Consider the following 68,958-nt stretch of genomic DNA (forward strand, 5'->3'; position numbering starts at 1 on the left):
TTCCTCGGTTCTAGGACACTTGCCTGCTCCTGCCATCAACGAGTAAAGATCTATAGAAGCCTCAGCTCCCTAACTGCCTTGCCTTCTCCTTTTGTTCTAGATCCTGATTCCAAGGGCCCGGGTGCGGCAGGAATATGCAGTGTTGGCAGGTGATTCTGGTGGAATTTCAAGACGGAGACCACTAGGCTCAGAGTCAGCGTCAATCCGGCAACTCAAGAGTGGCCGATTTTATTGGCAGCTCTGTTTTTTGACTCAGATGGAGCTGGCTGTCAGCAAAATCCCTGTTTTATTCACACATGCTTCTGCTAAGCTGACACTTCCCCACCCTGACCCTGTACAGCTGATGTCTTGGAGTCAAGCCTGGATCTCTCCATGAAACCCTTTCATCTTACCTTGTGGCTTTGGGCTGTTACTCCACCAGAGTAGGCTGTGTTTGGTCCTCATTCTCCCGAAATATTCCTATAATCATTGGCTTCCTGCTAGTCACAGAAACAAGAGGCTGTAGTTTTGCTCAGATCACAAAAAAAAAGGTGGGAGTGGACCAAATTAAGAGTAAAGACAAGCAATCAATCAATCATACTCAGGACATTTCATATGTGTGATGCACTACACCCACTCAGAGGCAGATATCAACTAACTTATTCTCCCTGTGAGTATGAAAGCTGCTTAAACAGATGTTTAAACAGAGGCAGACAAGCTAAGTGACCATGTCTAAAGAAACACATACTGAGTCAAGGGTCATGTACTGTCTGCCATCTGAAACTCTTACACCTGAGGTGACGATCTCTTGGAAACATAGATGGCAAGGCTGGCCATCTAGTTTTAGAACTAGAGGAATCGGAACATGATTAAGTTTGGTAGATCTCCAAGCTCAGTCACTTGCAAACATTAGCCACACTTGAGAGTACCACCCAGGCTTCCTGAGCATGGACCGGGTAAGTTTGATCCAAAATGGCACTTCAAAAGGAAACATAGTCAGGAGTAGTGGTCCACACCTTTGATCCCAGCGCTGGGAAGCCAGAGGTGGGTGGATCTCTGTGAGTTCAAGGCCAGCCTGGTCTACAGAGTGAGTTCCAGGATAACCGGGGTACGTTAGGGTTACACAGAGATATCCTGTCTCAAAAACAGCTGAAACAAAAGCAAATACCCGAGACTGTTCTTTTCCACTTTGAAGTTCCAGATGGTTCTCCTGAAGTCCAGAGGCTTGGGAGGGGAGGACAAGCAACATCTTACTCCTAGAATTCTAGAGAAGTTTTATTTATTCACTATGTATTTTTGAGGCAGAGTCTTATTATGTGGCCAAGGTTGCCTTCAAACTTGTGATTCCCTTGCTTCAGTCTCTTGGGTATTGGATTTACCATTAATTACTACTATGCCTGGCTACAGAGAACTCTTTTTTTTAAGACAGAGTCTCAACTCTGTAGCCTAAGCTAGCCACAAACTTGTGGCAGTCCTCTGAATTCTGAGATTATAGGCATGAGCCATAGCAGCTTCGAAAGGCGCTTGCATCTTCCTGGTTGTCTAAGAACCTTGGCACCTGTTCGATCTTGATCCTTGCCTCCACTCGCACTCCGCCTTCAGCCCTGCGTAGGCAGCTAGTGGGGTCTCAGCTGCGACACTGCTGCACACAGCAGTAGCCCTGGGCCCTCATTCTGAGGACCGGCTCACCATCTGTGGAGGCTGAGTTGAGATGCTCACGGGAGGCTGAGCTGAGATGCTCACGGGAGGCTGCCATTGGTTAATGATTTGAGCCCCAGTACTCATAACTCCCCGAGTTCAGACAGCTTGGAGACAGCAGATTTCAGGACTACAGCTTGGAGCGTCTCTAATTCAGCTTGCTCTGGGAAGGGGGTTTCAGCACCTGATTCATACAAACAGTGGTGTGTGTGTGTGTGTGTGTGTGTGTGTGAGAGAGAGAGTAAGTCAAGGAAGACACGTGGAAAGAATAGCATGTACAAAATTGTCCCTTGGTAGCTATGGGGTGTTAGCTCTTGGATCCCCTGTATGCAGCACAACTCCTTACACAAGACGGTGTAGCTTTTGTACATTGCACGTCTTTAAGCCATATCTAGATCACTGGTGCCTGATATGATGTAAATGCCACATAAATAGTTGTTGCCCTATTATTTAGAGAATATTGACAAGGAAAACATGTCTGCATAATCAGTACAGATGCCACTTTTAATCTTTTTTTTTTAATCTGTGTTTGGTTGACTCCATAGATGAAGAACCCATGGATCCAGGGGCTAACCGCATTGAGGAGGAATAAAATATTCTGGTAGAGTGGTATGTGCCTGTACTTCCAGCGCTGGAGAAACTGAGGCAGGAGGGGTGTCCTAGGTCAGGCTGTGAGCACAGGAAGTTGGGACCTATCCTTGGGAGGCAGCTGTTGAGCATAAGTTCTTTCCCCCACAGATCTCACATGTCAAATTCACATGGGCTCACAGGTGGAGTATCTATCGGTAGCCTCCTGGAGCGGTGGCTAGGCCCAACCCCTTTCCCCGGCAGGAGGGGGACATCCCTAGAAGGTGGGATTATTCCCACTTCACAGGTGAGAAAGTTGAGGTGCAGAAGAAGGTAAATATCACAAGATAAACTTTGGTAATTGGCTGGGTTCATAGAGGAGTGTTTGGAAAATGGGTTCCAGAGGGTGCACCAACTGACCCATCTCTATCTCAGGAGCAAGTCAGCCATTGGCCCACAGCACACAGTGTGTCTTCCTTTCCTGACTCCTGCTGCATCGGGCAGGACGATCATCTACTTGGCAAGTAACTCTGCACCTGGAAATATAAGTTCAGTTCAGAAGTTTACTGTTGGACTTCTCTGGTGAGCTGATTGGAAATTCAGGCACCCCATGAGTTCCGAGCGGTACTGACAAGTGAACGCCGGAAGTTGGGACCTACGACCCCGCCCCCCGCAGCCCCCTCCTCGACAGCTGTTGATATGAGCTCCTTTCCTGTCTGCAGCCCACAGCTCCTTCATGTCAAACTCAGCATCACAAATGACACAGATCTACCAGCAGCTTCCTGGAGCGGTTAATTCCCGAGTCCGCCCCTTTCCCCTGCGGGTTCGGCTTTCCAGTGCACCCAGCAGGGGGCATCCTTGTCCTTCCACTGTCCACCCTGGGGGCCAGATTGGCCTGCTGCCAGCAGTGCCTTCCAATCAGCAATGCCCAGGAGTCAGGCCAAGGCCAACTGCCCAAAAGTATTCCTGTGACTTCCTCCTGCCACAACTAGTCTACTATTATTTACATTGTTTGTCTTCCTTTGTCAACTTAAGAGTTTATAAAAAGCTTTAATGCTTCTTTTTCTTTCTTTTTTTCTTTTTTCTTTTTCTTTTTTCTGGCAGAGTCTCACTACAGTATCTAGTCTTTAGGCTGGCCTAGAACTCCAGACGGAGCTCTAGCAGTCCCCTAGCCTCAGCTTTCCAAAGAGCTGTGACTACACACATGAGCCTCCATGCCAGGGAAACCTATATGCAGTTTTAAAAGAGGAAACCCTCTGTTGGGTAAAGGTCTTTCAAATGACTCGCCATTCCTAGCGCTGGCATCAGGATTTGGTAGGAGACTACAGGGCTTCATTGAGGTTACCCTTGGGAATCCCAGGACCTGCCCAGGGAATGCCATCAATGGGTAAAGATTCTGCGGACTTGGGGCCTGAGAGTGAAGGAGCAGAGCCCAGAAATCATTGAAAGAGGAACAGAAACATCCCTCCCTTCTAGGCCTATGGCTGCAGGCAAGACAGAAAGGAGGAACTTGGATGTGGGGGGCCAGATCCCTTGCAGGTGACAGGTGTAAGGCTTTGGGAAGGGACAGGGATTTCCCTTGCAAAATTCATTCAAACAGACAGGGAACCTGACCCCAGGGAGACAGGCAGATATGCAGGGGCTCCCAGGAGGCCCCCAGGAAGGTAAAGGGAGAGGGCAAGGAGAGACATTGAGGGAGGGGTTGGAGCACCTGTTACCTGGAGGAGTTTGGACAGTTTCCTGGTGCCTCATTGAGCTTTTGTTCTAGGCTCTGCCCCTCTGCTCTTAGAATTGCTTTTCTGGGGACCACTTCTGAGCTAGCTTCCTCTGAAGTGTTCACTACCCCCCCGTTTTTTTCCTTTTTGAGACAGGCTCTCTTGTAGTCCAGGCTGGCTTGAACTCCTGATCCCCCTCCAAGTGCTGGGACAACTGGCATGTGCCACAGCCCTGGTTTTACCTTCGATTCTCACTGATACTAACTTGTCCATCTCTGCTGCCCTCCCTGTGCCCATCCCCACTCTCCCACATCTGCTCTGACCTGCAGAGGTAATTCCAGGGCAGGGGGGAGGCCTCCAAGTTGGCAGGGGTGGCACAAAGACCACTGATGAAACCTATTGCAGAGAGCCAGTGTCTCAGAGGGGAAGGAAACCATGGGTAGAGCCTCTAGCCTTCCCCAGCTGGGCTGACATTCGATAAGAGTGGGTTAGGTAAGAGGAAGTGGCTGGGGCCAAGCTGGGCTGGGACTGAACCTCTGGGGTAGATAGGGACAGTGTGAGGATCGTGACACCCTGAGCAGGGTCTAGAGCAGGCCTGCTCCTGCCTTCCGGAACCTCTGGCCCCTAGAGTCCCTGTGTGGGGGACAGAGCACTCGAGGCAGGCTGGTGGCAAAGGGCTTCTCCAGGCTGTGTAGCGCAGCGAAGGCCTTAGGCCTTCTCCGAGAAGCTCAAAGGCCCAGAGAACCGTCATGGGTGAGGGGCATATTGCTTCACCTGACCCTCATTTTCATTGGGAGGAAGCATTGAGAAAGAGGAGCTGGGTGCTCGGGTAACTTTGCTTATTCAAAACACTCGATGCCAGCTGGGCCTTGGCCCATCCCTGACTCCCACCTCCAGTGTGTTCCCACCCTGCTCTGTGGAGGACCCTTTCCCTAGAGCCCTCTCTGTGTTCCACCTCATTCCAAGGCTCTAGAATGGCATCTCCTACCGTCCAACGCCTCGCATCACTCCCTCCCAGGCGTTTTGGGTCAAATCTGAGAGACTCTCCTTGTAGCGGAGGCCCTGGCCTCAGGACTTCTAGACCGCATGACCTGCCCCTCAGTTCACAACAGCCCAGCTAAGGAAGCCCAGAACAGGAAGTGCTGAGGCAGAGGGTGGGGAGGGACTCCCAGGAGAGGAGCCCAGCCCCCGGGCAGAAGAAGCTATGGCAGACCCCTATTTCAGACAGAGGAGGAGGCTCATTTACAAGGCAGATCGACCAGATCCCTGCCTGGGGCTCTGAGTCCCGCATCCAGCCACTGCCACCCTGCAGGCTATAAGAGCATGCTGACTTCCGGACCAGTGCTGGGCGGGTGCCATGTGAGCCCAGTCTAGCTTCCCCTCCTGTTCACCCTCCTTCCTTCCCTCCTGTCTGCTGGTATTTGCCCAACCTCTCCAAAGAGGGACACTGGGCATCATGTCACTGCTCAACCCTGTCCTGTCACCCCCTACCGTGAAGGCGTATCTGAGCCAAGGGGAGCGCTTCATCAAATGGGACGATGTGAGTAGGGACGGGCCCTGGGGGTGGTGGGTGCTGGGTAGCTTGGGTGCTTTGCAGAACGGGTAGCTTGGTTTATGTCTCTCTCCCAGCATCCAGGCGCCTGTGTGGCTTGGCCAGGCAGCTGGCACAACAGCCTAGATAAACAAGTCTGGGGTGAGGGTGGTGTCCCTGACTGCTGCCGGGAAGCCTGGGTATCTGGGAATGAGGAGATGGACTGTGTGCCTGTGTGTGTGTTCATGCGTGTGCGTGCGTGTGTGTCCCGGGGGGGGGGCACAGGATCAGAAAAGGTGATCTCTTTGGACCTGATCTGCCCTTTTTCAAATCTCTGAAGGTTTGTTTCTAGTAATTTCAGTGTTGGCAGGGAAACACACACACACACACACACACACACACACACACACCGAGCCTTGCAAGGGCAAGAAAAGAGGTCAGTTGGGCCCTCTTCCCAGCCCAGACACCCCAAGTTTGCTCTGGCAGAAGGCCCATAACCAGCTCGACCATCCCAATCCACAGAATAAGATGTGTCTTGTCCCAAGGAAGCCATGTTCTTCCTCAAGCTATTACTATGGGGGGCGATCACAAAAGGGCTGTGGACCTTTTGTGGAAACTTGAGGCTAAAGGGTCTGGAGCCTGGAAAGGAAACTGACTTCTGCTTCCCCTTGGTGGCTCAACTCAGCCTTCTACTTGCTACTACCTGTAAGTTGTCTACAGGGAAGGGGAAGACAGCATTGTACCCAAGTCCACTGAGTCTGCTCCTTCCTAAATGGACTCTGGTCCTTCTGGGCCCTGAAAATGCTGCCACTAACCACAGACTCTCCTGATCTATGAATGAATGAATGAATGAATGAATGAATAAATAAATAAATAAATAAATAAATGAATGTCCTTCAGGGAGGCTAGGCCCCCTTAAGAGAGCCCTAGACTCGCCTTAGGAAGGCTTGGGGTTTCCAACAGCACGTGGCATTCAGGAGGTCACCTACAAGTATTACTTCAGCTCCCTGAATTGGCTCGTTTGGTTCCTCTGTTGCAATAAGGGGAATCTGCGTTTAGAGCCTTTGGGGCCATGCTAGGTTAAGGCATCTTGTTGCTCCAACTGTGGGGATGATGCCCTGGGATGAGATGTTTTCTGTTTCCCTAGAAGTGTTTTGGTTGGTGTGGCATGGAGCTAGCATGGTGGTGACAAGGAGGTGTCTTAGGAGCCTATGGAAGGAGAGAGGTGACTCACAGTGAAAAGTGAAGTGACTACTCTCAGTTCCTCTGGGCATTGTGTATAACCTGAGTGGCCAGTGGGTCGCTAGAGGTAGGGAATGCTGTGTGGCTCTCTCTCTCTCTCTCTCTCTCTCTCTCTCTCTCTCTCCTCTCTCTTCTCTCTCTCTCTCTCTCCTCTCTCCTCTCTTCTCTCTCTCTCTCTCTCTCTCTCTCTCTCTCTCTCTCTCTCTCTCTCTCTCTCTCTCTGTGTGTGTGTGTGTGTGCTGGTTGACCCATTCACTTCCCCAAGCCAGAGCACTGTGTGATCCCTGGATCCTGACTTGCATGAGTAGGAATGTCCCAAGCCTGGTCTCAGGACACATGACCCATGAGCCAGGTTCTGTTCTTGGGCTGCTTTGAGCCAAGTTAGGTTATGAAAGGGATATAGCCCACTAGATTGATAACTGTAGTGCAAAGGATACAACACCTGACTCTGTTTAGTCTCCCACGGCCCCTTCAAAACCGTTTTTAAAAGGAAAACCTCTCCTAGCTATGGGAAGAAACTCAGCAAGCTATCAGACATGACCTTTAGCCTTGGACAATAGTCCGATGGTCCCCACAAAACCCAGTCCTGTTCCAGAAACAAACAAGAAGTGAAACTCCAACCTTGGCTCAGCATTGTGTTCCACTCTCCTCCTTTCAGGACTAGGTAAGGACAACCGCAGGCTCCCTAGGAAGGCTGATGGTAGGGTTTCAGCTCCCTAGGAAGGCTGATGGTAGGGTTTCAGCTCCCTAGGAAGGCTGATGGTAGGGTTTCAGCTCCCTAGGAAGGCTGATGGTAGGGTTTCAGCTCCCTAGGAAGGCTGATGGTGGGGTTCTCAGCTCCCTAGGAAGGCTGATGGTAGGGTTCTCAGCTCCCTAGGAAGGCTGATGGTGGGGTTCTCAGCTCCCTAGGAAGGCTGATGGTGGGGTTCTCAGCTCCCTAGGAAGGCTGATGGTGGGGTTCTCAGCTCCCTAGGAAGGCTGATGGTGGGGTTCTCAGCTCCCTAGGAAGGCTGATGGTGGGGTTCTCAGCTCCCTAGGAAGGCTGATGGTGGGGTTCTCAGCTCCCTAGGAAGGCTGATGGTGGGGTTCCCAGCTCCCTAGGAAGGCTGATGGTGGGGTTCTCAGCTCCCTAGGAAGGACTGATGGTTGGCTTTTCAGCTCCCTAGGGGTCTGATGGTGGGGTTCTCAGCTCCCTAGGAAATCTGAAGGTGGAGTTCTTGGCTCCCTAGGAAGGCCAATGATGGGGTTCTCAGCTCCCTAGGAAGAGCTGATGGTGGGGTTCTCAGCTCCCTTTGAAGGCTGATGGTGGGGTCTCAGCTCCCTAGGAAGGCTAATGGTTGGGTTCTCAGCTCTTTCTTTTATAAGTCCTTCTAAGTGGGGCACAGGGAGATGTGGGAGTTCATTCTTAAATATACACTGTCAACGACTGGCTGGAATCTCTAAGCCTGACAGACCTTAAAACTTATTCTTCAAAAGACAAGATCTCCTGAGTAAATTGGGTGTGTGGGGACCATGGGAGAGGGTAGAAGAGGAGGGGAGAGGAGAAAAATATATAGCTCAATAAAAACAATTTAAAAAAAAGAAAAATTATGAAATGCAAAGCCCCTCCAAAAAACATCCAGAAGTTCAATCTAAAAAAACAAAACAACTATTCTTCCTCTGGTAATCTTTTTGATGATTTTTGGAGAGACGCTCCCCCCCCCTCCCCCGTCTTGGGGCTCACTTGTTTGAAATCTCACAGTGCCTCTGTTCAGGGGATCACTCACAATTACTCCTTCAGTTCCCATCACCAGTTTCTTCTCTGTGAAGCCCTGGGCCCGTCACCCATCCCTCACCCATGAGTTCACTTTGGGTCCAGCAAATACACTGCTTGCTGCCCCAGCAAGGTCTGAGGATGAAGTCTCACCCCAGAGGGCCACAGCTGGCACTCAGAGGCAGCCCACCTGGCACCTGCTGGGTTTCCCAGTCTCCTCTATTCCACACAAAAGAGTCTTCAGGTCAGAGAGTGCTGCTCACCTCCCCATGGGAAGGAAAGAACGCAGAACTCACTGTACAGCTTTTCCAAATCAGCCATTTGACAAGCTATTTCCCCCATGCGCTAATGACCTCTACTGTGGGACCCTTTCTTGTATCACTTTCTTGGCAGACCCCATATTTGGTCTGGTGCATCAGCAGCAATAATCATGGATTCTTGGAATCTTCAGCTGTAATGTTTTGTTTATGTCGGCAAAGACTATAAAATAGAAGGTGGCCTATGTACTCTGTGAGGAGAGCAGGAATTCAGAAGGCCGGCTCACTCATTCATTAGTGTACCTATTCTGCAAACTCCAAGTTCAAGGCTCACTGCTCCGGGGTCCTTGAGCTCATAGGGATTTCTCAGGTGTGTTTTTACACCTGGGAACCAGTTCCTGACCACACACTCCATATATCAACAACAACACAGTTCAGGAAAAGCCTTTTCTGAAGGAGCGAGGTGTGGGCTGGTCTTTGGAGACAGTTCAGACTTTGGGTACTTCACTCTGGAGGTGGGAAGAGACTTGGAGTCTCTCTGGGTTCTTTGGATGGGAGGGGTAGGCCGTGCTCAAGGTTGGATGGAAGGACTTCTGTATCGTACAGGGCCTATGCTGTGCAAATTGGAGTTCAAGTTCTTTCCCACTGGGCCAAGCTTTCTGGGACAGTAGCAAGGAATCTTAGGGAGAGCTTTGGTGGAATCATGACCCTTGAGAACACAGAGAGATCGAGGCATTTCTGGGGTCCAGAAAGTGTGCCACCTCTCCTCGACATATTCTATCTCCCATCCTCAAGGCCTCCCCCCTACACACCATTAGCTCAGAGAACGACGGGAAATGTCCTCAAGTTTCTAGAAAGGACACGGTCTCTGTCTGAATCCTTGGTCTGGGCCAGGGAACTTGGCCTGAGATCTCCGAGCAAAGAGCTGACCCTTTCTCTCTACAGGAAACTTCAATTGCCTCCCCAGTTATCCTCCGTGTGGATCCCAAGGGCTATTACTTATACTGGACATATCAGAGTAAGGTACGATTCTACCCAACATTGCCCTCAGCTCCAACTGAACCAATGAACTCTCCTAGACCCCTAGTGGCATGGGGGGGGGGGAGGCGTGGATGTAGGGGAGTAGAGAGTGGCTGGGGAGAGAAGCTCCTGAGCTCTCATGGGCAGGGGAGGGAAGCTGCAGCCACCTGGTTCCGGGAATGCCTGGGACCTACTCAGCTCTGAGTTAGTATACTAGCCTTGGAGAGAGTGGGGAAAGACTGGTTGCTGAGCTGAAAGACAATGACGTATGGGTGGCTCCAGGCCATATCAGAGCCCAGCACTCAGAGGACAGGCTCAGCAGCCAGACAGAACAACAGAAGAAGGCCCCGGGGGATGGAAGATGGTGCAGGTTGCAGCTCTTATTCCAGAGAAGGAACGGAGAGAAACAGAGAGCAGGAAGGGAGGGGAGGGTCCAGATAGTCTAGAGGTGCCTTGGCATACAGACAAGGCAGCAGCTAGGACCTGAAGCAGTGTGGAAGCTCTGGCCACTCTGGTCGTCATTCTCGACTTGATTTTTGTGTCCCCACCCTGCTTTGCTGGGAACTGCTGCCAGGAGATGGAGTTTTTGGATATCACGAGCATCCGAGACACTCGCTTTGGCAAGTTTGCCAAGATACCCAAGGTAAGTGGGCCCAGAAGCAGCTACCAGTTGCACAGAGCAAAGAATAAGTCTCTCCTGGGGGTGGGACGCCCATCTGTAGGACCAGGTGACTGGGTCCTGGGCTGCTGGACAGCAAGGATTCTAGCTCAGGCCAAGGAGGAACGGTGTGGTGGCTGCTGCTCAGCTCGCCTGGGGACTGAGCCTGAGAAGTGGGCACAGTGGAGATGGCAGGAATGGAGGAGGAGCCAATCCCTGTCCCTAACTATGCCAGACTGTCTGGGAAGTGTTTTTTCTACTCGCTCCGCACTGCTTGGTGACTGCTTTGCCTACATTTTCCTAAAGCTGGTAAGAAGATTGAAGCGATTAACAGTAGGAAGCAGGATTTCCTGAGTTAGGGAGCTAAGAATCTTTCCTCAAACAAAATTCCCAGAATTTCCAGGTCCCACTGTCTTAGCCAATCTCTTCCTATGGGCCTCCCCTTCCCATGGCAGTTGCTGGAGCCAGGGGCAAGGGGATACTGAGGCCTATAGTTCCCAGTTCCTAGGTTCCATGGCCATTCTGTCCCAGTGGCCTGCAGTTCAAGTGGCAGATGAGGAGATAAAGGAAAAGACCTCTTGGGCAAGACTGAGAGCTCACCTCTGACCCTTGCTGTGTCCTTGCTTTCCTCAGAGCCAGAAACTCAGGGAGGTCTTCAACATGGACTTCCCAGATAACCACTTCCTGCTGAAAGCGCTCACAGTGGTGTCGGGCCCTGACATGGTGGACCTCACCTTCCACAACTTTGTCTCTTACAAGGAGAACGTGGGCAAGGTGCACTGGCAACATATGGGTAGAGTGTTGGCACTTGGGACAGCCTGGCCCTCCTGCGAGAGTCACGGGCCTGGGTGGAGGGACTCAGGGGCACCTGTGCTCGGAAGTGTGACTTCTGGGCTCTGTGTTGTGCAGGACTGGGCTGAGGATGTACTGACTCTCACCAAACACCCGATGACAGCCAACGCTCCCCGCAGCACTTTCCTAGACAAAATGTAAGTACCTGCCTGAGCTCAAGGGGTTGGTCTGCCAGCCCCCAGCCTGACGGACTGCTGTCTCTCCCTCTAGCCTGGTGAAGCTTAAAATGCAGCTCAATCCTGAAGGAAAGATTCCTGTGAAGAAGTAAGTCTCTTGCGTTTCCCGCTGGCTGCCGCCCAGCTCCCCAGGCCTTCCCTTCCTAGGCAAGACTTCTCTGCTGCCTGGAATTTTTCTTTGCCCCTTCAGTTTTTTCCAGATGTTTCCTGCTGACCGCAAACGCGTAGAAGCTGCCCTCAGTGCTTGTCACCTTGCAAAGGGCAAGGTGAGTAGTTCTTCACCCCGAGTCAATCTCCTAATTCTCACTCCCACCAGAAAACAACAACAACAACAACAACAAAACATGGGCAGGCATAGTGATAGATAGGGAGAGCAGAAATGGCATCACTATCCTGTCAATAGCTCCCAAAGCCAATTAACCCAGAACTTCTGGTTGCTGACACTAGGCGTAAAGGTGGGAGCGGGGCAGGCGGGTGCAGTACTGGGCTCAGAGCCAGACCGGCCTCCAGGAGTGCTAGAGGCAATGCTGGGGACAACAGCAGACATGGCAAGTCTTCTAGCCTTGGAATGGGAGTCGGATGCTCTCATCTTCCCGGGAGCGGGGAGCGAGATGGGGTCAAGAGGGACAGGAGACAGACCTTGGGATCTGACAGTTCCAGGAAGGGACCAGCTCTGCAGGGTGTTGGGGGAGAGGAGCAGGGCCAAGGGAGGAAGCTGCTAGGGCACAGACTTCAGCTCAATTCAGAAACACATTTCCCACTTCTTTTTAATTAAGCAATTAATTTTTAATTACAAGTCAGAAGCAGGGTCACCCCATGAGATGTCTTATGTGATTTACCAAAAACAGAGCTCTCTGCGTAGATGCGGCTCATGGCCAAGGTTCAAACCTGGCTCTGGGAGTGGTGTTAGTCCTCAAGCCCTTGTCCACCTTGGCCAGTGCCCTTGTAATTACAACCCTCACCCTGTGAAACATTTCTCCCGGCAAGAATTTAGGGCAGTAGAAATAAGTGAAACCGAGACTCTAAGCATCTATCCTTATGAGCCACATGAGGAATACTCCCTTAGAGGCCCAGCTTCTACAGCACTGTGACCGCACACGCGGCCAGTCACACCTATAGGCCTAGCTTCTACAACACTGTGACTCCACACGCGGCCAGTCACCCTGGAGGCAAAGCTGAGGCAGAGGAGAAGGTGGGCTGGACTCCTGAGGTCGTCCTTAAGGTTTTTACCACTTGCCTGCATCTAGTAACACCCACCCACCCTCTTTCCTGAGCTCCCATCCCTAGCTGAGTCCTTATTGGTCTGCTTCCTGTGTGTCCCAATAGAGGCCCCTGACAGCTTCGGAGGCGGAGCTGGGCTGCGGGAGACCCTCACCTCCCAGGCAAGGCTGTGTTGATTTTCCAGTGTGATCCTGAAGGGCACTTAACGTTTGCTTTGTTTTCTGGAGAAACACAAAGAAAAGCACAGGGTCTGTGTGCACTATCTGCCTGCTTCCTTTCTTATTCCTGCAGATTCTCCGTCTCTGGATATTTTATGTCAAGGGACTCATACAATCTGTGGTCTTTGACTGGCCTTTATCCACTCCGCACAGTCTTTTTAAGATCTGTCGGCATGGCAGCATCGGCGCTTCTTCTTTTTAAATATGTATTACAGTATTATATTCCATACAGTATTATATTAAATATGTATTACAGTATTATATTCCATACAGTATTATATTCCATGTTGACAGAGACTTGGTTTCCCTCCACTTTGGGGCTATTACAAATAATGCCTCTCTACGCAATTTGTCATGATTTTGCTTTCAGCCTTCTTGGATACACACATTCGGGTGAAATTGTTCAGTTATAGGGTGACTCTAGTTACCATTTTAAGGAACTGAAAAACTTATCTAGAGTGGCTGCACCATTTTCCTTTCTTACCGGCACTGAATAAGGGTTTCAATCTCCCCACAGCCCACCAACGTGGCTACTGTCCGCCTTTTGTTTATACTATCCTAATGGGAAAGAAATGGTATCTCATTGTGATTTTAATTTGTATTTACTTAATAACCAGCGACGTGTGGACATCTTTTCATGTACTTTTCGATTGTTTCCACATCTCCTTTGCAGACACATCATTTTACATTTGTCATCTATCTGTAATTTAAATTTTTGTATGCAAGTGTGTTTATGGTGTATGTATGTGTGTGTGCGCGTGAGTTTGTACATGTGTGGAGGTTGAGGTCGCTGTCAGGTGTCCTCGATCACTCTCCATCTTACTTTTTAAAGTTTTATTCATTTTTCAAATTGTGTGTCTATGTCTGTGTGAGGATATGTGCCCAGGAGTGCAGTTGCCCTCAGAGGTCAGAGGCACGAGATAACCCTAGTGCTGCAATTTCAGGCAGCTGTGAGCCATCTGATGTGGGTGCCTGGAATCGAACTCAGGTCCTCAGGAAGGTCGATATTGGCTCTTAAGCACAGAGCTGGCTCCCCAACTTCCATCTTATTTTTTGAAAGGCATTCATTGGCCCTAGAGCTTATGTTTGACTGGCTAGCAATGAGTTCAGGGATCTGCCTATTCTCAGCCCTGGGGCTACAGACCACACAGCATTGAGACCAGTGTTTATGTGCTGCTGGGATCTGAGTCAGGCCCCCATGCTTGCTCAGCAGGTACTTGAACAGTCAAGTCACTCCCTCATCCTTTGGGTTAGCTTTTGTTTGTTGAATTATCACTTAACAGACAATCGGTTTGTAAATATTTTATCTCATTCTGTGGATTATCTGTCCTTGTCTCTTTTCCTCCCAACCTTCCTCCCTTCTTTCCTTTCTTAGCTCAGGCTAGCCTTCAGTTTCTTGATGATATCCTTATAAACATACATATTTTAAATTTTGATGAAGTCGATTTTTATCACTGTGTGTATGTCTCTTTTGGTTTTCCCAATTACTTGTGTTTTGTTTCTTTGTGTGTGTGTGTGGTGTGTGTGTGTGTGTGTGTGTATGGTGTGTGTGCACTTGTGTGTATGCATATGTGTATGTATGTATGTGTGTGGTGTGGTGCATGTGTGTGTTTATATATATGTATGTATGTATATGTATGTGTGGTGTGTGTGTATGTGCAGTGTGTGTGTGTGTGTGTGTGTGTGTGTGTGCTGGGTCTCATGCATATTAGGCAAATACTCTGCTACTGTTGAATTGTTTTATTTCTCCCTCCGGCTCTGTCAGGTTTTTCTTCTCATATTTCAGGGCTCTACTATCAGGTGCACATTTGTTTATGTCCAAACAGTTTCTTCAGATAATTTGTCCTTCACTTAGGAAGGGAAAAAGAAAAGAAAGCCTGTTACTCAGGCAGGAAAGCAGCGTCCTTTGCTTAGGACATTTTACCCTCTTTACGTTCACACTTAGTTCCAATCCTGTTCCAGCTACAGAACTAGCTAGCCATTATCCAAAATCATTGCCAAAGCAAGCCAGCTAGCTGGTACTGCCGCCAGATGGCAAGCCCCTTGAGATGTGTGTGCCCTTGCGATTGCTGCCTGTGTACCTTGCGGACTCTCTCTGATCAGGCCACCTTTCCCAGACTGGGGGTAGGTTGTGGTGAGTCTTAGCTCTGAGCAGCTGAGACAGAGGATAACAAGGTGATGGTTCTTCCAGAATGACGCTATCAATCCTGAGGACTTCCCAGAGTCTGTATACAAGAGCTTCCTCATGAGTCTCTGTCCTCGGCCAGAAATAGACGAGATCTTCACTTCTTAGTGAGTTCCTTGGGCTGGGCATGGAGGAACAGTGTTTAGGAAGGCATTTCCTCCCTTCCAAGAGAAGAACCTTTAGATCCAAAGACAACATCTGTGCCCTTCTCCCGGCCTGCAGCCACGCTAAAGCTAAACCCTACATGACCAAGGAGCACCTGACCAAATTCATCAACCAGAAGCAGCGAGACTCTCGCCTCAACTCCTTGCTCTTCCCACCTGCCCGGCCTGAGCAGGTGCAGGCCCTCATCGACAAGTACGAACCCAGCGGCATCAATGTGCAGAGGGGTGAGGACCGAGGAACCCCTACTTCCTGTAGTCTCATCCGCCCTGGGAGCTGAGCTGCAGCTGTGACTGCCTGCTGTCCACTGTCTTGCAGGCCAGCTGTCGCCAGAGGGCATGGTCTGGTTTCTCTGTGGCCCAGAGAACAGTATGCTGGACCACAATGCACTGCTGCTCCACCAGGACATGACACAGCCCCTGAATCACTACTTTATCAATTCCTCCCACAATACCTACCTGACAGGTGGGTCCTAGGCTCTGGAGTCTCCACAGATGCTTGCTGGTGGGACAGACTGTGAGGTTGTGAGGGGACTCAGCCTGGCTGGGAGTGACATCCTCGCCCCTTCTCTCTGCCGGCTCAGCTGGCCAGTTTTCAGGCCTCTCCTCGGCTGAGATGTACCGCCAGGTGCTGCTGTCTGGCTGCCGCTGTGTAGAATTAGACTGTTGGAAGGGAAAGCCCCCCGATGAGGAGCCCATCATCACCCATGGCTTCACCATGACCACAGATATCTTGTTCAAGGTGGGTCTTGGGCTATGGAGAGCAATTGCGGTGAAAGGGGCCGAGGAGAAGCCTTCTGAAGTTAGGGGAGCAAAGCCGAGGGCAGGGACTCGCTGGAAGGCCTCAAGCTGCTTCGAGGCTACTGGCTACCTAGTTTCACGCTTTTGCTGAAACTGAGGGAGGCACTATGGGGAGGGGCACCACAAGGAGGGGATACCCTCTTTACAGAGTTCCTTTCCCCTCCAGGAAGCAATCGAGGCCATCGCAGAAAGTGCCTTTAAGACCTCCCCCTATCCTGTCATCTTGTCATTTGAAAATCACGTGGACTCGTGCGTACCCAGGCCAAGTCAGCCTCCATTCTCCATCTGCCCCGCAGCCTCTTGCCTGAACCCCATCCACACCGTCCCAGGCCCTTTGATCTCAATAGGGCCTCCTTAGGATTTCAGCTTCTCCTTCCTGTGTCCCTCCCTCCCCTGTTTCCTGGGCACCTGATCTGAGCTGTCAGGGCACAAACGATGGGCAAGAGAATTGGAGCTAAGCAATAACCCCTTCCTTTACTTTTGCTCACTACTACCAGACCCCGCCAACAGGCTAAGATGGCAGAGTACTGCAGGACCATGTTTGGAGACACCCTACTCACAGAACCCCTGGAAAAATTTCCTGTGAGTGCAGTCTTCGGGGGGCATATGAACCTGGAGAAAGGTGGAACCGGGTCAGGAGGGGAGAGACACTTGAGTTTCTTTGGTTGGATTATGAGTCTGGGCTCCTGTCACCTACTATGTGTCAGAGAATATGCTAGAATTAAGGGTCTCCTAGTGCTGGCATTTATCAAGAAAAAGTGCCTGAGGCAGGAAAATCTCAAGTTTCATGCCATTCAGGGCTGCATGTGAGACCCTACCTAAAACAAACAAACAAAAAGGACAAAATAAAACAAAGCTGAATTCTCCAGTTGCTGCCCCAGGTTTCTGACCCTCTTTCAAGCATCCAGGCCAATTACAGCCAGTGGTTGCTATGGGAAACAGTGCTCTGGAGTTAGGGGATCAGGGAAGACTTCCTGGAGATATGTGATGGTTAAGGTGAAATCTGGAAGCTGACAAAGGCTCAGTGAGCATGAGGAAAGCGCATTCTAGTCATAAGGAACGGGTAAAAGAGACATGACTGCCAAGGAACAGGTCATTTTGGTCAAGTGGGAATTCAGGACCTGAGAATGGTGGGAAGTGAGCCAACAGACAGGTCTGTACCAGAGGGACACAGTTTGGAGTAGTGAGCACACACCATAAAAGAGGCAATGGAGCCGGGCGGTGGTGGCGCACACCTTTAATCCCAGCACTCGGGAGGCAGAGGCAGGCGGATCTCTGAGTTCGAGGCCAGCCTGGTCTACAAGAGCTAGTTCCAGGACAGGCTCTAGAAACTACTGGGAAACCCTGTCTCGAAAAAAAAAAAAAAAAAAAAAAAGAGGCAATGGCACCCACCCTTTTCCCTTTCCACAGCTGAAACCTGGCATCCCCCTGCCCAGCCCTGAGGACCTCCGGGGCAAGATTCTCATTAAGAATAAGAAGAACCAGTTTTCTGGTCCAGCATCCCCCAGCTCCCCTGATGAGCAGAAGCCTAGTGGGGAGGCTGAGGGCAACAGCCCGTCTAGTGTCCCCATAGAGGACGACGACACAGGTGAGTGAATTACAAGGATGGGGTGGGGTTTGGGGAGAGTCACCGCTAATAGAACTGTGTGTGGCAGTATGGACCGGTGAGGACCGGACTGAGGCAGAGGAGGAGGTGGACGAGGAGGAAGAGGAAGAGTCAGGAAGCCTGGATGAAGAAGAGATAAAGAAGATGCAGTCTGATGAGGTGAGTGTGGACAGTTCCTCTGCCATCTCCGTTCTGATGCTCTCCGGTGGGCATGGACTGCAGTCTGGGTGCCACCGCACAGAGTCACGCCCCTGCTTGATCTCTAGGGCACAGCAGGCTTGGAGGTGACAGCTTATGAGGAAATGTCCAGCCTGGTCAACTACATCCAGCCCACCAAGTTCATCTCCTTTGAGTTCTCTTCGCGTACGTATGTTACTACAGGAAAATGGGGGAGAGAAGGCAGGCTGGGATCAGGCGAGGGCTGACCTCGTTCAAGAGTGGCCTGGTGAGTGGGACGAAAGGAAGGGGGACCTGCCCCCTCCTTGCACTAAGGTCCTTGTCTATAAATACTCAGTGGAGGAGTCAGACAAAGGGCTTGTTTAAGTGGCAATGGCTCCCAGCATCGGACTGAAGAACTTGGCAGCAGATGGAATGTTCTGGAGTGTGTCAGTGACAGGCAGGTCGTTATGACAGGCCACCTTAGCCAGGCCTGTCTGGGGCTTCTGGAGTTTTCTAAAGTTTTGTAGTTCCCAGGCCTAAATTATACCAAATGCTGCCCCAAGTCTAGGAGCCACGGTACTGGAGGTAAGGGTTCCTGGGAGAGCATGCCTTTAATCCTAGCACTGGGGAGACAGAGGCAGGTGCGTCTCTGAGTTAGAAACTACATACTGAGTTAGAAACTACATACTGAGTTTCAGAACAGCTGGGACTCTACACAGAGAAACCCTGTCCAGAGAGGGAGAAAGAAAGAGAGAGAGAGAGAGAGAGAGAGAGAGAGAGAGAGAGAGAGAGAGAGAGAGAACAGCCTAAAGTGGACCTCCCCTCCCCTCCTCCCTGGAACAGAGAAGAACAGAAGTTATGTCATCTCTTCCTTCACGGAGCTCAAGGCCTACGAGCTGCTCTCCAAGTCCTCGATGCAGTTTGTGGAGTATCCTTGAGGCTTCACCAGCCGAGGTCCCTGGTGGGATGGGGCTTGCGGGGCGGGCCTGGGGTCCTGCTGGTGCAAGTGGCCTTGGCCAGATCCTATACTCAGCAACAGCTACAATAAACGCCAGATGAGCCGAGTGTACCCCAAGGGCACACGCATGGACTCTTCGAACTACATGCCCCAGATGTTCTGGAATGCTGGGTGCCAGATGGTTGCCCTCAATTTCCAAACAATGGGTAAGAGCCCTCCTAGACTCGGAGAACCCTCCCCAGGCCCTGACTAGCCCATCTTTATCCTTTCCCTGGGGGATCTTTGAAGCATACCGGGTATGGTGTCTGGGTAGGCTCTGGGAGCTTGCTGTGGTTGGTGTGTGAGCACTTTGGGGAGGGGAGCATTCCCTCATGCCTGGTCAGCTGTTCATCTATCAAAACATACATAAGCCACCAAGGCTGGCATGGGTTTTAGCTGCTCTGTTGGCTGTTTTTGGAAACACCTGTGCCAGCTATCCCAGGTCCACTGCGAGTTTGTAGCCCAGTCAGGGCGTTGCTCCTTGCTGACTCTAGGCTGAAGACTGACTCCCTTCCTGAGAGGCTAGATACCCCAAGGACCTGGGATGGGACATGAGAAGCTCTCACCCTCGTGATCTACCCAAATGTCCCCATTCCCAAGGCAAGCAAGGCTTGAAAGCATTGGAAAGAGACTGAGCGTGGATCCGGACTCCACCCTCCTCACTGTGCCCTCTCATACCCCCAGACCTGCCAATGCAGCAGAACATGGCACTGTTTGAGTTCAACGGGCAGAGTGGATACCTCCTAAAGCACGAGTTCATGCGCAGGCTGGACAAGCAGTTCAACCCCTTCTCGGTGGACCGCATTGATGTGGTGGTAGCCACCACCCTTTCCATTACGGCAAGGCCCAGGGCTGACCAGCGACTGGGAGGGCTGGGCTCTGGAGAAGGAAAGCCTAGAAGCCCAGCCCTCTGCCCCAACCCCCTTCCCTGGTATCCTGAAGACTTCAGCCCCAGCCAGTTTGTGCAATAGCAAGTTGCCTTGGAAACTGCCTCCTCCTCAACACTGGAGTCTGCCTCTTGGTCCCCATGGAAACCAAGGGAAGGGCTGAGGCTCCTTTGGGGGAGGGGAGAGGAATTGGTCTATGCTGGGCAGCAGGAGCCCAGGCTCCAAACCAGGGGGAAAATGTTCTGTTGCTCCCTTTTTGTCTGAGGTGGCCCACCTCTCCCCTGAGTGCCAGAAGCACCCAGGACCTTAAAACTTGGCTGTCAATCTTGAGTCACACAGCTTCTATTTGATGGCCAGAGCTGAAAGGGGATTTTCTTAATACCCACAATAGGTACTTAGCCCTATGGAGACAAAGGCCTGTTTTTGTCTTAGGAACCAACCTAAGCAGGGTATCTAATGCTGGCCCTCCCCTGGGTCCTCACCCTTAGGTGATCTCTGGGCAGTTCCTGTCAGAACGCAGTGTTCGTACCTATGTGGAAGTGGAAATATTTGGCCTCCCAGGGGACCCCAAGAGGCGCTTTCGTACCAAGCTGTCACCTACTACTAACTCCATCAATCCTGTCTGGAAAGAGGAGCCCTTTGTCTTTGAGAAGGTGCTGGGATGGGGTTGGCATTGGAGCTTGTCCCTAGTTCTTGGCCTTTGCTTACAGATAAGAGGAAACAATGGGAGAGGGGCTCCTGACCCACCATTTCTCTCTGTCCTTTCTCTATGGCTTTCTGACTTTCAGATGTCCCAAACTCAAGGTCATTAGGCGCGCGCGTGTGTGTATGTGTGTGTGTGTGTGTGTGTGTGTATGTGTGCACGCGCATCCTGGAGGGAGAGTGTGTACTCATTAGGATTAGGGATGGAAACATGAACTCCCTGCCCAGGGTAAGGGGATGGTGAGGTTCTTTTGTCTGCTTGGACACTGGTTGGCAAAGTTGCCAAGGGCTATTTGCATGGGGCTCACTGTCCTGGGCTGCATATCGAGCCCTTTTCCCCATGTGAGCCTGGCACAAACTGTAAGATGCCTGTATGTGCTATAGGGCATGGCTTCTGCCTATCCTCACCATTCTGGTAAGGCTGCCAGGTTCTCACCCTGGCACAGAGACTTCTGGAGACAATGGCGAAGGGAAGCTAGGCTCCCTGGTGTCCACTCCTCAGCCTCTCCTGTCATAAATTACCTCTAGATCTTGCTGCCTGAACTGGCCTCCCTTAGGATAGCTGTGATGGAAGAAGGGAACAGATTTCTCGGACACCGAATCATCCCCATCAATACCTTGCGTTCTGGTAAGGAATGGACCTCTTAATGACTTGCCAAGACTCTGAGACAAGACCAGTATCCCGTTTAGAGGTGGGGCGGGGGCTTCAGGCAGGGTCTCTGCAGCCTCACCATCTTGTCTAAGGAGTGGGACAAAATGCTTTCTCCAGGAACCTGACCCGTGGGAACTCTGCCCACCGAACAGAATGCCCAAGCTTTTTTGGAGCCAGTTACAGATTCCTGAGCAGCTGGCATCCACGGGCACTTAGAGTGTGTGAGAGGAGCTGAGGAGGTGGCTCAGCGGGTAGAGGCACTTGCTGCTAAGCCTGATGATCTGAGTTTGACCCTGGGCTCCACACGGTGAAAGGAGAGAGCCTCCGACCTCTGCACGTGCCTGTGCTTGCGTGCACACGCACAGTAAATACATTAATAAAAATGTGTGAGGAGCTTACAACACATTCTCATAATAAACACACGAGGCAGACGGATGAGAACCCGGAGAGTTAGCTTAACCTGCCCAAAGTCACACCGTAGGGAAGCATCACCTTAGGCTTAGGACCCTGGCTTTTGACTCTAAAGCCAGACATCCTAAGTGCTGTTTGTATGCAGTTCTGGGCAGACTTACCACTGCCATCCCCCTCGTCCTGTTCAATAGGATACCACCACTTGTGCCTGCGCAGCGAGAGCAACATGCCTCTTACCATGCCTGCCCTCTTTGTCTTCCTGGAGATGAAGGACTATGTGCCCGACACGTGGGCAGGTAGGAGACCTGTGGCGTGCCAGGGGCCCCACACTGTCCATTCGCTCTCCCTTTATCAAGCCAGTATCTCACGGGGAACAAGAAAGGGTGGTAGGCAGATCTTTCCAGGTCCAGCTTCACATGTACCAGGCTGGTCGTGTGCTGTGCTTCCCAGATCTTACTGTGGCTCTCGCCAACCCCATCAAGTACTTCAATGCCCACGATAAGAAATCTATGAAGCTCAAGGAGGTGACAGGAAGTCTGCCTGAGGTCTGTGTTACCTAGACTACTGCCAAAAGCCTGTGGGATGAGTGGGGAGGGGCAGCGTCCCCTGCTCACCGAAAGGGGGGTTAGAGCCGCCTTCCTAACCGGCTGTCCTCCCACGAAAGCCCTCTACCAGCTGAGGGATGTGTGGGGAGGGGCAGCGTCCCCTGCTCAGGGAGAGGGGTGTTAGAGTCGCCTTTCTGACAGGCTGTCTTCACCCAGAAGCCCTTCTCATCCGTGATTCCTGTTGCCAGACAGTCCAATGGGGCTTCAGTCCCGGCCGGCAACGGGTCGACAGGTACGTAGTTCCGGGTCCACCTGCATGGTGTATGGCTCTCCGCCTCTGCCACCGCACTCATAGTCCCCCAGGGACTAACGTTTTCATCTGGGGAGGGAAGATCCAGGTCTGGAGCCTCAGCACTAGAAAGGGGTAGTTGCAGAGGGTGCAAACTGCAACCCTGCAGGAACCAAACGGAGGTGCCTTGTCCAAGGCACCTGATAGTCCGGTCCTGCGCTCTTACAGCACCGGGGGCCAAGGCCAAGGAGGAAGCTACCAAAGAAGTGGCAGGTAAGGCCAGCTGAGCTCTGTAATCTTGGGATAGGATCTGGGAGGTGGGCCTGGAGCCTTGGGGGTCGGGCAGCAGGGCAGGGAGGAAACTCTGGGCAGCTTGACTCCATAACCATGTACTCTTCAGAGCCACAGACAGCCAGCTTGGAGGAGCTGCAGGAACTAAAGGGCGTGGTGAAGTTGCAGCGGAGACATGAGAAGGAGCTTCGAGAGTTGGAGCGGCGTGGAGCCCGGCGCTGGGAGGAGCTGCTGCAGCGTGGCACCGCACAGCTGGCAGAACTCGGTGCTCCAGGAGCTGCCTGCAAGATCCGCCCGGGCAAGGGTTCCCGCAAAAAGAGGTAAAGGATTCAACGGTGTTCTACCCCCACCCCTCGAGTATTGGCTCCTGGTTCAAGGCCTGTTCCCACGTGTTTTTCACAGGATCCTGCCTTGTGAGGAGACTGTCGTGGTCGGGCCTAGCGAGCTTCCCGAGGCTGCGGACCCGCGCGTGCAGGAACTGAAGGATAGGCTGGAGCAGGAGCTGCAGCAGCAGGGCGAGGAGCAGTACCGCTCGGTCCTCAAGCGCAAGGAGCAGCACGTGACCGAGGTGTGGGACGTGGCAGCGGCAGAAGCAACCGACCCCACCCCTTCTGCAAGGTCAAAGGCTTCTCACTAAGCCCGTCCTTCCTCCTTCGCAGCAAATCGCCAAGATGATGGAGCTGGCCAGAGAGAAACAGGCTGCTGAACTCAAGATCTTCAAGGAGACCTCAGAAATGTGAGACCGCCTCCAATGTCTGTCTGTTCCTCCCTCCTGGCAAAGGCTGCAGCTCACAGAATATCTCCTTCTCTCTGTCTCCCTGCAGTGACACCAAAGAGATGAAGAAAAGACTGGAGGCCAAGAGGCTGGAACGGATCCAGGCCATGACCAAAGTCACCACAGACAAGGCGGCCCAAGAGAGGTAAACCCCGAAGGAGGGGCCCAGCTGAGCAGGTCCTCCTCTAGCTGGAAGGGGGGTCTCCCTACAAGGGATCCTAACTTGCTTTACACAGATCTGCCTCTCTCTTGGCCCTTAACAAGTTGGTCGGTCCCCCTGCTGTATCTCTGAGAGTCTCCCTTGAGCAAAGCACAGATGCCAACGCTGCTTAAGCCGAGAGAGCAATGGAAGGGAAACCGTGGGCAAAGAGGGGAGATGACACCCGGGGACAGCAGCTTGTCCACTTAGGCGTCTGTGCTCCCCACCTGGGCGCACTCTGGAGGCCTTTAAGTCAGTGTGTTTTAGGGAGGAAGTAGGTAGGCCCCAGGGCTCCCAGTACCACCCCCTCCATCTTCCATGCTGGTCTCTCTGCTCATTGCTGCTTCAAGGATTGAGTTCTTATTTGTCGAACCCTTAGGACTCTACCTGTCCCCCAGGAGGGTCCCTTTATAAAACTCCAATTATATCAACAGGCTCAAGAGAGAGATTAACAACTCCCACATCCAGGAAGTGGTACAGGCTATCAAGCAGGTATGTAGGGCTGAATCCTTCCCAGATACTCTCCGCAAAGGTGTGTGTGGCTATGTGGGTGTCCTTCCTTGGAGCCCTTATGGCTTGTTGTCCAGAAGCGTCCATGCAGCTAGGAATGGGAGGAAGTCCTCTGAGGTCCTGGCCTGTGTATACAGGCTGGGGTGCCAGTCTGAAGGAAACTGTCTGGAAAACACGAGTTAGCCAGTCATGGAAGAATGGGATTGGATGGGGTGGGTGAGGAAGGCTTCCTGAGGTGCCGTGGAATGGAAAGAGGAAGGACAGCTCTGTTAGAAGAGACCACATGCTCCTTCCCTGGGCATCGCTGACCGCAGGAACAGGCCTTGCACCTCCTGTGGCCTGACCTTGTGTCCTGTGGGATGTAGGCCAAGTGCCTCCTGTGATTGTCGCATGTAATCCTTCACAGTCCCTGGAGCCAAGTACTATTACCTCATTTTACAAATTGCAAAAAACAAGAAACCCTGCCCAGAGGTTAAGGAATTTGTCCTGAGTCTCACTGCTGGCTAGCTGAGATTAGAACTGGCTTCCAACGTTGCCTCTCACCCCTACCCAGATGACAGAGACCCTGGAGCGGCACCAGGAGAAGCTGGAAGGGAAGCAGACAGCCTGCCTGGAGCAGATCCGGGAGCTGGAAAAGCAGGTGAGAAGATCTCTGTCCTGGCCCCAGTGGAGCCCAATAAGCTCTAGGGTAGGATGCGGCCCAACCCCAGTGGTTCTGGGCAAGAGGTCAGGGAAGGGGACCATCACATCTGACCAGTGGGTCACAGGCAGGTTCTCATGGTGTCCCGAGGCCCTTTCAAATGAGACATCTCTAAGGGTTTCTTTGCTTGATCTTTCGCCTGGGAGGTTCTCTGATGGGCTTCACTACTCCCATCTACTCCAGTCTCCTGGGAGCTCTGAGTGACTAGGCATCTTAGTACTCCATAGGGTTGGGGGTGGGTGGGCAGGACCCCTTCCTGACCCAGGGAGTGGCCCCTACTGTTTCTTCAGTTCCAGGAGAAGGCGCTGGCTGAGTATGAGGCCAGGATGAAGGGCCTGGAGACTGAAGTAAAGGAATCAGTGAGGGCCTGCTTCAAGGCCTGCTTCCCCTCTGGAACAGAGGACCAGCCTGAGAGGGCCTGTGAGGCTGCTAAGGAGCTGTGTCCACAGGAATCATTCCCGAACAAAGCAGACACCCAGGAGAGCCGCCTCTGATGCCGCCACCTCACTCAGACATTTCAGCAAGGATATCCACACCCTTCTCTGAAACATGGTTCTAGCCCCTTGAAGAAAAGGACCCTAATTAATACTCGGGGGCCATGGGAGCTCGTGGCTCCCTTGGGTACTGCAGTCCCCTTCTCATCCAGATGAAGGCAGGAAGAACAGACCATCAGGACAAAGAGCCCACTTGGAAGCCAAGTCTTTTTCTAAGGTGGCTTCTTCTGTCCATCCCACCCATAGAGCTATGTACCCATTGAAGGCCAAGAAGCATGGGCCAAGAGAGAAGAAATTGGATCTGGTCTCCCCTCTGCCTTTCCTAGTGTGCAGCCAACCACTCCCCACTTGGAGCTCATTTTCCTTTCCTGGAGGCTTGGCTCTACTCCCTAGAACCTTTACTCTTGGACCTGTGGCTCCAGCAGAATCCAATCGAAGCCTCCTGCCTTGATGTAGCACCCTGCAAAGGCTTCCAGGCCACATCTCGGGCCTGCCTTGAGAACAGAGTGTTGCCAGCTCCTTAAGGCAGAGCCTGGCGCTGCCTCGAAACTTTCTGGGGGTGGCTACTTTCAGGGTGGCGGCAAAAGCCCCTGCCTGCACCTCCTGCCTATGACAGGTGGCTCCTCAGCTGCTCAAACACTGGGGTGACGAAGGAGACTCTAGCTTCTCGGGTATTCTCTCTCCCACCTCTGACCCTGGGTCCACACTTTTTTCTGGGTCTCGGTCTGGCACTTCCGTTCTGGCACCCCACCCCTATCAGGTGGGTTGCTTGAGGGGTTCATCATCATTTCCTTTCCTGGATTTATGTGGTTTATTTATTTTTTCCTTCCTCTGCCTACCAAAAGACCCCTAACCTGAAACTTCCTGCCTTAGGCTGGTCTCTATTCTCCCTTAGGAAAAGTCAGCAGGGGAGTGGAAGGCCTTCGAAATGAAGCTGCTTGAAAGGGAATGGGGGTGGGTCCCTTGGGAACCTTCTAGGGCTCGGTAAAATGGCCTTGCCTCTGGATTTAAACAGGAGTTGCTTCCCTGTCTTCTGGCCCTGGTGCCAGAACCATTGGAGGATGATGTCATTTCCCCTTCTCTGCTCTCACACAGATGTGGCCCTTCCTTGTCTTTACTCTCAGGGCTGGAGCAGAAGACACCAGTACAAAAGTGCACCCCACCCTCTTCGTAACCCCAAACCATTAGGCTGTCTGGGCCTCTTTAAGAAGAGTGAACACATGCTCACATGCTCGGGGACCTGCCACTGTCGTGGCTAACTCTAGCTCTTGCTGAAGGCAGGGCTTGAGGCCACCATTCACGACACCTACAGCTCCATCCCAAATCCCAGATGGGACTGGTAGGGTGGGGTGATTCTGGGAAGAGGTTGTTTTCTTATCAGAGAGTTACAACAGATGTCATTAACTGTGAGCACCTGTGCCTTTGGAAAATGAACAGGGATGCCCTCCCCTGTCCCTCTCAGGGCCTGACCTCAGCGGTCCCTACCAGTCCCTGACTACAGGGCAAAGTTAAAGTGTGTTCATTTATACTGATAAAGCCTGGCATTTGTCAGCCAGCTTCCCTGTCATAGCCACATTGGATACCACCAGGGTGGGGCATCTATACCCCAGAACAATGCCCTGACCTCAACCCATTGCCAGAAGTCTTCCCCCCCCCCCCTTTCCTTCTATCTCCTGGGGTTAGAACTCTGTGGGGGTGAGGATCCAGACTGAGGGGACCTCAGTGAGCCAGGTCCATGGGTATCCATGATAGCCAGCATACCCACTGGGCAACAGCCACAGTCAATACCCATGAAACCACAGGTTCCTCTTGCCAAGCCAGTATTGAACTGAGGAGCCCAGGAATGGGAAGGGGGTACATTCCTGCCTTCTGAAGCATCCCCTGAATGACTCCTCAAGCAGTCTGGATACCCACTTGCCTGCTTTCAGTCTGATGCTAAAAGGGCTGTGCTCTCCCCCTCCCCCCCGGACTGTCTCTAGGACCTGGGGAGAAGTTATTCTCTGGCCATGGGGAATGTGTAGAGGAAGAGTTGATGCTCTCCCTTGAGCACTGGGCAGGTGAAAGCCACCTGGGTTCCATCCCTGTTGTGCCATAGGGCCAGGGCCAGGTTCCTTCTTCATCATGATCTCCATTTACCTTTTGCATAGAGAAGGGTCCTCACCCCTTAGCAGTCCCATGGCTGACTCAGTACAAGATCCTCTGCTGACTCACCCCACCCCCCAGCTCTCTGCAGCTCCCAGGCACGTGCCACTAGGCTCAACCCCAGGAGCTAGCTAGTGCAATGTGACAGGGTGAGGGGGCTGGTGACACTTGAGGGGGAAAAGAGGGGGCGGGGAGGGGCAGTTACAGACAGACAGACATGCAGACTGAGGCACCTCTGGGAGGAAGCCCTTTTGCCAGCCTGGGGCCTGCAGGGGGAGAAGCTGGGCAGGTGGGAGGGGAGAAGTGTGAAGTGCCTGCCTGCCCCCTGCCAGTGCCACTCCTTCTCCTGTCAGCCTTCAGCTCCCTAAGCGACAGCTTCTAATTCCGGCTGTCGGTGCCTCTGTGCTCCAGTGAAGTCTCAGCTTTGCGGTGGCTGTTCTGTTCAGAACACAGTGAGCCTTGGGAAGAAAGTCAGAGCAGGGGCTGTAGGGCCTGAGGCTGGGGCTCGCTGCTCTCTGGGAAGTCAGCACAGTCAGAGCGAGGCTCTTAGGGGACTAGATCAACTATCTCCCCTTATCCCCCACTCCCACCCCGCCCGCCACAGGCGACTGAGCCATAAACAAAGCTGAGTTAGTCCACTGGGAGGAAGGACTTGGCCAACGCCCTCATCTGGGTTTTTGCTGCTTTTCTCCTCCTAGTGGTTCACAGTCTAACCTTTCTCCTGATCCCGGAGGCGGACAGAAGGGAAGAAAGTGTTTTCTTGCATGACACAGACAGGGGAAACTGAGTCCTAAAGGGATTAAAAAGCCTTTCTTCTGCTGGGTAAAGAGGGAGGATGTCCCTGTTCCCTTTCTGGCAGTGGAGAGCGTCACCTGATCGTAGGTGGGGGCAACTACCCTCTACTGGTGTTGTGCTGTCTCGATCACTGGCTCCCGGGCCTTGAGTGGAGGGGGCTGAGCTCTCAGTCTCCACTTCCTCTTACAGATGAGGATCTGTAGGCCCGGAGTGACACACTGCTAGTACACGCCACAGGCTGAGACCTAGCTCTCCTGCCGAGAAGTGCGTGGGGGCTCATTTCACAGGGTGTGCAGTTCGCAATGCTCCCCAGAGGGCAAAGAAGAGTGTGAGTCCCTGCTCTACGACATAGCCCATGGTGGACATCCCTGGAGTTGGGAGCTCTGCAAAACACAGGGGCTCCCGGGGACCTTCTATACTTTCTCCAGCAGCGAGTCCTCCTTAGAATTCTGTGCCTCGGGAGTCTTCTACAAAGCATATTCCTGCCCTGCCCAAGCTGGGGACCCCTCAGTTCTTCACTGAGTCTCTTGTCCCTTACAGCATAGGACCCCTGAACACAACCCTCAACATTGTTCTCTGCAGTTGTCCCTGTCTGGTGCCCTTGTCTCTGTAACCCCTCTGTTTGGACTATCTTCCTATGGCTTAGTAGCACAACATCGTTCGTCCTTGGAGGACCAACCACCTCAGCTGCTGTCTTCAGAAGACCCCAGATCCCTCTCTCTCCCATCATCCCATGCTTCCTTCCACTGGCTGCCTGAGTTTTGTATTTGGCAGATGTAGTCAATCCTTGGATGACACCCTCCCCTCGTCATATCCTGGGGTTTGTCTTCCTGACTGAGAATGCGAATCTCATTCATTCAGGATCCAGTTGGTACATCTGTATTTCCTGTTGCTGGAAACACAACGATGGGCTCATGATGTCTATAAATTTAGTAGCTGATTCAGTAGTTCACTTTTTCTTTCTTTCTTTCTTTCTTTCTTTCTTTCTTTCTTTTGAGACGGGGTCTCATGTAGCCAAGGATGATCTGTGACTTCTCCTCCTCCTGCCTCTCCCTCTCAAGTGCTGGGGTTACAGGTGCAGTGCCACACCTGATTTCATTCAGCACTGGCTGGGAATCAAACCAATAAGTTTGTGTATATTGGACAAATACTCTACCAGCTGCAAAAATCCCTAGCCCTTCACTTACTCTGCAATTAAATTCCATTCCAGCTATCCTCATGCTCTCTGGACCTAGGAAGTTATGAGGCACTCATTGTAACACATCTCAGCTGAGTACTCCCCTCCCTCCGCCCTAAAGCCAAGCAGCTGGTTCTCCAAAGGAAGAGGCTATCCAGTGGCTTCATACTGTTGATCGAAAATGGATCTCAGGCTTACCCCCCTTTCTTTAGGGGTCAGGCCTAGAGTTCTGTGGCCTAGAGATGATTTTACGGTCAAGAGAACCAGCCCTGTCGGGGGAATTCTTGCTTTTGTCTTTTGCCCTTTCCTGGACCATAGCTTGTCTTGGAGGGGCCTGGGAGGTAGTGCCCAGATAGTCCTAGTGTCTGCACACTTTCAGGTCCTTCCTAAGGCACCTGCCCTGGATCAGAGCGGCCAGTGTCTAGTCAGCCTGCTCCACAGAGACCGTGGAACTGGCATGCGGGAGCGCTGTCAGGTTTGGAGACGTCTGAGATTGGAGAACGCACCCCCGCCCTTCTCTGAGTGAGCGTGTGCGGGAGGCACAATTGTATGTGATTGATTCGCTGCACTTTGGATGGCAGTTATCAGCCAGACTGAGCGCCCTCAGTCCGAAGCACAAACGCTTCGTGTCCCAACTTACTCCTCTGTATCTTGCTGCTCCCCACCCCAATCAAGCTCTTGTATTGTCCAGTTCTATCCTCATGGGGGTCCCAATCCTATTAACCTAGAACCGATGGCAAGAGCTCCCGCCAGTTTCTAAGCAGCGGAGGGTACCGACTCAGGAGGAGGCGGGGGGCGGGGCGGGGAAAGAAGACTGCGATTTTAGGATTGGCCCCGCCGGGTGCATGTGGCCCCCGGCGAGCAGCCTCCGCCCCCGCCCCGCAACCGCCGCCGCATTCCCAGGGGAGCGCGGAGGAGGAGCCGCTCCCCAACTTCGTGGCCCACAAAGGGGTGGGGGTCAGGGGCGGTCTCCTTCGACCTGTCCGTCCCTGTCCTGACAGCGGATCCCGCTTCCAGGGCAGCCATTGCCATAGAGACCCCCGAAGCTATAAAGCCAGGTATCTAGGCATCGGGCACCTCACGAGCCTCTGAGCTCCCAAGTAAAAAAGCAAGCGTCCCGGCCCCCGCAAGAGGGGAGGAGGCGAGAGCTTGAGGAGCGGCGGGGAGCGCCGAGGCAGGAGGCAGGCGCGCCAGGCGGGAGCTACCCGCTCAGCAGGGGAGCCGGGGCTGCCCGGGGTGCGGGTGAGTGGCGCTGCTCCAAGCCTCCACGAGGGACCGAGGGGCGTCGGACACGGGGAAAACGGACCGAGAGTTGAGGAGGTCGAGCTTGAACGGGTTCCGGGAGTAGCAAGCAGCCCACACCTCCAGGAGGGAGGCCCAGGGAGGAGCGCAAGACGAACCCGGAGCTGCAAGGCAGCGGGAGCATCAGGGAGACCGGAGAGGGAACCTCAGGACCCTCGGCTGCTGCCACCTACGCGCGGAAAGAGCGGTACGGGTGTCCGGGCTGGGGCCGGAGCCCCGTGGGGGTGAAGGGAACAGGGGCGCCCCCGTGCGGAGCTGTCGAACTTCCCGGGCACGGTCGCCGGAGCCATGCTCAAGCCCAAGGACCTATGCCCCCGGGCGGGTACGCGCACCTTCCTTGAGGCCATGCAGGCGGGCAAAGTGCACTTGGCCCGTTTCGTGTTGGACGCGCTGGACCGCAGCATCATCGACTGCCGCGCGGAGCAGGGCCGTACGCCGCTTATGGTGGCGGTGGGGCTGCCGGACCCCGCCATGCGCTCGCGCTTCGTGCGCCTGCTGCTGGAGCAGGGTGCGGCCGTGAACCTGCGGGACGAGCGCGGCCGCACTGCACTCAGCCTGGCCTGCGAGCGAGGCCACCTGGACGCTGTGCAGCTGCTGGTGCAGTTCAGCGGCGATCCGGAGGCAGCGGACTCGGCGGGCAACAGCCCGGTGATGTGGGCGGCGGCGTGCGGCCACGGTGCGGTGCTGGAGTTCCTGGTGCGCTCTTTCCGCCGCCTGGGCTTGCGCCTTGACCGCACCAACCGTGCTGGCCTCACAGCGCTGCAGCTAGCCGCCTCCCGCGGTCACGGGACCTGTGTGCAAGCCCTCACCGGGCCTTGGGGTCGGGCAGCCGCAGCGGCAGCGGCCCGGGGCTCCAACTCCGACAGTCCTCCAGGCCGTCCTGCCCCGGCGGCTAGCCCAGAGCGTCGACGGCCCAGCCCCCGTCGTCTACCGCGGCCCCTCTTGGCGAGGTTTGCGCGAGCTGCTGGCGGCCACGGCCACGGTCATGGCCACGGCCATGGCCACGGAGGTGAGCTTGCCTCTGCAGGCAAGGGCTCGGGCCGACACAGGGCACAAGGCAGCGAGAGGCCAGAGCTGGGCCGGAGCATGAGCCTAGCACTGGGTACCATGACGGAGGAGGAGACAGCACGCCTTCGGGCAGGAGCTCTGATGGCCCGACCAAACTCACCCCAGTCTTCGGGGAGTGGCCGGTGGCGCTCACAGGAGGTGCTGAAGGGAGCGCCCCCAACCTTAGTGCAAGCCCCAATCGGCCTTAGTCCTCATCCCGAGGGTGGCCCAGGCTCTGGCCGCCTGGGTTTGAGGCGACGGTCCACAGCCCCAGACATCCCCAGTCTGGTCGGGGAGGCCTCAGGGCCCGAGAGTGGCCCGGAATTAGAGACCAACGCTCAGCCTTTCTCAGTCCCTGGGCCAAAGCCTTGGCAGGCGGGCACAGAGGCTGTGGTATTGCAGGCTCAGCGGTAGGGGCATGAAGGTCAAGCCCTGCAAAGTCCACCCTCTTGTCTCTGGTCACTGAGATGTCCCGTTCCTTCAACTTTGTCCCCTCACTGCTAAAGGGAGACCTCCCCGAGTCTTCCGCCAGATTTAAGACAGAGATCTCATCATTTTGTGCTGTTTGGTATTTCCTGTGTAGAACTCTCAACTTTCCTACAGCCCGACTCTCTTGTCCTGGGCAAAAGGGAGCGTGAAAGGCTTATTCTGCAGGCTTCAGCTTTCTAGCCAGAAAAGTGGACCCCGAGGCTCAGCCGCCTAGGTACTGCTTCGGGTCCTGTAAGATCCCCTGCTTATTTCTAACTTTCCCTGTCACCTTGGTAGCCCGGCAGCAATAGAGGTGGCTTTTGGAGAACAAAGGCCCAGAAGGCGGTGTCTACCGATGCTGACCATAATAGTTGGATAAACTACCAAAGTTTCCCTTTGCTGTAAGTGTCGGAGGAAGGAAGGCTTGAAGTGGCCCCGCTTTTTGGATCAGATGGCTGATTATGAAGGAATCCAGTGGCTAAGGTTTTCTGAGGTAGACACTCCTCCTTCAAGGCAACAAGGATATTTTGGGGCTTTGTACCATGTTGTTCACCAGTTGTCTCTTCTGGGGAATAAGCTTTCTCTGACTGTCTCAGTCAGACCCAGGGTTCAACTTCATTTATATTATAGGGTCATTGCTTCTCCAAGCCCCTGCTGACTCTTGGCTCCTGGGCCAGCCTGACCCCTCAGCATGATTGCATTCGAATCTCATTTTTGAGGTTCAGTGCTTCACTCATGGCGGTCCAGCTTTCCTTACATTTCCACTTAGTCCCAGAGGCCTGAAATGGAAAGGACTTAGCGTCCCACCTCCCCCTCCCAGCTCCCTCATTCCGCACGTGGGTGCTCCAGGAGGGTGGAACAGTTAGGAAGGATTTGCTTAATTGTATTTCTTCCAACCCTCAAAAGAACTCGTGTTTTGAGCCTTTGTGTATGAGGCAGAAAGCAGCAGGTCTGATCCGAGGCTTAAGAACCTGACAATGTCTCTTTAAATAGCACCTCCGCGAGGGGGATAATTGACTGGAGTGTTTGCAACGTTAAGCGGCGGCGCGCGGGAGTCGGGAGCCCACACGAACCGCAGGTCCGGATCTAAATTACATCAAACTCGGAGAGAGCCTAGAAGGGGGCTGCTAAACGTCTCCTGCTTCTTGCTGGGCTGTTAATGGAGGACAGGGCAGATGATGGATGCTAGATGGAGACCGAGGACCCCTGCCTGTGCCCCACCGCGTGGGATGCAGGCCCAGCCCAGCTTCCAGCTTTTATTACTGGGTAGATTAGTGAGTCAGAAGCAACTGTGGAGAGGTAGTTAGGCCCCCTCCCCGCCAAGTCTTTTGTCCTCTCCCTCTCCGCCCCTGCCCGCCAACTCTGTACCACCTCGACAGGCGGCGAAGAGAGGGGTTTAACAGGTTGCCTGCTCTATGACCCAATGTCAGTGTTAGCTCCTTGTGGGAGATCTGTACCAGCAGCGTGTGACGAAAACTCCTGCTTCAATGCAGTGAAAGTTTTCTGGCCATGACTGTACCTCGGGTTTCTGTTTGTGAACCCGGAAGAGTGAGCATGCAGCCCCTCACCTGCCTGTGAAAAGTCTTTTTAAGGCGTTGATCTGTTGTCTTTGTGGGAGGGTTTCTCACCAGTAACTCCGAGGGAGCTGCTAGGGGAGAGACCGCTGGTGCTGAGAAGCCGGGCCTGTGGTTTAGGGGTAGGAAGTCAGCTTTTGCAGAGCCCAGACACCTCCCCAGTTCCTTGCCTAGCTAGCTTCCGAGGCCCCGCTCCAACCCACACTTCGGACGGTGATCCTTGCTGCCCCCTGGTGGCACGTCTGCGCTCTCCTCTCTGCCACCAGGGAACTAGACTTGACTTTTATGGGAGATCATCGATGTGTAGCTTCTCCCTCCGTGTGCATTTTACCCACGAAGCGTGTTCCTCTTATAGAATATTAAATCCGGATACTTGAAGTCACTTCAATGAAGTGAGGAACAGTGTACAAGGAAAGTCAGCATTGGGTGTAAGGAGTGCCCAGAAGCTCACCAAGAACCCCAAGCCATTTTCCAAGCTAAGGCTACTGTTGAGAGAGCTCCTGCTATCTTTAGAACAGCTGGAGCTACCAACCCCTATGGCTTCTGAGCCTTGACCTGACCGTGTGCGTCATTTTCTTACGACAGCTGCTTTCCTTTCTGTAGGGATGGATCTGCCACCCCAACACACACGCACACACACTACAGCCCCTCACCGCCCCCCAAGCATACACACCTGCCTCTCCTCAGTCCCCCAGTGGCCTATGAACAGCACCACGGTGTCTGAAAAGCCAGAGGTCAGGGCAGGGATATTCCAAGTGAACACTGCTTTCTCTCTGACCCTTCCTTGCTCACACTCCACTTTCAGCTGTGTTTAATTTTAACGACATTTTTAATGGCGTAAGAATACAAATATTTTGGCTTCAAGCACCATGAAGTTTGGCTCGCACGTCGTGTGTCAGGGATGCTGTCATCTTTTCGGTACTGCTGATGTGGTATTCTTGGGGGAATGTCACCTTGGCACATCGCTGTTGGGTAAACAACCGCTCCCCTCTGTGGTCTGTGGAGTGCCTGGAAGCTGGGTGGTTGAAAATGTTTTTGGAACACCGCAGCTGACTTGCCTGTCTGAACTGAGTTGTGGGACTTGCCGTCTGTACAGGCTCCATGGAGGACTCCGGCACACTTCGCTCCCCCCCAGACTTCCTCTGTCAGGTCTGGGCACAGAGGCTCCAGTCCTCCCCCCCCCCCCGTCCCCTCCTGCTGTAGAAAAGACTTTGCTGTGTATTCTGCTTTTCGTGTTATTGTCCTTGTTATGAAGAGACACCCTGGCCACTGGCACTCAGTACTGGTTGGTGGGAAAGGCTGAAGGGCATTGGCACATGAGTTTGGAGAGGACGAGTGGGAGGAAGAGCAGCTAATAAACCCAGTGGTATTCCGTTTGGAGAACCGGTCTCTCTTTGCCTTCCTGCTCACTCCTGCCTCTTGGCTTCCTTTGAAAAGATGGAAGCACACGTTTGATTTGGAGGTGGTTCCTACCTTCGTCATCAGCTCTGACCCTGGCCATTCTACAGCTAGAGCCTGGAGATTGAGAGCTGCAGGAACTGCTTCTTGCTGAATCGGTGGGACTGGGGCTCCGTCTGGGACCTGAGCATGACTCCTCATTCCTAGTTAAGTGGCTTCAGTGAGCAATTGCGTTGGGTGTAGAGCTCAGAAAAGGAAAATTGGAATTACTGCCAGAGCTAGAAGTTAAAAGGTAATTTTACTCCCAGCACTCGGGAAGCAGAGGCAGGCGGATCTCTGTGAGTTCGAGGCCAGCCTGGGCTACAAGAGCTAGTTCTAGGACAAGCTCCAAAGCTACAGAGAAACCCTATCTCGAAACCTCCCCCCACAAAACAAAACAAAACAAAAGGTTATTTTACCCACCTCCCAAGCCCAGGTCTGAAACCCAAGTTTCTTGGTTTCTGCTCTTTTGAAATTTTGAAATTATTCCTTCAGTTTTAAGAGGTGAGCGGGCCGGGCGGTAGTGGCGCACGCCTTTAATCCCAGCACTCGGGAGGCAGAGGCAGGCGGATCTCTGTGAGTTCGAGGCCAACCTGGTCTACAAGAGCTAGTTCCAGGACAGGCTCTAGAAACTACAGGGAAACCCTGTCTCGGAAAAAAAAAAAAGAAAAAAAGAAAAAAAAAAAAGAGGTGAGCTGATCTGCTTTCTCCCAGATAGAAGTTTCAGGGAACTTTCCATGGGCAGCCTGAGAACCAGTTAAGGGGAGAAGCCAAAGTTGAAAGGTTCAGCCCTGGCCAGCACCTCCTCACACCTTCACTTTTGTTCCTAGGCCTTTCACTTCCTGTTTCCTCCCTCCTCTGCCCCCATTCTAGGTGTACAAGTCACCAGAGATGCTGGGTGTTCTGTGGACTCAAGTGACCATGAAGGAGCTCACCAGGCACCCATTCCAAGGGCATCCAGCTCCAAGAAAGCCTGGCTCCAGTCCCAGAGAATGGCAAACCCAGAGGTTCGAACATTCAGTTTAATTTAAAACAGGCACAAGTTGCAAACAATTCACAAAAATTTCTAGGGAAGATGCTTTTGTTTTTAAAACTCTGACCCTTAAAAAAAAGACCTTGCAATTTCTTTGCCCTAAATGCAGGTCATCAGGGAGCAGAGGGATCTAAAAATATTATCTGGATGCGGTCCAGACGGTGGAGTTCTTCCTTGGCATTCCCTGTCTCACAACAGCCAGGAAGGTGGGAAGGGAGGGGGGACAAAGGGGCAGGTAAGCATCTGCAGGGGCAGCTGGTTCACACACGGAGGTACCCATTCCTTGACATGAGCCTCCCCCACCGCAGGAGGTGGTTCGCCTTTCTGTCCCAGCCCAGGGTTCCAAAGAAGGTCCCTGATGATCTGGCTACTGAGAAGTTGCTGGCAGGTAATGCAATTCCTGTCTCAGTCTGGGAGAAACTCAGAAACTTCAGGGGCCCCCAGCATGTGTTAGACTTGACATACACACACCCCTTCACTGTTCAGGTAATAACATGAAACTTGAGAGGCAGAAAGCCAGGCCCCCAAAGCAGGTCCCTTCAAAGTAGAGCTTGGTAGAAAAGAAGACGTGGGGGGGAGCTCTTCTGAAGTGGGTAACTGGAAGGGCCTGGGCCTTTGGGGGGACTTTACACACACACACACACACACACACACACACACACACACACACACACGGGGGAAAGAGAGAGAGAGAGAATGAGAATATGTTCTCTCCATCCTGAAAAATGGAGCCACTTTTTACCATCAGCCGTACACTCTCTCTCTCAGAAGATCCCCTTGCTACTTCCGTGGCCTACACACAGGCAATTCACAGTTCTGCGGAGGCCTTCTGGGGAGAGGCTGTGCCAGGGGACAGACGGAAACAGGGGCAAGTAGGGCTTCCAGAAGTCAAACCCAGGGAGGAAGAAGGACTCAGGTAATAAAATTCTTCCCCATGGCCCTCTGGGACTCCAGGGTTTGAAGCTGTAACTGAGAATAGCAAGTATCCGTGTGAAGATGGGGCACACACCCACTTGGTGGCCCAGGACACTAGTGGACACTGCTTTTTTAAAATCTGCAGCGGCCTGTCAGCTGTGCTGACCGGTGGCCAGGAGCACCACTCTCCGTGTTTCTTAGAAACATCCCTGTGCAAACAGCAAAGGGCCAAACCTGCAAAAGGGGTCACTGTCATCCCAAAGGCAACTGGGACTCTGGGGAGTGAGATTGAGGGGGGCAGGTCCGGCCTGGCCCAGTGGGCAGAAGGGCAAGAGGGAAGGGGTGGAGCTTCACATTCAATCTTTGGAGAGAATACTGAGAGAACAAGGCAGGCAGGCCCTGCCAGTGGACCGGGCTGCCCAGCGTCCTAGGGCTGTGGGTGCAGGCGGCAGGTGCACCCTGGGTGTGACCTCAGCAGGCAGAGGTCTGCTTGCGGTAGAGCTGGATCAGAGGCACCAGACACTCGGGCAGCCCTGTCTGCAGCAGAAAGGGGTGATCCAGGAGCTCTTGGGCCGCCGCTCGCTCTTGGGGTTCCCGTACCAGCATCCGCTCCAGGAAGTCTCGCAGCACTGGGGAGACCTGTGAAGCAGAGCGGCGAGAGGGAGCCGTGGCTCACAGTGGCGTCCCTGCAGCCTAACTCCGCAGCTTGACTGCGGGGGGGGGGAAGGGGGGAGGACTTCCACTCTGATACCTCATTTTCTCTGGTTTCTTACTTCCTGGTTCGGGGGGGGGGGTGGCGCTCACTGACTGTTGGATTATGAGGTAGGGAAAGGAGGCCAGTTCACCTGACAGGAGGGCTGCAGAGCAATGGAATGAGGATGTCTGGAACTCTGGGGAGTTCCGTACACAGCCCATCATTACCCCTGCCTGCTTGTGGGGGCTCTCGGCACTCATGTTCTGCCGCTCTGTGAAAGGGGCATGGAACTGGCATCAGCGATCCAGTTCCAGATCTATGAGGCTGCCTCAGGATGCTACAGAAGGCTACCTCCTTGGGGTAACTCACTGGTGGGCGCTCTTTTGGCCCTGCTCCTCTCGGGCTTAGCAGGGCGTGCCATTTCCATGGACCAAGTTGTCCCAGAGCCATTTAGAGACTGTACTTCAATCTTCTGGCACATTTTTTTTGCTTTGGCCACCAGGTGGCAGTACCACTTAGCCGTCCCGTGCCAGTCTGTCAGCAGGGGATGGATTTGGCTGGAGAGAGTTAATTATAATAAGTATATCTATGATTCTAGGGGGAAAGCTGTGGCTCAGCTATGGTTAGGATGTGTCATGCAACAGGACAGGCCCTTTCATGTGACGGCACTGTGTTGGTTTGGAACCCTTGAGAGAAAGGTGAAAGGATTTGTATTCTGGGAGACAGACAACTAGGAGTCCTGGGTCCTCACTCTTTCCTCATAGGAATGGGTGGGCTCCTGTCCAGAGTCTGGGGAGAAGTGATTTCCCTGCCGCAGCTACAGGTGGGAACTGGTTGGAGTGAACATGGGAGTTTGTACGTCAATGTGACTTTGTAGCCAGCACAGGTTTGATGTGGAAAAGGACCGAAAGCTTGTATCCTTCTGCTTTCCTGGGGCCTGTGTTCCCATCCCGTTATCTCAGGAGCAAAGGGCTTGGGGGATGAGGTTGGGGGGCTCACACCTTATATGATAACTGACCTTGTAAGAGTTCTTTAACTTGGGTGGGGGGCTGTCCCGGAGCCTCTTCATGGCTTGCACTGGGGAGTCACTGAAGTAGGGAGGCTCTCCGTCCACCATCTCAATCACCATGATGCCCAGAGACCAGATATCCACCTGCAGAAGAAGAGCCCCAACTCTACTGCGGGGGTCTGGCTCTTGGTGTCGGTGTGCTGAATGAGCATCTTGTCTCCTTAGTGAGCCTGCCTCCTGCAACCCCTGGTCAGTAGCCCTGTGGTCAGTTCCTTTCTGTATGAGTGACCAGTGCCCAGTGGAAAATGCTGGCTATATGCCACTGTGCCCTTGAGCTGAAGAGGTCAGTGTGTGGCAGGGCCTGCTCCTGACAGTGAAGTCCAGGAAAGACTGGCTGTGGTGGTGAGAGCCTTAAGCCCAGCACTTGGAAGGCAGGGGGAGGTGTATGAACTCTATGAGTTCAAGGCCAGTCTGGTCTACAAAGTGAGTCCCAGGAAATCCAAGGCTACATGGAGAGACCCTATCTCAAAAAGGATACTGATTAAATGAGGAACCTCAGAACTGGGGTTATTAGTGGTGGGACCACTTAACAGGGACAAGACAGAGGAGTTACATGTTCCTAAACTTCTCCACGGAGGCCTGGAGGTGGGGGAAAACAGTTACCTCGGTAGCATACAGAGATCTGGAGATCACTTCAGGAGCCATCCAGTATGGGGTTCCTACCAGGGACTTTCTCTTGGGGACATCTTTGCTGATCTGAGCACAGAATCCAAAGTCTGAGAGCTTTACCTGGGAGTTGAAAAGGAAGTGGATAGAGATCAGGAAGAGGGGGTGCTAGAGAGGATGGGGGTCTGCTGAACCATGGAGAGGGAGGACCTACCCTGCCATCGAGGGTCAGCAGAATGGAATCACTCTTGATGTCCCGGTGGATGACACCCTGGGCGTGCAGGTAAGCCAAGGCCTGAAGCACAGCCTCACACACAGTAGCAATCTGCTCCTCATTCAGCCTGGACAGGGAAGACAGCCCCCCCCCCCCATGGGAGAGCTGGGTTATCAGGGTGGCTGGGCTGAGAAGAAAGGAGTCCCAGGCAAAGGGGCCCACAACTCCCAGGCAGCAGACTTCAGCAGGTTGTAACCACTTTTTCTAAGATCTCCAAGTCTCGGTTACCCCCCAAATAGGCAAGAGTCGAAGATAGCTAGCCTTATGTGCCAGAAGCAGCTGGTTGCCATGCCAAGGCAGCAGCGGGGTGGTCCTCCCCCAGTCTAGCCCTTTCAGCTGCCCACCTGACTTGGGAGATGATGTCTGTGAGGGCCCCGCCCTGCAGGAACTCCATCAGCACCCACAGCTCCTCGCCTACCAAGTAACTCTTGTACATCTCCACCACGTTGAGGTGCTGGTAGTCACGCATAATCACCACCTGTGGGCACAGAAAGGCCTGAGTGCCCAGCACAGCGCCCCACGGTCTGACCACCCCGCCGCCATCCTGCCACGCTGCTCCCAGGTGCCCAGCTTCACCGCACACTCACTGCCCTGCTGACGCCCCCACCTCATTAAAGAGCAGCTCCCTGCGTTGCTGCTTTCTGAGGTCCATCATCTTGACGGCCACCTGGCGACCCGAATGCTTCTCCCGGGCCAGACACACAATGCCCGTGGAGCCCTCCCCAATCTTCACATAGCTGTCCAGCAGCAGCCGGGGATCACCCTGATCCACCACCATCCTGAGTGCAGCCTTGAACTGCTCGTGTGTCACAATGCCTGTGTCCTCGCCGGCCAGGGCCCCCTTGGCCACGGTGGGGTCCTGGGGCAGGTATAAGTTGCTGGTGCTGATCTGAGCATGCCGCGTGCGGGGGGAGCCTGCTGGAGAAGACCGGCCTGGAAGTGGGCCAGCGGCTGGGACTGTGCGGAGGGACTTCTGGGGGCTGCTGGTATCCGAGGTGGTCAGGGGGCTGAAGGTCCCCATAGGCTGGTCCGAGGGCAAAGACTGGGCCTTGGCCACCAGGTTTGAGGAGGAATCTTTCTGCGGCGGTCGGAAAGCAGAGTTGAGCTGCAAAGACAAGGAAAGGCAGGGAACATTGGACGCAAGCTTCCTGGAGGCGGGGGAACATTGGACGCAAGCTTCCTGGAGGCAGGGAACATTGGACGCAAGCTTCCTGGAGGCAGGGTTGGCTACTGTGGCCTGGACACTAGCAGGGGCTTCTCAATTAATTAAATTGAGGAAGTAAAAAATGAAGCCAGGTCTAACCAGACCGACAGATGCATCCCCCGACCCCCATGCTCCCAGGTGACAGGCCCAAGAGCATCTCTTCATACACTCTTATTGCTCCAGGGAGGACAGAGACAGTGTGGAGAGGGACCGACCATCTAGGGGCTCCACAGAGGACTGCTTAGGGTGTCCCCAAGTCCCTCACAGAGACAGATGCCTCAACAGTCACTAGTTTTGCATGTGGCCACAGCTCTGACTCACTGAAGAGAATCTCCTGGAATCGTTACTTTGGGCTGCTTGCTCAGGCACCCCAGATCTAAATCCCACTTCCAGGCTTTGGGGACTGGCTCCCCAGCATAGGCCCTGGCTTTGCAGGGGGTCTGGGTTGAAGGAAGATTGTCATGCCTTTTATCAGGAGAGTGTGACGAGATGCCTCAAAGGAAACTACTCTGAATTTGGAACCATGCTGTCTCTGAGCCTAGGACAACCATGAGCTGCTTCCACTGTGGGTGTGGCCTGGCACACGTAGGGGTCCACGGGGGTTCTCAGTAGTGAGTGGGGATGGACAGTGTGCTGACTGGCAGTTCAAACAGATGAAGGCAGTGCCAAGCGCAGTATTAGTACCCCTTTCCTCCAGACCCCTGCAGCCTACCCAAGGAGACACGGGGGATCAGCTGGCCCTCACTTCCCTAGTGCTATGCCTTGCCCTGCCACACCTTAGTCTAGTTGAGGATGTCTCCCAAGTTCACAGCCTTCCAGAGACTCCTAAGCTCACAGACACGTGAAGGGCAGGAGTGTACGAAGCCATGAAGCCATGAAGCTTCTCCGGTGCCTCATCTGGCAGTGACCTGAAGTACTTGTACGTTCAGGCTACCCTCTAGTTCAGGCTAGACCACTATCAGCATCACCACAGCAGAGGGTCCAGCTTGCTCTCAAAGCCCTCTCTGTTTGCTATCAGTGGCTGTTTCTTGGGGATGATTTAAAACCCTCATGCTCGACCTGTCTTTCAAGAGTTAGATGATAACTGTCCACCATGACTACAAAGCTCTGTACACAAGATCTGGGAGCCCAGAAGGCCCGAGACAGGATGCCAACTCTGAGCGAGTACCTGCCCTGCTTGCTTCTCTGCCTCACTGGAGATCCTAGTGCGAGCTCACTCTGAGTAGATCATCACCTGCCAGATGGGAAAGGGTGCTACGGTCACTGCAGAGAGGCAGGCAAGAAGCAGAAACACACTAGTCTGCCTGCCTAGGAATGCCACCACCCAGATGCTCTCCCATCTTGTCCTTTATCTCAGGAAAGAAGTGCCCTGTCCTAGGATACTCCAAGTTCTAGGGCAAAGTCAGTCTCCTGGATTCTCATAGCACACGCTCTCTGGCAAGTCGTGCCTCCCCCCCCCCCCAGGGGCATTGAAAAGCTAAGGAGGGCCAGACGGGAAACTGGAACCTGATGCTTCTCTGATGCTTTGGTCTTCCAGTAACACACTGAAGAATAACGATGGGAGAACAGGGAAAGGAGGAAGGGGTGGTCACTGTCGGCAGCTATATCCAGAACCCCCCTGCAGTCCTCAAAAAAGTAGGGGGCTCCAGAAGTACCCCCAAAAGGGGAAGGTTGAGAGACCCTTCTCTCTCTAGGCCAGGGTGCATATCCCTGCCTTGGTCTTGAGGTTCTGCCCTGAGCTTCTTGTTAAAGGTGCTTTCAAAGGAGGGGCCTCCTAGTGGATTGCCAGGACTGTCAGCCACAGAGGCTTGCCCTCCACCTGAAACAACTCAGCTCACAGCCTGCGGCTCACACGTGCCAAGCCTTTGGAAGACTTGGACTCAGATGGTGAGTTCAAGCTATCTACGGTCGTTAGCTGAGACCACACTGGTTAGCTGGTCAGTTTGATTTCCCACATTCTTGTCCTGACCCAGTAAGTACGGAGGGCCAGGCAGGCTTGGCATCTCTAGTACTTACTGCCCTACAGATGTCAGCTAGGTGTGCTTACTTGTCCTCCTTAGAGTGACCCCAGGGAGGAAGACCCAGGTGATATACCTTGTTCTGTGGCAGAGGGACCGGCTTGCTGCTGCTTGCAGAGCCTGTGGCGGGAGTGGACAGGAACATGCTTCGGAAGAGCCGGTGCTTGAGGCTGCTTTCCTGGTTCTTAGAGCTAGGGCTGCCTTCTCCACCTGGCCTGCCAGTGGCGGAGCCCACCAGACAGGACTGTGGCCGCACCTCCTCTGAGCTATGCTTGGCAGCCTTCACCCCACGCCTCCCTGTGGCCATAGGGGGTGAGGTGCCAGGTGGGGAACTCTGTAGGCAGGCACCCAGCTGCAGGCAGCGCTGCGAGGCACCCTGGAACTCAGCAGGGCCCAAGGACTGTGCCTTGGCTGCCAGTCCATTGGGCAGGGCCTGTGGGCTCTGTGGCTCCGGCCACGGCACCTGCCTGTGACCTGCTGGTGTGCCCCCATTGCAGCTGAGGTAGAGGCCATGGGGATCAGTGCGCTCAGACTGAGGACTCTGAAGATACATGTCCGGGTCAGCGGCCCATTGCTCATCCCCTAGCAGCCCCAGGGACTGTGCCCGCCGCCGGCTAGTGGGGCTGCGTCCGCGCAGGGTATTGGAGCTGATAGCCGACAACTTCTGGATGTCGTTGAGCAGCCCTGAGATGTAGCCCTCCGTGGGCACTGAGCTGCCCCGCACCACCGTCTACGAAAGGAAGACAAAAGAGTGAGGAGAAATGGCCTCTTCATGGCGGAGGGTAGCTTAGAGCCTCCCTGAGGGCTGGGGGGGAGGGGACGTCTACCCACACACCTCCTTTATCGCCCACCCATCCGTTAGGTGTCCAAACATTTGCCTGTGTCCACAGTGGGTGAGGCCCATACTGGGCAGCCTACACGGATGCAGGGAGAAAGCCCTTGTCAGCAGGACAGATAGGCAGCCATGGGTCCTTCCAGCATAAAAAGCGGGTGACCCGGCGCGCCTAGGGAGCTGGAGAACTCAGGACAGGCGCTTCAGGCTTCTAGCTCTTCTCATGGTCTTCACGGAGATGCCTGAGAAAACCAGCTCTGGGGCCTCCCTGCTCCCCCACATTCCACCCTACGACATGGCTCCTGACCCCCAACTCCTACCCAGCCCCTAAATCTCCCATGTGATGTCTGATCTGTGACAGCCGCCAGTCCTCTGGGGCCACAGGTCTAAACGGTGGGTGAGAAATTCTTAAAGATTGGTGTTAACCGAAATTCAAATTAACTAGTTAATTTTGGTGGGTTTGAGGTTTTTTGTTTTTGTTTTTGTTTTTCCAAGACAGCTCAGGCTGGCCTCCAACACATTGCAATATGACTGCCTCAGTCTGTCAAGCCCTGGGCTTATAGTCAAAAGCCGCCATGCCTGGCTCAAAATTCTTCTCATGTTCTACTGATCAGTAGGCTGATCAGTAGGGGACAGAGGTAGCAAAAGACTGAGACGGCGTGCTCGGTTCTGATACCCAAGTGGCCCCTCCGGGTGCTGCTGGGGTTTCACAAATAGCTTCCTGTGGCGTGGGAGAGGCCAAACATGGCTAGAAACCCGCCCCCTTACCTTCATGGGCTGCAGCTGCACCCGTGTGATTCGAGAAGGATCCACCACAGGCTTGGGCCGCCTCAAGGTGTCCAAGATATTCTGCCATTGTGGGGGGAGGCCCACGAACTTGCCTTCCTTGGGGTCAAAGGAGGTGTGGACGCGGTGCTGGAAGTTCTGTGGGGCCGATATCTCAGGGCGTTTCTTCTTTTTCTTTCGGAACATGGTGCCTGTAAGAGGAGGGTCAGTGGAGCTTGTCCCTGGGACCCTGGGGTGGTTCAGTGTGTGCTGGGTACAGGCTCAGGCCTGTGTTTCTCCCTCAACGTAACCACTCTGTCCCTGGAGACTCCCTCACTGTCTTCAGGACTTCCTCAGGGAAGTGGCTAGCTCCCAGCAGAACAGTTTCAGAAACGTCAAAAGTGCCAGAAATAAATAATAAAATAAATAAGCCAATACAGACTACAAGCAAGGAAAAGAAGTATCCACCTTGTTTGTGCCAAGTCTCCTGCCGGGAAGTGCTATATATATATATATATATATATATATATATATATATATATATATATATAAAACCCAAAGCCCATTACAAACATCAATTCATGTCAAAGAATTACAAAAGAGGGCAGGAGGGTAGAAGGCTGGCAGACTTATTCAGCGAGGCAGGTATGACCTTGACTCTCAGCCAAATGAGAACACAAGAAAAGGAAAATCAGAACCAGTCTCTCTTAAGAACACAAATGTGAGCTGGGCATGGTATTCCACGGTTGTAATCCCAGCACTTGAGAAGCTGTGGCAGGGGGATTGCTGTGAGTTCAGGTCAGCCTGGACTGTCTAACAAGACCTAGGCTAAACTGCCCCCACCGCCCCGTAAATGTGAAAAACTAGCAAATTCAATCAAATGATGTGCTGAAAATTTTGTCACATTCAACACGTGTGTTGCTAACTGACCGGCAGGAAACCTATTAAAGCAACATATGACACGAAAAGAAACCAACCAGTCAATCTGCAGGACTGTTGCCCAGCCTGGTAGTGTTGATCGTACCACACCCAAAGGGCCCTCTTCATGAACAAAGGGCTGAGCCGAAGGTCAGCCTTGGGTAGGGCCAGGATCGCTACCTCACAGGTCAAGTTCTCTAGAAAAGGCAGACAGTCCCACTTACCCACTTCCTGTGGGTTTTAATCCTATTCCAGGACTGGTCTAGCCTGCACCCCACACCTTGCTGATCTTGCATGAGGCTTTACTGAACTCTGTTCATGGGAATGACGTGGGCTTGGAAAAGATACTATGAGTAGACCTGAGAGGGGAAACTTGGAACCTGGAGGGTAGAGGGGTTCCCCAAGGTCTGTCCTAGTTATTCCTAGGGAGTCCCAGGCTGGAATCAGCATATTGATAAACAACACTTGAGTTTTTGAATATGAAGTAGCTCAAACATTTCAGAAATGAAATGGATCAATGTGTCTCTGTCTGTGAATAGGGTCTTGCTGTGTTTCCCAAAGGGTATCCCTCTGACTCAGTCTCTGGAGTAGCTGGGACTGTGAATATACCACCTCACACAGCTTATGCGGTTTCACCATGTGAATGCCTGGATCATTAATCCAGATGAAGAGCTGGCACGCAAGGCCATTGCAATCTCTGACTGCTCTCGCTCCTGGAAAAGTATTTTCCCCATCACTTTGGAAGCTTCTGGAGAGCATGTGTAGGCAATCAGCGCCACTGGAAAAGGTGGCAGGCCCACTGCTTCCTCACCGGGAACGTACCATGTGTAAGGCAGTGGAACCCATGGCATGGCCCTTAGAAGAACAACAGTTTCTCGGACACGCCTTTAGGACAGAGTCAGCATCCGGGACCCTTCGCGGCAGAAGACATTACACTGAAATGAGTGAGTCTCACTTGTAGAGAGTCTCTTCCCTAAACAGGAGTGACTTGGAGCAAGTTAGCAACTTGAGCCTCTGTGTTCCTCACCCATCTATGCAGCAGTGTTTGTGGAAGACAGCTCACAAGGTTAGGGAGCGCAGAGTAACAGATGCCCTACAGATGCTGACCATCTCTCTAGCTGTCTTCTCTCTCTCCTTGTCCCCAAGCTTGGGGTCTTCAGACACTGGCACTTGGGTAGATTTGGGTCGGAGAGTGATGAAAAATTCTTTTCCTCATTCATCATTTACGTCTCAAGGGGTCACGACCAAAACTCTAGGTTCCGGGACCCAGACACCGCACCTCACGTCTCCACCGGGCAGCCTCTTTGGGCTGCTTCAGCCTCTGCCTCTTGCTTCAGTCAGCAGGCCAATCCTCGCAGCCTCTCAGGCAGACCTCGGTTCCTGGATTAGTTAACAAACCCTGCTGGCTAGTTTTATGTCAGTGTGACACCAGCCGGAGTCATCTGAAAGGAGGGGAATCTCAATTGAGAAAACGCCTCCATAAGCTCGGGCTGTAGGGCATTGTGGGCCCAGCCCACTGTGGGTGGTGCCATCCCTGGGCTGGTGGTCCTGGGTTCTATGAGAAAGCAGACTGAGCAAGCCAGGAGGAATACCCCCGCCCCGCCATGGCCTCTGCATCAGCTCCTGCCTCCAGGTTCCTCACATTTGAGTTCCTGTCCTGACTTCCTTCAGTGACAGACTGTTACCTGGAAGTGTAAGCCAAATAAACCCTTTCCTCCCCAACTTGGCTTTTGGTCATGGTGCTTCATCACAGCAATAGAACCCCTAACTAAGACACAGACCCTCTTGCTTCCTCCATAGCTGTGAGATTTTCTAGAGGTACTCATATCATCCAGAGCCACAAAGGGCCTGGCTGAGACCTTCCTCCAAGAACCCTGATTTCTCAGATCAGCTCTTGGCTCTTGCATCGGAATTCATGGGGAGGAAAGGTATCAGTATCAAGTGGTATCTGTGACTCTGATACCTTCTGGAGTTCACCCTAACAGCTGTTCCTTGACAAGCTCTCCAGAGGTAGCAGAGAGACCCGAGGAGAAAGACCAGCACCCAAGGGATTATGGAGGTTGGAGGTTGGCAGCAGTCAGTGGAGCTTTGCGTAGGAGATAGAGATTTAGAAATCAGCTAATCATTTAAACAATGGGAAACCTGAGACCTAAAGGAAGGCCGCTAGGACTCATCAGAAGTGTGGTCAGGCCAGCCGTGCTTGAGACAGTGTGTTTGTGACAGCAGAAAACCCAGAAGAGTCTGCAGCAACCAGATTCGTTTGGAAAGTCCTCAATTCAAGGCCAGCATAAATAAAAAGTCCATTGAATTTCAATATAAAATGAAACAGAGCCGGGCATAGTAGCTCACACCTGTAACCCCAGACAGGACCGGAGGATCAGGAACTCAAGGCCAGCACGCACTGTACAGTGAGTTTGAGGCTAGCTAGGGCTAGATAGCCTGTCTTGAGGAGGAGGCAGTGGTTCTGGAGAGACGACTCAGTGGACAGGAGTGAGCACTGGGCCAGGCAGTGGTGGCTCACGCCTTTAATTCCAGCACTGGGGAGGCAGAGGCAGGTGGCTCTCTGTGAGTTCAAGGCCAACCTGGCTTAGAATGAATTCCAAGACAGGGGGTAGGGGCTACACAAAGAACAGTCTTAAAAAACAAAACAAAAATCGCAGCTCTTGCAGAGATCCTGGACCTGGGTTTGGATCCCAGCACCCACATGGCAGCTCACAACTGTCCGGTACTCCAGTTTCAGGGGATCTTGACACCCCCCTTTGACCTCCTGCATGCATGTGGTACACTACATATGTGCAGCACACAATACACATGCAAAATAGAATAAAGATAAAAATCTTTAAAAGAGAGAAAGGAAATGACATTATTTATCATCTGACATTAAAAACAGCAAACACCCAGGAATAAACCTCTTTGCCTTGGAAGCCGTTGAACATTATTAGAGATATTAAAGAATGTTCATATGTTGAAGATTTCACACTGTGAAGATGTCAGTTACTCCCAAATCAACCTACAGTCTTATTTCAGGCTCAGCATATTTCTTGTGGCAGAAACTGACACACTGATTCTAAAATGTGCAGGAAACAGAACCAGGAATAGCCTCGGCAGTCGGAGGGAACAAAGTCGGAGGACTCTACTAAATATATATCGGGATTTATCATAAAGCTGCCGTAATTAATACGCTGTAGAAACAGCACAAGGATTGACAAATAGAGCAATGGAACAGAAGCAGGAATCCAGAAATAGACCCACTCGGACGAGGTCGCTTGATTTATGGCAAAGGTGACATTGCAATGTGGTGGGAATGGATGATCTTTTCAATAAATATAGCCAAAGCAATTAAATATCCATGTGGGGAAAAAATGAACCTGAAGAAATGAGCTCAGAGCACACCCTCACGTTAATTAGATACAGATCATAACCTCCATGAGAAAGGTAACGTCATAATGCTGGTGGCAGGTGCAGGGGTGGAGGGTACAGTCTGGCTGTCCCCTCCCCGGTCTCATGCGATGACTATATTGGGTCCAAGTCCGATGGCTTCTGGAATTGCTGACATGCTGGGGTCCAAACCTGTCTGCATTCATGGATCCCAGAGGAAAATTAAACCATCAAGGTTTTTCTTTGTTGAAACAGGAAGAACAAAGGATCAACTTAAAATTTCACCTCTGCCACGTGTCACTGTTGTAGGAAAAAAGATACACCAAAATAACTACTGAGTTTGACTGGGGGTCTCTGGGGACTTCCCCCTATGCTGCATTCCCATTCTTCTAAGGAAAACAGCCTTGTTTCTAGACAGAGTTTTTATGACATGGAATTGCTGGCCTCCTGTGACTCCTCTTGCTTCAGACTTCCAAGTGCTGGGATTATAGGTGGGGAGGGGGGTCAAAATATTTTTATCTGTTTTATAACGTTTTATTTTTACATGTGTGCATGCGTGTGTACCTGTGTGTCAGTCTGTGCATGTGAATGCAGGTACCCTCAGAGATCAGGAGAAGGAGTTAGATCTCTGGGAAGTGGAGTTTTGCGTGGTTGTGTGCCCTCCGACCTGGGTGCCAGGAACCAAACCGCAATAGCAGTGCATACTCTTAACCACTGAGCCACCTCTCCGGGCCCTGAGATATTCTTAAACACAAGAGGGCTCCATGCTAGCCAGTGTCGCCCAGTCTCCCTGAGTGAAACACCTGGGACATGGCCGCCGAGACTTGCCATTTCTAGGGCTTTCTTCCCACATATTTCCGAGAGCCTCGAGAGGGCAGTTGCTGCATTTACCACCAGGCTGTGGGGTGTTCAATAAAATCGGGCCACACGGATCTTACCTGCCACTCCGCCTCCGCGTCCACCTCTGTTCACAAGAGGAGCTGGCGTGAAGACGAGCAAGGCAGAGAGAGAATTCCCACAGACCACACTCACATCTGCCTCGCCTGAGGAACCGCCTGTGGCCTCAGACCAGATGTAAAAACAGGCAGACATGAGATGGCCTCTCCAGTCCTTTAACCCGGGCCAGGAAGCTGGCTGAGGACCAGACCAGGCCAGGAATGCACGGTGGTGTTTAAGGAGTGCTTTTAGCATCACCTTCCTGCTCTCTGACCCATGACTGATCAGAGCCGGGTGCCCAGTGCTGGGAAGGATAACTCCAGCCAAAACCAGTTAGAGAAGGAAGCTCCCCTGGCAGGGAGCCTGGCAGACAGGAATGCAGCAGTGCCTGGCAGAGGCTTTACAGATGAAGAGTTGCCCTACCCAGTAAACGCGGGAGGAGAGCTGGTATGACATTTCCGGGAGTCATAGGCCTGGGGTCACTGAAAGAGGGACTGTAGTGTCCAAGGGGTCTGAACTCTCAGAATCGGAAGAGACAAGAGCTGTTTTTGAGTACCTGTTAGGCCCCTTCTGAGAGCTAGCAGCTCTGCAAGGAAGGAATGCTTATTCACCATCTAGATGAGGCTCCAAGGCGGGCAGAGTCTGTCCCAGATCACAGAAACAGGAAATGATTGTGTATGTATATGGGGTGGGAGTGGGGACTAAACCCAGATCGGATCCCATGGACCTTGCTCTATCCTTGTGCCTCCAATCACTGTGAGCAGTGCTGTCCCTGTGTCCCCTCTGCACTATGAGCAGGGCTGTCCCTGTGTCCCCTCTGCACTGTGAGCAGTGCTGTCCCTGTGTCCCCTCTGCACTATGAGCAGGGTTGTCCCTGTGTCCCCTCTGCACTGTGAGCAGTGCTGTCCCTGTGTCCCCTCTGCACTGTGAGCAGGGCTGTCCCTGTGTTCCCTCTGCACTGTGAGCAGGATTGTCCCTGTGTCCCCTATGCACTGTGAGCATCCTCTGCTAATGCTCTCCTTTCTGGAGGTCTTCACCAGCAGGAAACAGGGCCCAGCTAACAACCTAATGAGAACTCATGGAAGTCTAAAGTGAGAGGGACGGGCCTTCTCCCTCCACCTGACCTGGTGCTTGTCTGAGTCAGCCCAGGTAAACAGGGCTCTTCTGACCTGTAGGCTGACCCTTACCTTACATGGAACCAGTATGTCTTGTTCTCTATAAGGGGAGGGCAAAATGTTTTTAAAAGGTTGCATTGGGGGCTTTGATGACCAGGGTCTGGCATGTATGAAAACCAAAGGCCCTGGGGGAGGAGGGAGACAACAGGAGATATGGCTCACAAGTCAGTAGACAGGGTTCCATGTTTGATGTCACCATTCCACAGGGACAAGGGAAAACAGGTCAAGTGTCCACTTAGAGGGTGAGAGGGTCCCTCTCAAGCTGCTGCTTCTGGAGAAGAGAAGATAGCCAGCCTGCCATGCTGTCTCCTTACATAATAATAGGACATAATAATAGAGGCCCAAGACGGACACAGAGCTTACAGCAGAGCCCTTGGGGTGTGCGTCTGTCTCCTGTGCTCTGCGATTTGAGAATCCCCTTCCGGGCCTATCTTGAATGTTAGTTCTTCTCCTGTCAGCCCTGCTTTTCACCAGGAGCGAGTGTCCAATGTGGTCACCCACCTTACCCTGCCACAGCCAGCTTTGGATGACTGTGGCTCCCACACCTTGAATGCCTTTGAAGGAAAACATGCTTAGCTTGCCAAAGGGATTCCCAGAATGGACCACAGGCTGAGAAAAAGCGAATGGCGAGGCACCGGTGTGCAGCTCCTGGGGAGGAGACTGGATTCAGTTCTGCTAAGTTACTTACACAAGCAAACTCTGGGATGCTGGGATGAGGCTGGTGGGATCCCTGCCATTTCTGGGAATCTGGTTCACACAACAGTGGAGGACCCCCAGCTCAGGTGCCAGTAACGTAGTGAGGAGTGAGTTCCCAGCTTCCTCACAAGAAGGCTCAAGGCATGCTGATCAGCTCACTGTTTAGGGCCCTGTGGCTCAGCAGGAACCTTGGGGCCTGTGGCCTTGACCTAATATTTAGGTCTCAGCCCTTGTGTCTGTTGCTGTCAGGAGAAGGAATTTATTCCCCTCAGCCTGTCAAGGAGCATAACCATCCTTCCTCAGGGAGCTTTAGGGGGATTTAGTAAGAATCCCTCAGGGAGAGTCTCGTTGAAGTATGGGCTCCAGGCTGAGCATGTCACATACGTGACACTTACGTACAGGTCTGTGAGGAGCAGTGTTTACTCTGTGGGGGGGGGGGGGGAGGCAAGGAATTATTTGGCCACAAAAACCAGATTACTTGCCTAAGTACAGCAGCTTGGAAAGAGTCTGTTCTAGACCCTGAGGCGAACTTGGCTTCACTCAGTCAGGACCCCGACCCACCCAAGTGGTGTTTCCCGAGATTTCTTGAGAAAGGACCTACTTTAAAATCATACTACAAGACAGAGGCGACTTTCCTGGACGCTACAGAGTTTAGAAATGGTCCTATCATTGCCACTATTGGGCCTGGCGTGGCCTGTAGAGAACCCCGTTCCCCAGAGAGCTGGGCCCCAACACTGATATCGACAGTAGGCCTGTGTGGCTTCCTTGTAATTCACCTTGGGCCCATCACCCCTCTCCTCTAGGAGGAATGGTGGGACTCATCTTCTCCCGCCGATTAGAAGTTTCTGTGAACGGAAGATGCCTCATTGGCCAGGAAGATTTTTCACAGCCTTAACTCTCTGGAGTTTGCTAAATGTCAAATGATATCATTTATTATGCCTCAGCCACTCCCGACTCTGCACACCCTGGGAAACAAAACTTCACTTTTGGGAATGCTAAGCTTGTTCCTTCCAAGGAGATGCTGGTATGTATGAGTTAGCGTGCCCCAGAGGAAGAGCTGTCCGCTCCATGGAACCTCTGACCTGCTCCTCTACCTCTGTCTGGATTTCCAACCCCGTGACATTCCCAAGAGGAGCCTGGCTGCACTCTGTTAAATATGGTCAGCAACAGGGAGCTGCTGTCCCTTCCCAAGGCCTGTCTGGTCCCCTTACCGTTCAGTCCCCACGAGGGTCCAGGCCCCCATTTGTTTCTCTTCACATGTCCCGAGAGTCACACGAGGTCGCCCCCCCTATCCCCAGCACCCTATTCTGACTTCCCAAACCACACAGGAGGAAGTTTCACCTGTTGTATGCTATTGCTGCCTGCAGGGTGAGACCCTAGGCTGAAGCCAGAGCCCTTGATTCTGTGGCCTTCTGGCTCTGTGGAGCTGCCTAGGGCCACAGTGTTGAGGTGTCCAAGGTCTCAGAGAACTAAGCAGGACAGAGAGGTCCTGTTACCCCATTTGTGTGACCCAGGGAGACGAAGTGGGTCCGAACCCTTATACCATTCCCACACCACAGGCCCCAGAGAATGCCAGGGGAGAGATAATGGGGTGTTGTTTCAAAGAAGACGACGATGAAGCTCATTCAGTAGCTTATGTCAACACTCCCGCTGAAGGAGAGGCCGAGGAGCAGGCTAGCCAGCTGAGGATAGTCAATATTGACCTGGGCCTTGTGTGGGCCCAGTTCCAGCCCATTCTAACAGTGCTGTGGTCCAGCAGCTGCTCACACCCGCCAGCCCTCTGGCCTCTGTGGCTGGACCTAGAAACCCAGTCCTTTCCCATGCGGCTTCTGGAGCACAGCAATGGGCTGGCCTGGGCACTGGGCGCTATGATGGCTGAAGAGCGACATTCCTTAAGAGCGCTACAGGCCAGGGCCCTTCTTGCTGTATGATTTAAACTGACTTCGTGTAGGAGCCCTGATCCTCAGAACCTTTCCAGAAGAACCTCTGCAGTTCTCGGCCACAAGACGACTTTGCGTTTCTGTAGTCCTTAACTTTCCAGATCTGTTTTCACCTCCTTGATTTATGCTCAAAACCACTGTGGGATAGGCAGAACCAGTTTTGCTGGACCTTTCTATTTATTTATTTATTTATTTTTCTTTTCCTGTCCTGTTTTCACTATGTAGACCAGGCTGGCCTTAAACTCACAGAGATCCTCCTGCCTCTGCCCCCCCCCAATCGCTGGGATTAAAGTCATGTGCCACCATGCCCCACTACTGGTCCTATTTTAAAGATGGCGAGCATCAGGGAAAAGGAAGAAAGGGGGGGCACATGTACCAGGTGCTGTCCTGCATGCTTTTGATTCTTGAATCTAATGGTTCGTACAGTTATTCTGGGCTCTGTTTTACAGGTAGAGAAATTGAGGCTTGGAGAAAATCTCTCCTCAATTGTACGTAGAGAGGTGGGATACAAAGTCTCTCTGACTCCAAGCTCCTCCACCATGAGGAGCGCCCAGGGACAGCAAACAGCCTGTCCTATCCCACGGCTACTTTGATGGACTCAGGAGCCACAAGTCAAAGTCTCCTAGTGTCCCAGAAGTACCCAAGGTCAGGTACCATATCTCAGGTCGGGCCACGAACACGCGAGAATGCATGTAGCGTGTATAGATGTGCCTCCTGTTCATCTGTAAAGTTGGGTTTCCTTCCAGAAATGGTCCCTTCCTCCATGCTAGAGGTGGCAGGTTAGAGTCTCCTATTACTTACCTGCCTTAGACCCTCTGCCTTGGTTTTGTCTGTCACTTGGCTCTAATACGCTCAGAAAAAAAAAAAAAACAATAATAATCTTGCCAAGTGGACCACTCTGTTCTCAAAAGTCCCCAGCTCAAGATAGCTTAAACTCTTGTAGGTGGAGGCTGGTGAGGTGGCCTCCTAGGCTGTTGGACGTAAACCAGTCCAGTTTCACATTTCAGCTATCCTAGGAGGGCAGCATTAACACCCCCTCTTTACACTGAACCCCACTTTCAGACATTTACAGTCAACAGTCAAGTGGAGGTCTGAACCCACCTCCATTTGGGTTTCAACCGATGCGTTCTCAACCCTCTGTCCTATACAAAGCAGTGTAAAATAAGCAGAAATCGACTGGGGAGCCCTCCCCAGCTTCACATAGAAAAACAAGCCAGAAGAGCCTAAAACGCTCTAGAATATGGCAAAATACAGAGGATGCAGCTTACATCTCAGGGACTCTGTGCCTTAGCCCCTGGTGATCCCAGCAGCGGACCATAAACCAAATGCTACTCCCTGAGTGTGGGAAGAGCTGGAATATGTTAGCAGGGTTTCCTGCACTGGGCAGCACAAACTTAGGTTTGCTGCGTCCGCCCTGTCTGGGGCCTCTTCCTAAGCATGCATTCTGTGAACCTTGGCTGTAGGACACTGCCTTGTTCCGCTGGTTATCAAACCTAATGACATCAGAGCCTGGGCCAGACTGGGCGGTCCATTTGAAGCAACGGTGGCCTACCATGTGCCGGAAGAGTTTGCAAATGACTTATCAGGCATGCTCTATGGATTGAGAAATGGCACCTCCTTGGGTCACTGCCACTGTCTAACAGTACATGGAGGGGGGCTCCCTGCCCTCCCGCTGTCCCTCCCAACCTACCTCCCAGAAAGGTCTGGGCCAGGAAGCCCCTCACTCACCTCCTGTGGCCTTCTCTCCTCGACTTTCACTATTCTTCAGTCAGCTCTCTAGAGCACGAAGAGGAGGGAAGATCCCAGGACCTTCCAGGCCTAAGGAGAAGCACACGGTGATCAATGTAATTAAGTGTCCCTGCGGATTCTGCGACTGGCTGGAGTCCAGGACGTTGGGAACCGCACCCCTCCCCGAACGAACTCGGGTGCCTGCTGAACTGCAGACCGTGGGGTTGGCGAGGGTGGGGGAGGGGAGGCGCAGCGCTGCTTCCGAGGTCGCTAGTGTCCCCGCACGCTCGGTCCCGCACGGCGCTCACGCGGAGGTGGGTCGCCGAGTCCGCGAGCCGGCAACCAAGAGCTCCTAGGTCCCGCGGCGGGTCAACCCCAAACTTCGGGGACTGAGAACCCGGGCCACGGGCACGACCAGCCTGTCCCCTGGGGAGTCCTGATCCCCGCTCCGGTCCCGAGATCCCCGGCCCGCCGCGGCGCCCGGGGCACCCACCTGCCAACGGGAAGCCGCGGAGAGCCCCGAGAGGCCGCGGGAGCCGGGCCCGCCCTCCGCGGGAGGGACCTCGGCGCGGGCACGGCAAGGAGGGGCCGCGGCACGTCGGTGCGGCGCCCGCTTCACCTGGAGTTGGACTGCAGGGTGTGGCTTCAGGTGGGACGCCCAGAGCGCGGGAGCTCCGGAGAGATCTCTGGGGGCGCAGGGACTCCGGGATCGGCCTAAGGACCGACAGCGCGCCCACCGCCTCCCTCCAGCCCCGCCGACCATGGCCTGCCTGCAGCGACCTCCCCGCGGCACCAAAGCCAGGGCCTGAATTATCTACTGAGCAGCTGTTGTGCAATCAACTCGCGCCTTTGCTCGCAGACGCCTACTTTGGGACTCTGAGCCCACTCTGCAAAACCTGTGTCCATTCGCACATCTCTTAGGGCCCGATCCGGAGTCCTGAAACCGGGCACCTTGACTTGCTTGCCAAGTCTGGACAAGTTACCCCCGCCCTGCGACTTCCCGGGTCCTTGTGCAGGCAGGAGAGCAGGATATAAAGGAATTCCGATTTCCTTGCCACCCTGACTTAGTCCCGAAAACTTTCTGTGGTTTTAAGATCACAGAAAAGGGATTTTGAAGGGGGGAGAGATCGCTTCCAGCAGCGTGGCACCCAGAAACTGGGCGATGAAGTCCCAGCGGGACCGCCTCTACCTGGTTTGAGGGAGGGGCAGTGGCCACCTGTCTGTCTCCTCCCTTAACAAGGAAAAGAAAGACCTTTGCTGTCCTTCACTTGAGCCCTTGGGGAGAACTTTCCTCGCTGAGGGCTGAGGGGATTCTAGCTTAGAAATGCTGACATCTGGAACCCAAATGGCTGCTTCATATACGGGCTAGGTGACTGCAGATGTCAGTCACAGACAGGGGACACAAGACACCGAGCAGTACAGGACTGTTTCTTTTGCCACCGTTGCTGGGTATCTCAAACTTTGGTTTTTTCATTGACATCATGTTCTCCACACATTTTTGTTCACTAATTCTTTAGCCGTGTGGGTGCTGTTTCTGGATAAGTCGCCTGCAGTGTGGGCTCCAGTTGCTTTCCTGGAGTTTATTTTAGGGCTCCTTTGGCCGTATTGGTGCTGTCTCTGCATAAGTCACCGCACTGTGGGCTTGGGTGCTCCCCTGGAGTTTAGGGCTCCCACCAACCTGAATAAAGGTGATCCATGGGAACTCAGCCCCACAAAACTCTAAGCCTTGTGTGGTAGCACCTCAGATCTCCATACCCTCATTGTACTGGAGAAGGCAATGGTGCAAGCCTTGTGTGCTGTGGAAGGGTGGCGTGGAAGCTTCAGCAGCTGATCACGGGTTATCCCAGACCCACACATATGTGCATTTCATGTCTGTTCACTCCTTGCTCTGTCTTCCCTTTCTCCTCTCTGTGTTTTTCCTAAGTGATTCTCTTTCCTCTGGACATTATAAGCAAAGCCCTTCCCTCTTGGCCAGCCAGGAAGCTGCCTGAGTTTCTTGAAGTGACACAAATATGGCTTACCCATAGATCAGTCAACCCAGGGCCTAGGTACTTGCCTGACATTGACTATAAGGAGAGTGTGCTGTGTAGAGAAAAGGGGGACATTGGTTGCTGTGGATTTGAAGTAAACTGCAAACCAAAGTTTTAAGGAAATGTAGCACTGAAGCTAGAATCAACACCCTAAATTACTTTTTACTGATCCACAAGTGTACATGTGAATTACCATCTTTTAGTAAAATATGTTTTTATGCCCAAATCATAGCTCTAAGCATTAATTTGAATTGTTAAACTACAATAAAATATAAACATTAGCATATTACCAGAAATCAACTAGTACCTAATTTGGTTTGAACCAAGGTCGACACATCCCAGAGTAGATATTAACCAAGTTTCATCCTTTTCTTACAGGGAATAGATTTAGAAAACACTGGGTCTCTCCTCCACCATTGGAAGCTGAACTGGGGCCTGAGGCCTCAAGAAAGGCAGGGCCTCCCAAACAAGATGGACCAAGCAGGTAATGACTCCTCCATCGATGAAGCTAACCAAACCAGATTATCAGTAAACTTTCCTAGAGAAAACTTTCCATCCTCAGTACACGGCTACACTAGGGGACCGCTCATCACATCAAGTCCTGTTTCCATATTTTCTGCTGCTTCTACCCAAGGTTCAACTCACTGGGTTGGATGATGCCCTGTCGGTCGGGATGACTGGGATATGCAGGATAGACTGAGTGGTTGTCTCTGGCTTGTGCCTTTCCCTCTTCTCTGGGCTACACTGATCCATGCCCAGCTCAACCCTGCCTCAGAGGGGAGAGCAGGAAAGTCCTAGCAACAGTCTGAAGAACAGCGTTGCCTCCAGTGTGCACACAACTCACCCTAGGCCTGTTTCCTCCACTGTGATGCCAAGGATATGGGACGCCAGGCATTATGCTCCCTTGAGGAGACTTGGTCTCTGGCATAGGTCTGTTGCCAAGGGAGTTCATGTACTGCCATCCACACATCAGGCCTTGGAGAAAAACACAGACTCTTGGAATATTGGCCAGCCAGCCAGCCAGCCAGCCAGCGCAGTCTTCAAGGGCCTCAGGGTGGCATATAGGGTGGGGTGAGCACTTCTCAATTCAATCTCAGCCAGTGGCTGTCAGGCCTGTTGTAACATCTGACTGGCACCACCAGGGCTGGGCGCCCAGGTTAGGGCCAAAGAGAAAAGATATAGATCAACTTGTGGTTTAGAAATACAAACACATTATCCGTCTCTGCACCTTTCTCTTCAGGACTTGAAAAGCTTCCTGGGAACCAGGAGCTTGCTAACAAGCTCCTTTGCTCGCTGTAGTTTCCTATCTGTGGATGCCGCTTCTCCCCTATCAGGAGGAATCACACCTCCAGTTTCTGAACGCTTCCTGTGGGTGGAGCCCTGAGGTATAAACTCTTAGCTTATGCTGCCTGCCTCACTCGGTCTGCACCACAACCCTGGTGGAAGTTATTAACATTGTATGATTATCACTCTACAGGCGATTGAGACCGAGGCACAGGGTGGCTGAAAAAGGACCAATCCCTGCTGTAACACAAGGCATGGGTCCTCCACACCCACGCACACGCTTACCCATCCCTGTGTTGAGATCTAATCACCAATGTGAGAAGGTTATTAGGAGACAAGGTGTCAGAGGTGGTTAGCACCTTAAGGCCCGTTGTTACTCCCATGGTAGTTAACTCCAGCCCGCCCTCAGAAGAGGCAGGCAGATCTCTGTGAGTTCCAAGCCAGCCTGGTCTACAGAGTGAGTTCCGGGGCAGCCAGGGCTACACAGAGAAACTGTCTCCAGAAACAAACAAGCACCCACTAAGGACAAGATATCTCTCCGGATTAGCAGGGAAATATTCTAAAAAGAGAAACACTTGCGCCCCTCCCTTCGAGGTATGCAATCTATGAGATAGCGAGCCGCAAAGAATCGCGATTTTCTGCTTGAATTCCTTTCTAAGGGAAGGGATAAGCTGAAGCTCCGGTGCCAGCCAGAACTTGCCTCCCAGGAAGGGACTTCACAGACTCCTGACAGCCTATCCACCCACCTCGCAGGATATGGCTGCGACAAAGATGGGCACCTAGTGGCAGAACCACATCTTGCCTAGGACTAGGGAGTTATACAGACTTCCTGCCCTCTATTTAAAGCTAACCTGTTAGCTGACCTGAAGATGGACTTGCTGCGGGGGGTGGGGGGGGAGGTAGGGAGTAGGGGATGTAACTGAATCCCTTCTTTTGTTCCTCTTCTCTACGTGACCATATTGAATAAATATTTTTTGCCCCACTCCCAATTCCCACTACTTCTTTCTTTAATTGGCATTATCAGTGAGGTGACTGAGCTTAGCTTGTTGGAGCTGCCAGAGCATGGGCTTTTTACTCTAAAAAGAAACAAACAAAACAAACAAAAAAACATAAACCTCATGAATGGGATTAGTGTTCTACCCAAGCAGCCCAGAGTTAGCCCCAGTCTCTAGATGGTATTGTGAAAAGACAACCACTCATAAACCAGGACCTTCACTAAACACCAAATTTCCTGGCATCCTAACCTTGGACTTCTGAGCTTTCAGAACTGTGAGAACCAGCATTGTGTAATAAGGCGCATGGCCAGGATGTCCTGCACAGCAGCCGGTGGCCTAAGCCGTTACTGAGTGGAGGAGTCTCACTCATATGACTCCAAGTGAGTTCTCTTAACCTGAGGTTCAGAAGTCCCTGAGGCCAAGGGCAGTCTGAACAGTTGGCAGTGGGAAGAGGCCAACTTACACCACTCTGCAGGAAGGGTGAGTCTGGCACCTGGGATATTTCCACCCCAAATCTGAGTAGGGCGTGAGGACTACCGTATGTGCAAGGCTAAAGTGGTCAAGGAATCCCCTCTGAGGAACCAAGTACTAGGTTTCACTGGTCATGAGTCAGCACCCTGCTGGCAGATCCTCCTCAAGCTGACTGTCCATCACAGACCAAAAGGGGCCTGACAACCTGAATCCCACATTCAGAGGCTGCTGGGGAGGCAGGCAGCAGACACCTGCACACTCCAGGCAGGGGGAGGAGGAGCTCCCGGAACTCTCTGCCCCTGGAACGGGCACTCTGGAGGATTTCTGCTTTCACTCCTCGTTTCTAGGATGTTCCACACCTGTCTCTTTCTGCTCTGGGATTGGTCCTGGCGAATGCCTCTCCAAGGCAGCCAATCACTCATTTGCTGGTGGGGCAAGAGCCCAGGGCATACCTCCAAGGGCCTGGCAGCATGAGTTGGAGGAGAACCTCGGGCCCACCTGCAGGAAGAGGCAGACAGAGTCTAGCTGTAGAAACCATGGATTCCTGCAGGACTGGCGCCCCTTGGACTTTCTAGATGTTTATCACGACCTCAGTTTTGGTTTCTTGATGTGGATAATGGGGAAACTTTGCTCTCTTCCCTTGGGAAGGTGAAGTGATGAGCGTTAGGGTAACGGGGTCCTTAGGACTGGTACCTCCAAACAGAGGGAACACAGTTGATAAAGAGGCAAGGAGGCTAACCACACCACACACACACGCACACACCACACACACACACACACACAGTGTATCCACACACCTTCCATAAAGAGCAATCAAGTCCGTTGTGGTTTGCTGCAGAGCTGAATCCCAGGATTCCTCCAGAAGATAAAGTTACAGCCTGATGGTACTAAAACCATTCAACAGATCTATCTACGTCATAGCCCAGAAAAAGAACCCTGGCCCTACCTAGGGTCTAGTTGGGGTTGGGAAAGTCCATGGGTGCCCACCTGATGGGAGCACTCATCTGTTTGGTGATGGAATAAGAGCTCAGATGTATACTGGCCTCAGCAGAAGGAGACAGCCTCATCCACAACAGTCTCTTTCTGGCTACTTTTTCTCAAATTCTGACCCTTTCTAGACTGTCTCCCAAATAAAAATTGGCATGGGGAGGGTTCAGCTAGCCAGACATTCCCAAGGAGGTCTGATATCCCGAGATGAGCCATTCAGGAACACAAGCCTCTCTGCAGACCATGGCACTCTTCCCGGGTACATGGACGATGAGCTGAGCCAGCCTGGAAAGGCTTGGTAGCAAAGCTGTCTCTACAGCAAGGACTCTCGCCGTAGAGACATGATGGATTCATTTAATATCTTTTTGCCACAATTGCTTTGCGGGCTCCACTTTTAATGGCCCCCAAAGTTCCATCCAATGCCTTTTGCTGTCACTTCAGCCCTCTGGCTGCCAATGCTACTGGCTGAACTAACAGCTGGAAGCCCCCTTGAATAGAACCCCTTCATTATCCTCTTTCTCTCTGCTGGCCCACAACTGCTGCCCCAGGTCTGAGGTTGGGGCAGGGTTACAACTGTGGCATCCTTGGGTCTGACTTTCAGGGAGGGACAGATAGCAATGGTATGGGGGTGGGGGAGACCTGTGCCTGGCCAGATGAGGACCAAAGCTTCTGAGGGAGTATGATGTTGCCCCCTCCCGTCAAGAACCACCCCAACTATTGGAAGAGAAGACCATACGTAGATGCAATTGCATGAAGGCCACAGGGTCTGCACTGTGTGGGCTCTAGGGCGCTCTGGCCACTGGTTTGATATTCGAAGACATGGCTTGTTTAACTGCCACTTGGCTGGTCTGTGCTTACCTGTTCTCTGGGTATTTTCTTTTCCAGTGGGCAAAGCTCCTCTTTGCTTACTGGAATATTCCTGTGAACACTGACAGGGTGGATCCTGATCACACCATCGCCACACCCATTCCTGGGCCACTGCTGAGCTGGTGGATGGTCAGGAGGTGACCCCCACATTGCTCTTACATGCTTCCATAGAGTCCTGAATATCTCCTTTTCCTGCTCCACTTCTGTGAGTCTGGCTCCATCTCTCACATGGACTAACATCTCTGCCTCACCCCTCCTTTCTGGACATTGGACATTTTCTTCCAAGAAGTTTTACCCCAAAGTCTTCTTGCCTGTCTCGGATCTGCTGACATGGGACCACCCTCCTCCTCCTCCTCCTGGGAACTGACCTCTAAGTGACAGCTACACACTTATATTCCTTCCTCAGGCCTAAAGAAATGGCTCAGTAGGCAAAGTCCATGCCGTGTAAGTATGAGAACCCGAATCCATACCTTCTCCCCCACCAGAACCCACATCAAAAAGCCAGCTAGCTAAGGCAAGCACAGAGAATATCTCCAGTTCTTGGGGTAAACAGGAGACAGACCGCCAGGGTTCTCTGGCCAGGTGAAATAGTGAGCTCCAGGCTCCAGAAGACCCAAGTTCAGTTCCCAGCACCCACATCAAGTGGCTCAGAGCTGCTTGTAAGTCCAGCTCCAGAGGCTCCACCCCTCTCCTCTGGCCTCCATTGGCATGTACACACACGTGGCATCCACACACACAGACACATACATACATCTAAAACTAAATCTCTATAAAAATAAAGTAGAGAAGTAATTAAGGAAGACACTACTATCAACCTCCTGCCTCCTCATGGGTCCGTACTGTTCAGCACACCAGCATATAGCACCCACGCGCACGTGTTTTTGCGCGCATACACACACACACACACACACACACACACACACACACACACGCACACACTCCTTGCTGGAAAGGAAAATACATATTGGTGAAAAGGTGATCTGAGATACCTCTCTCCATATGCCTTCTCTTCCCTCTGCCCAAACTCTCTCGCTTCCAGATCCACTCATCACTGCCCCCTTCATGGCCCGAGGCATTCTCAGCCTGTGACACTACCTGGGACACACAGAACTTGAGTCAATCCATTTACAGATTAGTTAGATCTGTTTTATTGGTCAGTGGCCTAGTGCCAGGAATGATGTCTGTCCTTGGGGAAGACTTGGTTCATAAGCAAAGGCCAGACTGAGGATCCATGCCGAGCAGAATGCAGATGGCAAAGCACAGGCCCCTGTGAGAACCTCATGCCCAAAGGAGGCATAGGGAGGGACCTGTCCAGCCTCACACTGGATGATCCACCTCTCCCGAAATCATCAAGCTACGGGCCATTCTTGTCTGCTGCTGGTCAAGGGAGGTGGGGTTTCTAGTTAGCTGGGTGACCTCAGGACCCACTTTTTCCCTCTGAGCTTGCTTTCACTTATAAATCAATGAGAGTAGAATTAATCCCTGTGAGAAAACCTCCTTTGTCTTGAAGGTGCGGCAGCATCGAAGAGGGCCAACTCTTCCTCCCCTGGGCAGTGCGTACTCTGGCCTGGCCGTGTGGCTGTGGTATAACTGCTCCCCTAGCTCCTTCTACCTCAGTACTTTCTTGCACAGTTTCAAAGGATGCCTCATTTGAAGCCGAAAGAAAGCAAATGGAGCTGGAGATGCTCCAGGCCAGGAAACCAAACCCCAGAACCAGTCCTCCCGGTTTTAACTCTGCTGTTGCCGTGATTTTTGGGAGTCCCTGTGCCACGCAGGCAGCCTTGAGCAAGGTGCTATTTGCCCTAGGGGAGAGTGGGCTGGGCTCCTGCTGCACAGAGGATCAGAGGCCAGAGCAGTCATAGCTGACTTGAGGTTCCTGCTCTTCCTGAGCGCTCAGGGAAGCCTTTCCAAGCTCTGGGCAGCCTGAAGTCAGGAGGTAAGACTCAGCCATGATGCTTCCTCCTTAGCCAGAGGTCAGGGGCCCTAAGATACAGACAGAGCATCTCAGGACAGCAATGTCTGATTTGCTGATTAAATAGGACTTTAGCAGAAATCCATGCCCCAGAAATGTCCCAATTGTCCAAAAATGGTCATCAGCATCCCTCCGTAAACACTTGGGTCTCTGCATTGCAACCATGCCATAATGAGCTTTTGTAGACGTTTCTGACCAATATGAGAGTTCCTTTGCTGGGATTGTCTGGAGAGGGAACTTACATGATTTCTCCCAGCCTACAAAAACCTATCATGTTCTGGGTTTGCCTTTGTTTCTGGGTGAAATCAGAACAGGGAGCAACATTTTCTAAGTTACTATGACGAATTACCATTTGGTAAGAAAAGTTGAAAAAGTCTTTGGGATTGAGCGTCCCCAAGTCACTCGTCAGAGTGGTCCTCTCTGCATGCTTCAAGCTTTGCGCTTCAGGCGGGGCTAGTGAGTACATAGCTCTTCAAAAAACCAGCAGCCACCACTGTGAGAAAAGATGCCAGGCCCAGAAAGGAATGGTACTTGGCCACTTCACTTCTCCATCCCTTCCATGGACACAACCCAGTCCACATCCTCAGGACCCTCAACACTGTACCTCAGAAGGGACTGTTACCAGTAGCCTGGGCATCCTTAAAGGGCCTGAGCACACAGTCAGCTCTAGGGGCAAATGGATCTGGTATTGCTACTCTCCCTAGCTCCCTTTGGCCCTGGATCCATCAGCACTGTGATGCCTCGGCTTCTCTCAGGGGAGTCAGGGGAGGGTCTTCCACAGCCACCCAGCAGGCCTCTCTTGAGTCCCCTAAATAAGGTGGGTCTCTTCCTGCCAGCACCTTGCCCCCGTGATGGTCTCGGCAGAACCATCATGTTCCCACTCAACAGCCCTAGCCCACAGGTGCTAATTATCTCTGCGGTCAGGAGAGGAAGCTGAAATGGAGAAGAGACATGAAATAATTCATCCAAGTTACCAGAAGAAGCAGTGCAGGCCTGGAATGCGCTCCTCACTGCACGGTGACACCATCCGAGGTCTGACTGACTTATTCCTGAGCACTCTTTGCCTGGTCCAATAGTGTTCACTCATAAACAAAGGGCTTTTTTTTTGGTGGGGGGGGTACTTTATGAAGTTCTAGTTCAGGAGTGGCTCCAGTTCATAAAGTATTTGGAATGGGTGACTCATGGGTGACAACTTCAGGGATGAGGACCAGGGCCCAGCAGAGGACAAAACGACCCAGTTGTAACCTGGTTCTGCAGCTCGGCTGGTTTCTGGTGGCCTTGACCCCAAGCTTCCCTCTTTATCTTTCTACTGCCTGCACACTTCCCCAGGCCCTGCTTCTCTCTTTTCCACTCCCTCTTCCAGCCATCTGGATTTGGTACTTAGTAGCCAGGCAATCACTAGATGCAAGCCAGTGAGCAGGAACAAGCACTGACTGTACCTCACAGCCTGCCAGAGGCCACAGTCTGCTGGCAACCTCCGATGCAACAGGGTTGAGAGGTGTTTCGGTCACCAGGGTGCCAGCCCCATGTGTGGATTAATACCCTCATCACGGTTTACTATAGAAGTGTGTATAGTTCTTCTGCCTTCTGCCATGCGATGACACATTCAGCACAAGGCTTTTGCTAAATGTCAGCCCTTTGACCGTGGACTTCCCAGTCTCCAGAACTGTAGTTCCAATAAAGCTCCATCATGTGCCAATTACTTAGCTGTATGTATTATACTGTAATAACAGACAAAACAGCAGAAAAGACAAGGTCTCCTTCATCCCATTGGTACTAATTCTCTGCTTATCCCTTCCTGTACCCAGAGTCTAACTCATGATGGAAGTGGCGGTGGGGGTTTGCAGAGGAGGGGTGCCTCCCAGGTCACGTACATAGCTTACACACACAGGAAGGCCAACCTTAGCTTAGGAGTTTTCCATTTCCTATGCTCTGCCCTGAGCTGCTAGCTAGCTCATTTATGCCAGAAGACTCAGAGAAATGAGCTCTTTTTCAAGGCTGTCTACAAAATGCTTGATAACAAGGTTTGCAGGACCCTAGTACTGCCCAGATCTGACCACCGGCTCTACTGCTGGGTCTTTCCCCTGAGAGTCTGGATGGCAGCGGCTAGGAAGAGCCCTCTGCTTCCAGCCACAGGTCTCCCGGGAACCCTTTCTGCCTCTGCTAGGGAGACTCAGTTCATTGGAGGACCCTCTGGGTCACATGGATAAGGAGTACCATTTTCTAGGATCTTGGCCTATCTTTTGACTGACTTTGCCGGTCCTCTGTGCAGAGAAACTCCCATAGAGACAGGTATGACCAGAAGCCAGCCCAGAGCCTTTACTGAATCCTCTGAAGCCCCCAGTAGCCTTCCCATATGCCCATGGCTTGGCTTCTGCCCGAGGTTTACTTCTGGCCAAGCCAGCTGCCTCCCTGAGGGCCCACTGCAAGCTTGGGTCCTCTTGCCAGCATCTGCCACTCTGCCCGCAGCTGGGCACTGGCTTCTGCTCAGCTCTATAGACCAGAAGGACCCCACAGTTAAGAGTCACCTTTTGGGAGGAAGTGAGAAGCACTTCCAGAACCAGCTCATTTTCCTCGTCCTGGAGCCAGGTGTAGAACACACTACAGTCTCTCAGGACAGGGGACAATGTTGGTCATCCTGAGGTATGGCACACAGAGCACCCTGGAACCCCACTGGCCTGTGCCTTCCCTGTGCTTGGCAAATCCCAAATACACTCAGTATGTATGTGGGGGGAGGGGTTACCAGAAAGATTATGTAGTTCCTCTATGCCCTGCAGGGGCTCAGAGTTTCCATTCAAATCCAATACTTCTAGAAGGGCTTGCTCTTGGTGCCAACTGCCCTGGTGCCCTTGTCATTAGAGTTTCTGGACTTAACCGCCAGAAAAAAAATGTGGGTATATCTGCCCACAGTGGGGGACTCTTCTTGGCCCAAAGGCTAATAGTCAGTCTTAACTAGATGAGCTCCCAAGCCCACCCTGGGAACTCAGTTTTCCATCAGAACGAATTTAGGGCAAGACCCCCACCCCCAACCCCAGCAGAAATGCAGGATTCTCTGACCTTGGCATTCCACACCAGAGGCTGTGCTGCCTTAGCCTTGCTGCCTGGGTCTTAGGAGCCTGAGGTCCTGGGGCCTGGTGGAGCCTACCAGCCAAGAACCCTGAGCAGAGGCTGGGAGCCCAGACAAGACTAAGGGGCGCACTAGCACCCCCCAGGCAGGCCCCTAGCCCTGGACTTCTGCTGACTTTCAGAGTCAATCTGCCAGGTTAAGTTCAGGGAAAGGGCACCAATAGGGAGCAGGAATCCAGTAGGCAGAGGACGCGCCATAATATTTGTGGAGTGATTACATGAGGGGCAAGTGAGAAGGGCTCCTTGGAAGGAGTCCTGGTGGCCCCCAGCTCGGTCCAGAGAAAACAGGAAGCAAATTCAGGGACTGCAGAAACAAGCCCAGAGGCTGAAGTCAGTTTCCACAGAGCTGTTTCAAAATCTACCGGAGAGTGGAGGCAAGCGGGAAACCGCCTTGGGAATCTTTAGTCCAGGACCTCACAGCTTTTTTGTGAACATGGAGTTAGCTTCCTAGGTGAGTAGCAACCTCAATATATGGACCCCCTATCCCCAGCTCAAGAATCCAGAGCCTGCTGCCACAGTGGGGACCTTACCTTGGCACTCCTTCCGGGCAACTGGGCCTCAGCCTCTCCCACCGCTGGCTGGTGATTGTCTGAAGCCCCGAAAGCTGCTCTACCTTTAGGCAAAGAAGAAAAAAAGAAAGAAAGAAAAAGAAAAACCTCAGCAATTGTCTCTGTCAGCCTCTTTTCTCCGGAAGGTTCCCGGTTGGTGTCATCTTGTCTCTGTGGGCACAACCTCCCTCCCTGCGGCAGCTTACTCACCGGTGTGTCTGAAAGCCTGCCAGTTGTGTGGGGGAGGCAGGGGACCCACACCCCTCTGCCTGACACACACTGGGGCATGCCTGGAAGAGGACCCCAGGACTTCAGAGTGGCCTCCAGCTGAGACCCAAATAGTAGCCTGCTCACTAAATGTGTTTATGAGCTTAGCAGGGGACATACATAGGTGGCGACCAGCTCTGCACGGGAGAGTGACAAGAGCTTGCTAGGAAGGTATTCCCTGAGTGCCAGGGATGTCAGAAAGATGGAGCCATGGGCCTGCAACCCCAAGCCTTTTGAGTTTAGTTCCCACGCTTGACCAGGCCTCCGGACCACTTCCTACCTTGCATCTGGCCATGTCTCTGTCCTGTGGACCAGGAAGGATTTGCCTGAGCAGGCAGCTGTCCTTTAGTGAGCTCAGGCCATGTGTTTGCTGAGCAATCCTTTCTCCCCAGCAAGCATTCAAGACTAGACCCGCCCAGCATCAGGCAGGATCAATTGCCATCAAGCCCCCATCCCCAGCTCTCAGCTGACCAGCCGCTGTCCTCAGATCTGGCTGGGCACACACACTCTGACACACCCTCACCCTCTCACACACGTGGGTCCACACCCAGTACAGAGCCACCTACCTGCACAGGCCTGCCTATGCCAATCCAGCCTTGCTTTCCAAATACCAATGGCCCTGGAAGCCACACGCTTACAGGAAGATCCCCTTGAGAGGTGAGCTCAAAGCCAACACAGGAGGACTCCAGTCGGTGTGGACCAGACTCCCCTTCTCTTCTAGCACCTTCAGAGGACACAGGGGCAGCCTGATCACCATGTCTGCTATTGTACTCTGCCAGCTGCGGTCTCTCCCTGGGCACCTCTGGCTCCCTCCGTGCCTTCCATGTCCTTAGGGGGTAGTGGCAGCTTCCCAGCGAGTTCCATCTTCCTCCAAGCAGAGGCAGGGAGGGGAGAGTTAGAGAAGGGGCGGGCCTCAGGTACACCTCCAAGTTTTCAGCTCCCCAAATAATCAGATGCAAAGGGGGAAGGAAGAAAAGCCAAGGCGGGTGGATGACTCAGTAACGGTGGGCCGGCTTAGTCACCTGGATGGTTGCTTG

The 68,958-nt window shown here is 52.8% G+C and overlaps 3 protein-coding genes across 6 annotated transcripts; 2 read left to right on the plus strand and 1 right to left on the minus strand.

Moving 5' to 3' along the window:
- Positions 1-5,125: 5,125 nt before the first annotated feature.
- Plcb2 (phospholipase C beta 2) lies at positions 5,126-26,263 on the plus strand. 4 transcript variants are annotated; one of them, XM_038329965.2, is made up of 32 exons: positions 5,126-5,499; positions 9,688-9,765; positions 10,337-10,405; positions 11,054-11,194; positions 11,330-11,409; positions 11,483-11,536; positions 11,639-11,714; positions 15,079-15,179; positions 15,295-15,461; positions 15,553-15,699; positions 15,818-15,975; positions 16,201-16,283; positions 16,532-16,616; positions 17,445-17,622; positions 17,690-17,799; positions 17,907-18,003; positions 18,643-18,727; positions 18,839-18,963; positions 19,481-19,635; positions 20,172-20,336; positions 20,914-21,013; positions 21,640-21,744; positions 21,899-21,993; positions 22,195-22,285; positions 22,511-22,555; positions 22,683-22,893; positions 22,976-23,141; positions 23,233-23,309; positions 23,398-23,493; positions 23,982-24,039; positions 24,611-24,697; positions 25,048-26,263. In XM_038329965.2, the coding sequence occupies exons 1-32, from the start codon at positions 5,416-5,418 to the stop codon at positions 25,249-25,251; spliced, it is 3,573 nt and encodes a 1,190-aa protein (XP_038185893.1). In that variant the 5' UTR covers positions 5,126-5,415; the 3' UTR covers positions 25,252-26,263. The 4 variants fall into 4 exon arrangements, with proteins under 4 accessions (XP_038185893.1, XP_038185894.1, XP_038185895.1 ...); XM_038329966.2 differs by having other exon boundaries at positions 22,210-22,285; XM_038329967.2 differs by having other exon boundaries at positions 22,213-22,285.
- A 4,692-nt stretch (positions 26,264-30,955) lies between these two features.
- On the plus strand, positions 30,956-32,128 carry Ankrd63 (ankyrin repeat domain 63). Its single transcript, XM_038329395.1, has one exon. It carries the CDS (start codon positions 30,956-30,958, stop codon positions 32,126-32,128), a length of 1,173 nt encoding a protein of 390 aa, XP_038185323.1.
- A 4,073-nt stretch (positions 32,129-36,201) lies between these two features.
- Positions 36,202-55,994, minus strand: LOC119814664 (serine/threonine-protein kinase PAK 6). Its single transcript, XM_038330601.1, has 10 exons — positions 55,868-55,994; positions 55,375-55,464; positions 44,607-44,815; positions 43,083-43,736; positions 40,392-40,889; positions 40,129-40,262; positions 39,725-39,851; positions 39,508-39,633; positions 38,854-38,988; positions 36,202-37,780 (listed from the first exon to the last, which is right to left on the minus strand). The coding sequence occupies exons 3-10, from the start codon at positions 44,808-44,810 to the stop codon at positions 37,613-37,615; spliced, it is 2,046 nt and encodes a 681-aa protein (XP_038186529.1). The 5' UTR covers positions 44,811-44,815; positions 55,375-55,464; positions 55,868-55,994; the 3' UTR covers positions 36,202-37,612.
- Positions 55,995-68,958: the final 12,964 nt, after the last annotated feature.

The sequence above is a fragment of the Arvicola amphibius genome, chromosome 5 (genome assembly GCF_903992535.2).
Source record: "Arvicola amphibius chromosome 5, mArvAmp1.2, whole genome shotgun sequence".
Lineage (NCBI taxonomy): Eukaryota > Metazoa > Chordata > Mammalia > Rodentia > Cricetidae > Arvicola > Arvicola amphibius.

Coding starts and splice junctions, on each gene's coding strand:
- Plcb2 (XM_038329965.2), top strand. CDS start 5,416: ATGTCACTGCTCAACCCTGTCCTGTCACCCCCTACCGTGAAGGCGTAT. Junction 9,766..10,336: donor ACTGGACATATCAGAGTAAG/GTACGATTCTAC, acceptor AACTGCTGCCAG/GAGATGGAGTTTTTGGATAT. Junction 22,286..22,510: donor GGCCGGCAACGGGTCGACAG/GTACGTAGTTCC, acceptor GCGCTCTTACAG/CACCGGGGGCCAAGGCCAAG.
- Ankrd63 (XM_038329395.1), top strand. CDS start 30,956: ATGCTCAAGCCCAAGGACCTATGCCCCCGGGCGGGTACGCGCACCTTC.
- LOC119814664 (XM_038330601.1), bottom strand. CDS start 44,810: ATGTTCCGAAAGAAAAAGAAGAAACGCCCTGAGATATCGGCCCCACAG. Junction 40,890..43,082: donor TCCCTCTGCCACAGAACAAG/GTATATCACCTG, acceptor TTGTCTTTGCAG/CTCAACTCTGCTTTCCGACC. Junction 37,781..38,853: donor AGTTAAAGAACTCTTACAAG/GTCAGTTATCAT, acceptor TCTGCTTCACAG/GTCTCCCCAGTGCTGCGAGA.